Source organism: Notolepis coatsorum (assembly GCF_963971535.1).
Source record: "Notolepis coatsorum genome assembly, chromosome: 7".
NCBI classification, from domain to species: domain Eukaryota; kingdom Metazoa; phylum Chordata; class Actinopteri; order Aulopiformes; family Paralepididae; genus Notolepis; species Notolepis coatsorum.
Genome location: NC_140171.1, coordinates 102,427,961 through 102,500,049, shown reverse-complemented (window position 1 = coordinate 102,500,049; position 72,089 = coordinate 102,427,961). Strand labels below are relative to the sequence as shown.

At 43.0% G+C, this 72,089-nt stretch overlaps 1 protein-coding gene and 2 pseudogenes across 3 annotated transcripts; all 3 read left to right on the top strand.

The window, feature by feature from the left end:
• The first annotated feature begins 21,936 nt into the window (after positions 1-21,936).
• Positions 21,937-22,888, top strand: LOC311231712 (beta-1,3-galactosyltransferase 2-like; annotated as a pseudogene). The gene has a single exon. The product of its transcript is annotated as a beta-1,3-galactosyltransferase 2-like (transcript).
• A 4,486-nt stretch (positions 22,889-27,374) lies between these two features.
• Positions 27,375-28,326, top strand: LOC311231710 (beta-1,3-galactosyltransferase 2-like; annotated as a pseudogene). The gene has a single exon. The product of its transcript is annotated as a beta-1,3-galactosyltransferase 2-like (transcript).
• An 18,000-nt stretch (positions 28,327-46,326) lies between these two features.
• LOC311232685 (uncharacterized protein) lies at positions 46,327-47,953 on the top strand. Its single transcript, XM_084319555.1, has 4 exons — positions 46,327-46,461; positions 46,585-46,644; positions 46,846-46,920; positions 47,629-47,953. The coding sequence occupies exons 1-4, from the start codon at positions 46,332-46,334 to the stop codon at positions 47,829-47,831; spliced, it is 468 nt and encodes a 155-aa protein (XP_084175681.1). The 5' UTR covers positions 46,327-46,331; the 3' UTR covers positions 47,832-47,953.
• The last annotated feature ends 24,136 nt before the right edge of the window (positions 47,954-72,089 follow it).

Sequence of the window (72,089 nt, the reverse complement as noted above, 5' to 3'; positions counted from 1 at the left end):
TACTTAATTATCTTAAGTTGTACTTAAGTTATGCTTTTACATTATACTTACTTAATAAGTGAATAATTCCAAGTCAATCAAAAACTATGAGTTTTATTTACTCAAAACATAATGCGGTTTTCAGTCTGTATCTACTTAATTATCTTAAGTTGTACTTAAGTTATGCTTTTACATTATACTTACTTAATAAGTGAATAGTTCCAAGTCAATCAAAAACTATGAGTTTTATTTACTCAAAACATAATGCGGTTTACAGTCTGTATCTACTTAATTATCTTAAGTTGTACTTAAGTTATGCTTTTACATTTTACTTACTTAATAAGTGAATAATTCCAAGTCAATCAAAAACTATGAGTTTTATTTACTCAAAACATAATGCGGTTTAGAGTCTGTATCTACTTAATTATCTTAAGTTGTACTTAAGTTATGCTTTTACATTATACTTACTTAATAAGTGAATAGTTCCAAGTCAATCAAAAACTATGAGTTTTATTTACTCAAAACATAAGAACACGTCACACGAACTCAAGACATTCAAGTTAGTAGAACTTTCATAGAATATTGAGTATACCCTACTCAAACTAATTGATTATTTTGAACGTGCGGGTTTACAGTGTTGGCTTCCAGCAACTTGCAAGAGGTAATGTTAATGTTGTTAAATACAATGTGGAGGGGTGATTGTGAATTGTATCGTTTGGAAAAAAAGATCGAAAAAAACACAGGGCGATACATTGGCTTAGTAACAAACATTTGCACGCCATGTTCTGAGGTAAATGTGTCCTACAGTATGAAATCAATTAACAGTTATTTGGCATTTGACCAACATTATTATTTTGTTAAGTCCACAGATTTCGGCGACAGCCAAGAAGACTGCCCGCACGTGCGCCATTTCACATTGAGTGAGGCCTTGAACGTGAGCCAGCCTTGCCCTTCGTGAGTTTTTTCAAATGTGTCTTGCTAGCTAATGTTAATGCGGGGAAATACCCTTGAATGATATAAGTAATCTGTACTATGAAATGGTGTGTTATGAGAGTGAGTGCATTAGAATGCATACAATATGGTTGATTGAGTTTAATGGAAGAAACACAGAGAAAATGCAAGGAAGGCCCTGTTACCAAGCTGCTAACATTGGCTTAGTAACAAACATTTGCATGCCATGTTCTGAGGTAAATGTGTCCTACAGTATGAAATCAATTAACAGTTATTTGGCATTTGACCAACGTTATTATTTTGTTAAGTCCACAGATTTCGGCGACAGCCAAGAAGACTGCACGTGCGCCATTTCACCTTGAGGGAGGCCTTGAACGTGAGCCAGCCTTGCCCTTCGTGAGTTTTTTCAAATGTGTCTTGCTAGCTAATGTTAATGCGGGGAAATACCCTTGAATGATATAAGTAATCTGTACTATGAAATGGTGTGTTATGAGAATGAGTGCAATAGAATGCATACAATATGGTTGATTGAGTTTAATGGAAGAAACACAGGGAAAATGCAAGGAAGGCCCTGTTACCAAGCTGCTAACATTGGCTTAGTAACAAACATTTGCATGCCATGTTCTGAGGTAAATGTGTCCTACAGTATGAAATCAATTAACAGTTATTTGGCATTTGACCAACGTTATTATTTTGTTAAGTCCACAGATTTCGGCGAATGCCAAGAAGACTGCACGTGCGCCATTTCACGTTGAGGGAGGCCTTGAACGTGAGCCAGCCTTGCCCTTTGTGAGTTTTTTCAAATGTGTCTTGCTAGCTAATGTTAATGCGGGGAAATACCCTTGAATGATATAAGTAATCTGTACTATGAAATGGTGTGTTATGAGAGTGAGTGCATTAGAATGCATACAATATGGTTGATTGAGTTTAATGGAAGAAACACAGGGAAAATGCAAGGAAAAGCCCTGGGTTATATAGCTCTCCTTTTTTTGTCTGTTTGCATCTGTGGGAAATTAGTGTCAGGCTTGAATATTCAGTGACTTTGTACTTATTATTTACCTTATTGGGGACATTGATCTAAGTAAAACATTTAATAATAACTTAACTTAGATCAATGTCCCCAATAAGGTAAATAATAAGTACAAAGTCACTGAATATTCCAGCCTGGCACTAATTTCCCACACTTCCCTGTGTTCAAGTTGCCCACTCGTTGGTAACTCTCTTGCAGGCTTGCTGCAAGCATGCTGTTGAAAGTACAACTGGGAGATGTCCAAAAGTTTGTTCGGATTACAGAAATAAATCTGATCGAGTTTCTGAGTGCAGGTAAGAAATTGGGATCATTGGGTATTGTCCTCAATGTGATACTCATGGTTATCCACTGGGTGGATCTGTGGCTTCGTCTATTGTATTGCAGACAGCAATTATTCAAGATTAAGTGAATATTTAGTGAGTAGATTTAGAAATCACTGGATACATCCAATGACATTTCTGTTTACAAAAGCTTTTGTGCCCGTTTCTAGCATTTGCAAAGTTTGGTGTCCCAGCTGTAATGGAAGGTGTGAACGTTTTTGACAGTTCGGGGACCGAATTGGATGACGATGTTTTTGAGGAGGTAGCAAGAGATGCATCCACTGGGGTGCTAATCATCAAATATGACACAGGTTTGATTACATTTGTAATATATATTTAATGAATAAGTTATTTGTCATGTGAAGCTTACATTCGATTAGATAAGGGACATCTTTATGAGGAAACTGTGTATAATCTTTTTATTTATTTATCCTGTCTCCACGCTAGCCTCATCTGAGCAGTCTGTCTCCACGCTAGCCTCATCTGAGTGGTCCCAACCATCATCCCTGGATTCGTCAGGGTCCCAACCATCATCCCTGGATTCGTCAGGATCACAGGATACTGTCATCATTTCAGAGGACCCTTCACGAAAACGCCATATGCTGGATACAGAGGCCAAGCAAGTAAGAGTTGACACACATGTAATATGTATGCATCACCCTGTGATTCACAACTCAGAAATGCATGTTTTTTACTGTCAATGTTATGCCCCCATCTTTTCCATTGTACTGGTCGCGTGCCTGTAAGAATATAGTAGCTCACTTGAGATTGGATGGATCTCTCAAATGATCATCTCCACGAGTCAGAAGCATGCTAGACAGACCTCAGATAGGGTTAAAACTGATATTAAGGATACTTATCCTTTACCTTAACTTTGAATTGCAGTCTACAGTATATTCCTAACACTGAATTGTTTTTTGTGCGTGTGCTTTTGTGCTTCAAGTTGGTGGAATCCATTCTTCGTGAGAAATCTGGTGGAGAACGCATAATAAATTAATACAATCGAACCAAGTCCTTGCACGATGACAACAGAAGGAAAATGGTGAACCTATTGGCAGCTGACTTGACAGAGAAGAATGGGTAATTAGCTCCTTGTTTTTAGTTTGTTCTCAATCTAGCTTTCCGATTAATTTGAAATCTAAATGAAATCCAGGGAATATGACTGAGAAATACATTCTTCTTTAATCTTAATCTTCCAGTACTTCACCACCCAGACATCTGAAAGAAAAGTATGCCAGAGGAATCGTGACCTTATTCCCGTACCTCAGTGACCCACACTCTAAGAATGGCTATGTGAGTTGCACACAGTAATGGTTGTGGCAATATTGATACATTTTTTATCCTACCAGAGCATGCTGTTTTTCACTTTTAAATGCGAAGTGTCTGTTTTTATTCCACCCTCCAAGGAGCATTATCAGGCCCGGACTGGCCATCGGGAGCACCGGGAGTTTTCCCGGTGGCCTGGCCTGCACAGATAAAAAAAAAAAAAGCATATAAAAAAAATAATAATAATTATTATTATTTTTTTTTTATTTATTTTTTGCCAGGCCATTGTTTCTAGTTGTGGCGGCGGCCCGGCGCGATAGTTAGATAACCTAGGTGGGTGGGGATTTGGGGAACAACCAGGATTTCACTGTCTGCGACAGAGTTGGAGAACTATCTGACTCTCTCCCTCACGCGGACACACACACAATGGAGCCAGGCACAGGTGCAGTGCTGGTATAACTCGGTATAACGGCATTATACCTCGGCCACTGAGGCTGAAGTACGCGCAATCGCTTTTTACATGGCATTATCCAACCGGACTCCCGGAGAAGCATGCAGCTGCAGAGTCGCAGAGCCAGCGGCGCTCTCTGGGCCGCGCGCTGACGGCCACGCTGTGAGGCAATAGTATCCAGCTGCAGGACGAGAGCAGCCAAAAAAAACTGTGCATGCGCGTGCACTGGCCATCGGGAGCACCGGGTTCCCGGTGGCCTGGCCTGCACAGATAAAAAAAAAATATAAAAAAAAAAGAAAATATATATATATATATATATATATATATATATATATATTATATATATATATTTTTTTTGCCAGGTCATTGTTTCTAGTTGTGGCGGCGGCGCGGCGCGATAGTTAGATAACCTAGGTGGGTGGGGACCAGTGATGCCACAGATTACTTGTAAAAGTAATCCGATTACTGATTACTGATTACTCCTTTAAAAAGTAATCCAAGTTACTTTACTGATTACTTGATTATCAGAGTAACTTAGTTACTTTGAAAGTAACTAGGTTACGAAGTCGTCGTTCCCCCAACAGTTTTTTTTAAACGCTTTATTGAAAGTGCATAAATTGTTTTTAACTTGTTTCTCTGCACATAACGTAAATTGTTAAACTAGTGCTTCAGCTTCTGTACCATCAAGTATGGTAAAGCAACAGTCTATGATGCTCACAGCATTAGAGCAGCCAGCCAGTGGTTTTACAAAACCAGTGTATCCATTCACATCTAACAAATGCAGGCTGAACTATTCAATTATATCAACTGTAACTATTAAATTGTTTTTATAAATGTCTCTCTATAAACATACAAGCAGTCTCTCTTTAACATGTAAATTAACTGTAAATCTGGCAAATAAGAGCTTTTCTCTCTCTCTCTCTCTCTCTCTCTCTCTCTCTCTCTCTCTCTCTCTCTCTCTCACCCCTCTCTCTCTCTCTCTCTCTCTCTCTCTCTCTCTCTCTCACCCCTCTCTCTCTCTCTCTCTCTCTCTCACCCCATGCCTCTTTCTCTCCAACCCCACCCAGACAGCCTACATCTCTAATATAATAATAATAATAATAATAATAATAATAATAATAATAATAATAATAATAATAATAATAATAATAATAATAATTATTATTATTATTATTATAATATAATCCCTTCTCTCCCTCTCTGTGTGTATGTGTGTGCGCGTGTGTGCGTGTGCTTGTGCTTGTGTGTGTGTGTGTGTGTGTGTGTGTGTGTGTGTGTGTGTGTCTCTCTCCCCTCTCTCTGTCACTCGTGTTCTCCCACCTGAAGAACTGTGGGAGAGCATTAGAGCAGCCAGCCAGTGGTTTTACAAAACCAGTGTATCCATTCACATCTAACAAATGCAGGCTGAACTATTCAATTATATCAACTGTAACTATTAAATTGTTTTTATAAATGTCTCTCTAGTCTTCTTGCGGTTTCACTTCGTTTAGACAAGCGTTTTGGGGTGGAATTCTCAGACGAATGCAACGGAGGGGAGCCCTGCTGTCAGACGATTGGCGCATATGTCACATGACGTGCTGTGAAGACCCGCCCTACTCTGCCTCTGATTCGCAGACTGTGGATGGGGAATGTGATTGGGCCAAAGCAGAGTCACTCACAGACAGAGAGTCCAGTCACGCCGCGAGGACACATTCTTGTGTAACCCTTTCACTGCCACACCACGTCACTCCCAAATAAGAAAAACAGCTCAAAAATGTATTTTTGACTGTCGAAAACGAAATAAAATACTGCATTCCGCATGCATTATGAATTTATGATGAGATAGTAACGAAATAGTAATGCACAGCCACTTGGACAAGTAACTGCAATCAGATTACTGGCTTTTAAAGATTAACGCGTTAGATTACTATTTTCGGGGGAAAGTAATCAGATTACAATAACGCGTTACTTAGTAACGCGTTACCGGCATCACTGGTGGGGACCAACCAGGATTTCACTGGAGAACTATCTGACTCTCTCCCTCACGCGGATCACACACACACACACACAATGGAGCCGTGCTGCCGCTTGTGATTGGTGAAGGCGGGACCAGGCGATACAACTGATTGACAGCGGAGGCGGCGAATGGAATGGCAGACGGCACTCAGATGCAGAATAACAGCCAGGCAATGAGCCAGGTAGTGAGGGACTCGGTAGAGATCAGAGAGCGAAAGTCAATTAACGTTGATGTCAAGATGGACAGTGGAAGAAAGAGAAAGGGTGGAGGAGAGAGGGATAAAACAAAGAAAAAGAAAGGCCCTTACAGGAGAGAGTGGTTAACTGTATTATAATAGTAAATAGAAAAATATGTTGTGCTCTTGCTTTTTTCTTTTTGAAGGTGGAGAGAGTAGCATTGCTAGTGCCACAACAGTTTTATTTGAGGTCCATAACAGTACATTGTACTAAGCAATTGTTGGCTCATTAGTTTGTGATTCACATGCACTAAAATTCACCAGAATGCAGGAAATTAAGTCTTTGTAACAAAAAATTTCCTGGTGGGGGACCCCCAGACCCCCCGCTTAAAAAGTGGCCTGATTGGGGCTATATTTCGCGCTATATCTCCCGGTATGAATTATTTCCCCAGTCCGGCCCTGAATGGAGCCGTGCTGCCGCTTGTGATTGGTGAAGGCGGGACCAGGCGATACAACTGATTGACAGCGGAGGCGGCGAATGGAATGGCAGACGGCACTCAGATGCAGAATAACAGCCAGGCAATGAGCCAGGTAGTGAGGGACTCGGTAGAGATCAGAGAGCGAAAGTCAATTAACGTTGATGTCAAGATGGACAGTGGAAGAAAGAGAAAGGGTGGAGGAGAGAGGGATAAAACAAAGAAAAAGAAAGGCCCTTACAGGCAGGCATGCGTTCTTCATGGGACGGGGTTGCACTCCCCAGATAAGTACTCGCTATTTGCATATCAATAGCGCCGGTCGTCAGGTGTGTTAAATACGTTCTCAGATACATCATACATTCACACCTAACTTGTTGTGAATGACATGTGTTACATTCCATTCGTAGAGGCAATTAGGCACTGTCTTTAGTCTGTGCTCAAGCGAGGGGACATTAAATGCGCATTTGCGGGAGCGCGCGTGCACGTGGCGCCATTAGGTGTGTGCAACCCCAGATGATTTCAATAACGCACCACTGCTTACAGGAGAGAGTGGTTAACTGTATTATAATAGTAAATAGAAAAATATGTTGTGCTCTTGCTTTTTTCTTTTTGAAGGTGGAGAGAGTAGCATTGCTAGTGCCACAACAGTTTTATTTGAGGTCCATAACAGTACATTGTACTAAGCAATTGTTGGCTCATTAGTTTGTGATTCACATGCACTAAAATTCACCAGAATGCAGGAAATTAAGTCTTTGTAACAAAAAATGTCCTGGTGGGGGACCCCCAGACCCCCCGCTTAAAAAGTGGCCTGATTGGGGCTATATTTCGCGCTATATCTCCCGGTATGAATTATTTCCCCAGTCCGGCCCTGAGCATTATTATGATGGCCAGAGTGGCAGTGGATAATTGGCCTGGAGGATTAAAACTATTCAGAGAACCGCTGCTAAAGACAAACGATCATCATTTGGAGGTAACACTAATAATGCATATCTTGAGTACAACGAGTTGATTAACAAAACAAGCGGCATTATTGATTACTGTATACAGGGCCGTAGCCAGGGTTTAGAAATTAGGGAGGTCCATTTATTTTTTTGGCCCAGACCGGCCCACTATAATCGGTCGGACACCAGACCAGCCCACTATAATCGGTCGGACACCACCCTGCCAGGGTTTAGAAATTAGGGAGGTCCATTTATTTTTTTGGCCCAGACCGGCCCACTATAATCGGTTGGACACCACCCAGCCAGGGTTTAGAAATTAGGGAGGTACATTTCTTTTTTATACAAACTTTATTATCTAGAGATCAACTTAAGGTCAGTCACTCACAAAGTAATTTACAGGACGTGGGGGCACCTACAGGTGAATGGCCTAAAGAGTGCACCAAAGCCCTGTGGTCTCTTATGCATTTATAATTTGGTGAATGGGCTAAATGCATACCAAAATGAGTTATACAACCCAACCTATTCATTCAAAATGCATTATCTATAATAAAGTCACCTGTTGTTGGTAAAAAAAATGATTTTACTGAAGTATTAATATATTTCTCCACTTCTTGGCTCACTGAAAGTACACAAAATAAGGACAGACAAAGACAGAGACACAAAAAGCTGTACAATTTAAACAATACCATACTGGTAATGAGCAAATATGAGCAATTAATGCATGGAGCTGTTCCATCTTATTTCATTTGATACTAACTACTCAGTTCATACAGATTTCAAGTATCCAAATATCAATGATGAATATTGCATAAGGTTTACACAGTTAATAGATCACCTGTTTTATATTCATGCTCAGAGAGGAGTAATAGTTAGATCTTTATGTGTGATTTATATGTCAATTAAATCAATGGTGTGCTTGTTTGGTTGGGGAGTTTGACCTCGGTGGCCTCATAGCTGGCTACGGCCATGACTGTGTACCTGCAGAACTCCATCAATCAGGCCTTTGGTCAATTCTTTTTTTGTGTGTTTTTCCCCATATTCTGTAGACCAACTGCCAGACGAGATTCCCATGTTGTTGCAGAGACTGCCCTGAGCGAAGAGGAGTGCAAGGAAGCGATCTCACTAATGAAACATTCAGCTGATGAGGACACAGTGAAGAACAAGATGAAACTGACAGTTGACTATAGGCACAACAAGGTCCTCGACCCCCAGCAGTCAAGCAACATACTGTCTGACTTTCCACGTTTCCAAGACGTCAAGGGCTTATCTATAGTTAGTAGAAAAGACTCACGCACATCCCAAGTGTATAGTCACGGGTGCTAGACTCAAAATAGATCTGTAATGTTGTGGAAAGAAAGTCTGCACACCGTCTGTAGTGTTCCCAAGTTTTAATATACTTGAACAAAACGTTTCGGCCTGTGGTAATTATCTGCCATTATTTTGACCATTTTGTGACACTTGAATGATAGACGGTAGATGTATTGTACCTCAACTAGCACCCACTAACTTTGGTTGGCTGTGAAATCCTGAAATTGTCCCCCAATCCCCCCTCTCCAGGTTGAACAGGATTTCGTTCTGATGTTTGGAGAAGGTGTATCAGGCAAGCTTCTGGAAAAGTGGCCGACCACATACAAGAAAAAGATCATCCAACAATGCAGACGGCTTCCATCCACCAGTGAGCTTCAAGAGCTCCTGCTGATAGCTGATCCTCCTGAGGATGACACTGAAGTGGATGCTGACGTTGGTAAGCTGCTTTTGAGCATACCATTCTTGTTGTTTTTCACTGAACTTCTGTGAAAAATGTACGAGGCATTTTGTATTATCAACCAGTCAAAAGTGTCTTCCCATTCACTTGAATGAGTGCATCCAAGCTTTTTACTGGTACTGTATATTCATATTTTGAGTGGCAGAGCTTCTTGTGATGAACTGCTGTCTTTTATCTTATTTTGTAAAAATACTGCTAACATTGCAGATGGACTGAATTTTGTTTATGGTCTACATAATTCAAGTGTCTTAACATCCAACTTGTATCGTTACAGGTTGGGACAGTGACCTCTCATCGATTCTACTGCTGTTGCACTTGATCCCACCCTCTGCTCAGGGGCGGAAGAGACCAGGGGGCGTGAATATTAAAGGCAACCAGCTTTTCGTTCAGCGTTTCTCTGATTGGCCACACGGCCAATCAATCAATCCACTAGCACACGCCCTTGCGGCAAGAGAAACGCGGCAGAAGAGCTGGTCGAACCAGCGGTGTTCTGTTGTGTGACTGTACTACAGCGGTGTTCTGTTGTGTGACTGTACTAAACTCTTCCACCACATGACCGACATTTGACATACAGTACACCTCCTATCTATGTTGGGATTATGTTTGGTCATGACAAAACAATAAAAATCGCTACTGTTAGTAATGCTGCCACCACCCACTTCAATGACAGAGCTCTCATATTTGCGAATGCATAAACTATATCTTAAATTATGGCGATGTGTCTAATATGGCTGTCGCGAAGTCATTGATAAGCAACAGCCATATTAGACACATAGCCATAATTTAAGATATAGTTTATGCATTCGCAAAATATGAGAGCCGCTGTCATTGAAGGGCTTCTACAACGGAGGAACGGCCGCTGCTGCTGCTGGAGCTGAACCGAGTCAAGCCGCGGGCGGCGCACGGAAGCCGGGGATAAACCACCGCTGCGCTTCAGGCTCAGCAGCCTCCACGGGCGAAATAACATATAACGTTACAGTTCCACACTGATGTACAGTGAGTGTCTAATATGGCTGTCGCGAAGTCATGTCTCTCCCTCTGAAAGCCCATCCACGCTGTGTATCATAGAGACATAGAGCACTGGGTTTTATCACTGGAGATATATTTCTCACTCACCATTGTATTTTGCGCCATCTGACAATATCATAATGATGTGTTTTCTATATTATATCCACAATCATTCATCTAAAAAATTTTATGGGCTTTGATTAAACATGTAACCTACACCTACTGTAACTTACTGTACCTCTGCTTCCTACAGCACAGCAGGTAATGGCGTTAATCAATGGAACGCGAAACATAATAACGTTACGCTTTCTAGTTCAGCGCATTTCATAACTGTATGGGCTTTGTTTATACACGAGTGAATCTGGTAGTTGGTTGTTAAAAACGCGAAACATAATAAAACGCGAAACATAATAACGTTACGCTTTCTAGTTCAGCGCATTTGCAGCCCAACACAAGTGCGTTGGTACACAAGTTGGTTGCCCGCGCTGCCGCTCGCTTGCTCCTTGGATTTCATTTGGGACGTGGGACGACTGCCGCTTGCCTGCGCGTGGGGGCGGGGGGGCGCGGCCAATCAGAGAAAAGCCGAACACAAGTTGGTTGCCTTTAATATTCATGCGACCAGGGAAGGTGTCGGCGTCCAACACGGAGCAGCATCTTGTGATCTTCAAGAAGGTTGGTATTTTCTCCTAATGTACACATTTATAATTATAATGCTACAATCATGTAATTTTTAATTTTTTTTTATTCCCCCCCTCCTTTTTCTCTGTTTTTCTCCCATTCCAATGTTAGTCGTTATGCCAATTCTTAGCCCCTTTCGTGACTGCGATGCAAGCCAGGGGCTCGAATACGCAGTCACTGGCTCCCACGTTACTAGCCATGTTAATGTGCACATCAAGCACTGCTTAAAAGCGAGCAGTGGGTCAAATATATCACGTAGACATTTCAAAGGTACCCAGCGTTCCATTAGGGTTTCACACACACACGCGGCAGGGTTTGAAAGCTTGGCGTTGCTAATAAACATTTTAAATCTTTTTTATAAACTGGTCAACACTGCTCAAAACGGCTGTATTTCCGTATTTGGCTGCCTGGTGCGCCTGTGCTGTGATCACAGCGCATGCGCATCATGCACCCAACGCCGGAAATAATGCACTGCCAATTGTGTTAGTATGGCGGCCGGCCAAGTCGGAAGCAACGCAGAGAGCTGGGCTCGATACCAGTATCTCCTGCGTTTGTGACGAGCGCCTTGCCCGCTGCGCCACCCAGCCGCCACAATCATGTAATTCTAATTGTTTCTCCATGTGTGTTTGTCTTCTCAGACTGGAACAAGCATCCAAGAGCATCTTGATGCCATCACTACCAGCAATCAACCCTATCTCCTGGCTGTTGGAGTGAAGAAGAATGCGATCCACCGGTTCTACATCATTCTTGACAAGAAGGCCATACCTTGCAAGTCAATCTCTTCTCTTGGTGCTTTAGATGAACTCTTTAAGGCACATTATGTGTTTGGCACAGCATACAACACCATGCTGCGCAACATGTACACGTTCCTCCAGACCACTGTGTACAGTATTGATGTTGGGAAAGTCAAGGAGAGTCGTCGTGTTGCTGAATTTAGGGCGAGGTTGCTTCATTAGTGCATGAGGCTTCTCCTCCGCCATGAAGTGTTTTGATTGTCGGAAGGAGTTAGGTTGTACAAATACGCTTGTTAGGCATTTGCGAATAGTTCACGGTTACGTTCAAGGAAAAAAGCTTCGCCTTAAATGTGCTCAGACTGGATGTGGCTATAGGTTTGGTACGTTTTCAGGTTTTAGGAAACATTTAGACAACAAACACACTGAGTATATTGACCAAGAGGTTGACACTGATGTTAATGTAAACAGTGTAGGAGAGGCGGTGATCGCTAATGTAGATGAGACCGCCACAACATCTGATGTCGATGCGACGGCCACATGTGGACTGTTCAGAAACTCTAATAGGAGCACTCTCGATATGTGTGCAACTGCTGTTGCACAACTCAAGGCTGCTGGAACCAGTCAGTCTACTGTAAAAAGTTTTGTCTCAACCATGGAAGAAGTGATTTCTGAGATTCATAGTCACGCTAAAGATGCAGCTCTACAGTGCTTATCTCCACAGGACACAGAAAATAAGAACAGCATAGAACAGTCATTCCAAAAGTTGGAAAACCCATTCACACACTTAAATTCTGAGGCAAAAATAAACAAACACTTCAAAGAGAAATGGGGAAAAGTTGAACCCTGTTGAAAAGGTGCTTGGCACAAGATTTGACAGCAGAAGAAACAAAACTACTGGGACATATGACCAGGTCATTGTAACTGATAAGTTTGCATATGTTCCCATTTTGGAAACGCTGAAGAGCATTTTTCAAAACCCAGAACTTGCAGACATTTTAAAGCCCAGGCACATGACTAAGGAAGGTGTGTATGCAGACTTGAGAGATGCCACCTATTTGAAAGAAAGTCCCCTGTTTTCAGTAGAAAAAGGTTCCTTTCAAATTCAACTTTTTTATGATGACTTTGAAACTGCAAATCCATTGGGCTCTAAAAAGGGTATACATAAATTAGGTGGTGTATACTTTACATTAAGAAATTTCCCCCCAATCTATAATTCCTCTTTGATTAATATTCATTTGTGTGCTCTTTTCCATGCACAGGACATTAAGCGTTATGATTTCAATTTGATACTTGAGCCACTTGTCAATGATCTGAAAGTACTGGAGACAGAGGGACTTAAAATTCCCATGTTTAGACACGTGATTCGTGGTACCATAGTTCAGGTCACTGGGGATAACCTTGGCTTGGTCTGTTTGGGTTTGTGGAGTCATTTGGGGCTCGGTATTGCTGTCGTTTCTGTCTCCTTGAGAAAGCTCGTTTTCAGACTGTATTCTGTGAAGATGATCCGGCTGTTGTACTAAGAACTGTTGAGATGCACGCACAACACTGTCAAACTATACAGACAGATCCTACGCTACCTCATATATATGGCGTGAAACGCAGTTGTCTATTGAATTCACTTGAGTATTTCAACACAGCCACCAACTTCTCTGTAGATATCATGCATGATATTTTAGAGGGGGTTGCTCAGTTTGAGGTGAAACTTATTCTCAAGTACATTCTTCAGGAGAAACTTCTAAATGCTGAACAACTGGCTGGCAGAATACATGCTTTTGACTATGGTTACAATCAGCAGCGAAACCGTCCGCCAAGAGTCAAGTTGTTGGATGAAAGTAAGGATTTGGGGTTGAATGCCACACAGTCTTGGTGCTTGTTGCGCAATATGCCTCTGATATTTGGTGATTTAATACAGACTGATGATAAGTACTGGCATCTTCTGCTTTTGCTTCTACAGATTGTTAACATTGTATTTTCACCAGTCCTGTCATATGGCATGACCATTTATCTCAAACATGTAATCACTGATCATCATCGGCTCTTCAAGCAGTTATTTCCTAGAAGCAACCTATTGCCAAAGCATCACTTCATGATACATTACCCTCGTAATATAAGGAACATTGGCCCAATTCTGCACATGTGCTGCATGCGTTATGAAGCTAAACATAACTTCTTTAAGAGACAATTAAAAAGCTTTAAAAACATTACAAAGACATTAGCCCAAAAGCACCAAAGTTGTATGGCAATGTATCGGGAGTCCTTTACCAAAGAAAGATTAACCATAGGTCCAGGAAAGATGGTGGCACTTGTTGATCTCAAAGAAGGTCCAGAGATTGCTTCCTTATTTGGAGATGTAACCAGTGTTTTTTCTGCCAAGTGGTTAAAACATCATGGTACAGAGTACCGCTGTGACTTGATTATCTGTACTGAGGTAGCATTTGAGATGCCTGTGTTTTGTAAGATCAAGACTATTGCTGTGAAAGATGACAGTGTATTGCTCTGTGGAAAACTGATGGAAACCATGTGTTTTGATGATCATTACCATGCCTTTAAGGTCAGACTGCATCCAGACGGAGTTGTAAAGGTCTTGGATATAAATCAGCTGTGTTACTTCAAACCATTTGATATTCAAATGAATTATCGAACGACAGATTGCTCAAAGTATATTGTTCCATATTGCCACTTTATGCAGACCTGCTAATGTGATTGTTTTATTACTGCATCCAGACGGAGTTGTAAATAGGGTTGGGTACCGAAAACCGGTTCTAATAGCAACCGGTTCCTAACTTCCGGTTCTGGAACCGGAAGTAACATATTTGCATTTCGATTCTTAATTTTTTTTTTTTACTTTGTTAATTAATACCATAGTTACAGTACAGCAACCAAATTAAACTGTATCAAGTCAACTGAAAATGTGAATAGTATGAAAAAATTTAAAATTTTTCAAAAAGAATCTGAACCGGAATCGTTCAAATCCAAACGATGCCCAACCCTATATAGTTGTAAAGGTGTTGTATAAATCAGCTGTGAAGTATTGTTCCATATTGCACTTTATGCAGACCTGCTGAGGTCAATGTATACTGTTTATGTTTTATTTTTTTATAAGCCTGCCTGACCCTGCCTGACCAACAATAAAATTGTTGAAATCATTATTTTGTGGTAACTTGTGATTTTTAATGTATATTGTATGTAAATGCAATTTCACACTATACAAGAGTAAATTAAGTGTAAAATTAACACCAGTGAGGTTTATTTTCACCAATATAGTGTCCGGTTTCATTGACACTGTGCAGTGTTAATGGGTGTTATTTGCAGAGCTGTTTTTTCACTACAAGTGAGTAAATTATCAACACAGTACTGTGTAATGTCAACACTTCAGCAGAGTTATTTGACCTCAGTGTTCACTTTTAATAACTCAATGCAGTGTTAATGAGCATTGGAATTCAACTCAATCAGAGTTAATTTGTTATCACATAAGAGTAAATTATCAACACTTCTGAGAATAATAATTACACTCTCAAGTGTTATTAAACCTATAGTGTTAAGTTTAAATAACACCATACAGTGTAAGCGAGTGTTAAATTTGTACTCTATTTAGAGTTCATTTAACTCAAAAAATTTAACACAGGAGCAAGAGTCGATTTAACACTATTCGTAGTTGGAGTCATATACACTCTGGAATAGTGTTAAATTCGACTCTTTAAGTGTTAATTTGACACTGCGAATTTTACTGTGTAGCCATGCTCATTCTGCCGAAGACGCCGTAACTCGTCTTTGATGTCAATATTTCAAAAATCTGTCATCGAAATCATATTTCCTTTCCGGAGCCCTGAGACACACTGCTGATCTCCTCTCAACTCTCTAGCGGTTCAAGAGCGCCATCTGGTGGCCGATCGGCAAATCGCCAACCGGATATTAACCTTTGAACCGGTAGTGCTCATCCATATGTGGTCCGGCCACTCACTATCGTTAGAGAGACTCCATCTTAATACAGTGAACATCGATCGGTGCAAATAACTCACAAAAACAATATGATTTGGACGTATATACTATTATACAACCTGGAAATGGATCGGGCATTTCTACATCCCATAATAGAAAAAATTCTGTTCCACGCTCATCTGCCAGCAGCGCGAGGAAGCCACGGTAAGATTCAGCGTTATATTCTAACGTGTTCTTTACTAACTGCTCTGATGAACATATGACCCACTCTGGATGAATCATCTAACGCTGCCCACGGAATTATAAACGATCCCCCGCCCATCCGGTCATCATCAGATGATACGTAGAAACTTCTAGAAGCACGTCCATTTGAAATTTTTTATCTCGCACAGATTCCTACCAAACTGTATTTGATCATCAATATAATGCATTTAGGGCTATAAATCACGTTCTGAAGAAAGCTGCAGAAAACGATAAAAACATACTTATACTTTAGACCGTATTTTAGTATGAATATGTGAATGAAAAAGTTTAACGTTGCTACACCCTGAACAATACATATAGGACATTGAATGGGCCATAATAATGGCAATTTAGCAATAGAATTAAAAAAGTTATAGCCCTGCAAAGAAGGGGAACTTCTCCATGTTAAATAGGGCTGGCGAGGGATGGTAAATTATGAATTTAACCCCGGCGATTAAAGTGTTAAAGAGGCCATAAAAGTTTTGGGATGGTGTGTGTATGACCCAGATTTTGTACCCAAAAGAATGGACGTGGTGGGAGACTCTAGGCCTAACAGCATATTGTACCTTTTTACATCAGGGGTCCATGAAGAGCTTTCAAGATCTGAAGATGCAGCATGGTTTGAAAAATAAGGATTTTTACAGATTTCTTCAAGTTCGGCACTATATCAAGCAATTATTGAAGCGAAGTAAACAAACGCTTTTGGACAATATTTTATTAAAAGTCTTCAGAGAGGCTCATGTCTTGAACTCAAACCAAAAAACCATCTCAAGACTTTATAGGGGATTACAACAGACAAAAGGTAATTCATTGTATGTAAAACGGAAATGGGAAAGGGAGGGAAACCTAAATATAACGGAAGAGGAATGGGAGGATTGATGTGAAATACAATGGAAAATATCAAGTTCACCCGTATGGAGAGAATTATGTTGGAAATCCCTGATTAGGTTCTTCAGTACTCCAGCTCAAGGGAGTCATTATACCAAATCTTCCAACTGCTGGAGACAGTGAGGCCTCTCAGAGGCAAATCATTATCACATGTTCTGGTCTTGTCCCTTCCTGATGCCTTTCTTTGAAAGGCATGTATTCCAGGCGGACATTCCATTTAAGTTGGAGAGTCTATATTTGGGCACTATGCCATCAGAAAATGGGGATATATATATTTCAGATACTAAGTGCGGCTAGCAGGAAAGCCATTACTAGAAAGTGGTTAAGACCAGAAATTCCTACAGTGGATGAATGGATTGATATTATTTATGATATTTTTAAGATGGAAAGAATTACTTTTTCTTTTAGGTTGCAACAGGACAAGTTTCGGAAGAAATGGGAAAGATGGATAATGTACATTACACCGTCACGATCTTCATTTGTTTAAGGTGTATAGCTACGTCCTTTCGGGTACATTTTTAAGTGAACCTTGTGTAAAGGGAGTTGAGTGTCAGGAAGATGCACCCCAACATATTGTTTTGTTATTTTTGGGTATTGTTTTTGTTTGTCTAGAAAAAAAAGAAGTATAGGATGTTATTGACTGTATGGGTCCTCGTGTGTGTACTTGTACTTCTGCACTTTAACTCAGAGTTATTAACAATGGAGAAAATTGCATTACAGAAGGCTGAGATAAATGAATGTGAAGTCATGACATTGCTTGTATGGACCCTGGAGAAAATCAATAAAAAGATCATTTCAAAAAAAGAAGCTTGGTCGATTGCCTGGATAACACATCATTGGTCCCTACATGTAAAATCACAGTGTGAACAGAGGGATGATTCTCAATGATAGATGGCACCCGTTCCATAAGATCAGTCACCTTAGCACCAGAAAAACAGTATGATATGGCACAGGGAAGTTTAATAGACCTGATGATGGAGTCACCAATCAAGAGGACTTTGGGTTTGCCCTCATGGAAACCTCCATCATAGATGGAAAGCCTTGGGTGATTTTCAGCTGCCACTGGGACAGGGTAGACAACAGGTCCCCCTGGGTGCATGGAGGAGGAGATGGGGGGCGGCGACGGTGCGAGTGCAGACCACAAGGGTTGATGTACAGGAGAGCGCTGCTGAGGTGAACTGGGGGAGGAGTGGAATTTCCTAATTGAAGTAGAGGTTGGGATGTTAGCATCTTTAGCTGTTAGGAGTGGGAACTCAGTGAAGTAATCCAAGTGCTCAGTCAAAGGAGCATATTAGAATTATTCACTGGAATGTCAAATGAGATGTCAGGGTTAAACAGGGGCAGAAGACATCTCTTTCTTTTCCTTCCATTTACCACGGTAGACCAAGTTTCATTTACTCCATTTGTATTTTTGTCCTCTTCAATTAGAACCTTTTCGATCTCTGTAGTAATGGGTTTCAACACAAGTGAGAATGATGGATTCAAAGTATCTTTTGCGGCAAGAAGTTCCTTGAGGTATTTGGTGTTGTCTATGACGGGCACGTTGCCACTGTTTTGCTTAGGGCAGACACTATTTTCAGAAAATCCATAACAAGTATATTAATCGTCAGAACTGTTAATAAAACATATCTACCAGCTCCTTTGTGAGGGAGTGCATTCCCAGAGCATCCTCCATAATGGGTTTCCAGTCAGGAAAGTCTGTGGGTCCGCTTCAGCAGTGCCCCACACAGTAGAGAGGAGAGCTAACAGCCAGCAGCAGAGCTGCCACCTAAGAGGCTACGCCAGCCACCAGATGCTCTTTGTGGTTCTCTGTAGAGTTGTATTTTCCTGGTGCAGGTCTGAAGCCTACCAGGCCTGGAACAGTGGCGTTGCGCAATATGTCAGGGCTCCCCCGCAAGTCAGACCATGGGGCCCCGCCCACGTTTATGATACGAGGAAACATAATCTGACCATTGACGCACAAATAGCATCTGATAGTTTTACGAGAGAGTTGGGGTTTTGGACCGAGGTCCTAACCAGAATAACTACACTAACACTGGCCTCTCGCAACTCTGCTTTCCGGAGTCAGTGAGAGAAAATAGGTGATATAGATAATGGTAATTTCTTATCTACCATACTTATGGCGCGTTATGCGCACAATTTAAACCATGTACTAAAAAATTTGCGGATTAGATTCCAGTTCCAATGTAACCTGTAGGCTACTCGTACTGGTTATGGCGAATAAAACGTTCTATTCTTCTAACCTGTCTCGGCGGCTGTAGTGTGGCTGGGGGCCTGGCTGGGCTGTCTGTCTGCCTGGACTCGGAGCTGACCGGGGGGTTGATAGCGGTGGCCGGGCTGGGTGGGGAGCTTACTGCCGATGCATCTTCAGTAACGTTAGAGTCAGTCTACCTTTGCTGCCTGCTGGAACAATGATGTTCTTTTTCGTAGCTTTGCCGTCTCCTGTTCGGCTTTCGCTCTCATCTTGTTTTTCTGAGCACCGCTTGAATATTTGCGCTTAATTTTTACCGGCGCTTCCCGCTGTGTTTTGAACGCTGCCCAGCCTGCCAATGAACATTAGTTATCAGCCGGCTAGCCCTATCGCAGGTGAGCAAATAATTACAACATAGCAGGGAGGGGGGGCCCCGCCCTCTGCGCGATATGCATCCAGCTGCAGCCCCGCAGAACCATACTGGGCTCCTCCCACTGCCACACTGCGCCCTGTTCCCGCGCGTTATGAAATCTAAGAGGATAGCCTACAGTGGGGGCGGGGCCCCATAAGCTCCGGGGCTCCCCCGCACCGCGGGGGGTGCGGGGGCCTCCGCTACGCCACTTGCCTGGAAAGGTTCAACCAGGTTCTCAGGTTAGATGTTTTAGTCGATTTCGAAGTCGAGTCAAAAACCTCCTTCTTAATGATAATGTACCAAAGTAAAAGATTAAACCATTTTAGTTCGAAGAGACAATTGGGATTACTGAGATATATAGAGGATAGAGTCTCATGCAATTACCGCAGCAATCTCAGCAGCAGCCATCTTGGATTTTTGTCAAGTGCATACATTTTCTGCATCAATTTATGGTGGAAATGTCTTTATTTATATGAAGGAAAAGACAACCTTCAGGTACCTGCTGACACAAATATAATGAAATCTAATGCAATGTAAGGCTCTCAGGCATTCTGTATTGCTTTCAAATGTGTATTCTCCTGTATTATTATAGTTACAGGTAAGAAGGATATATAAATGTTTTGACCCCCTTTTTTCTTACCTCTTTCGGGGAGGGGGTTGTCTATCACAAATGTACCTCTTCTCAATATTGAGGGGGACATGTCCCCTGCAACCCCCCCCCCCCCCTAAATCTACACCACTATATATACACTCATTCTTCACTATGGAACATGCCCCAGTTGAGTTGTACCTTGTAAATTAGGTGGGGCTTCACACCTGAACTGGTTTAGCCAGTTTGTTGAGCTGGTGGTGTCTTGACAGAAAAAAATAGTCGGAGGGCGGTGCTGCGTGGTGAGATCAGAGACAAAGACACGTGGCAAGTGAAACAAAACAGGGCTTACCGACCTTGTAGAGGGAAGGTGTGTTTTGTTGACCTTATTTCCACTACCGTTCATTAGGGTTGTTGAAGCCCTTCACTTCCTGGTTACGAGCAAGGCAAGAACAGTATAAAAGAAAGAAGGGTCAACACGTGACAATACCAGCGCTCTATACTCTGCTTGGTGCCAGACTTTGGTGCCAGTTCTATTCAAAATATACCAGCTGGAAATATAGGTTGATGGAAATATACATCAACCAATATATCAAACATTAGCTAGTCAACAATATAACACATTGCAGTTTATTCTGATATTCAAGGTAATAACCTATAAACATTGTAATACAATAAAAAAAATTAAATACATAAAAATTATAATAGCTTTTCAGAACATTCTTCTAGATATCTATAAAAACACATACGTTTACATTTACATTTAGTAATTTAGCTGACGCTTTTATCCAAAACGACTTGCAAATTGTGAACAACAAGTCAGCCGGAAGGTACATCTCTGGCAGCTAAGGGTCAGTGGCATTGTTTGTCAAATAGTGTCGAACTTGAAGGCTACACTCTGAGTGCATAGTAGTATAGATATTAGCATGATAGGTAGTAGTATAAGTATAGTAGCATAGTAGTAAGGTACAGACAGTAAGAAGGTTAGTATGTTTAAGTATACGTCCACACAGCATACATAACAGCTGTCCAATAAAACAGATTATCCTGGAAGGATTACTTATTGTACTGGTGAACTTTGAACTGTGAAACATGCCACATGGCCTAGCCTAGGGAGAGATGTGTTTCCTCAAACCATCTACAGGGGCTTTGCTTCATTGTGCATTTGATTTCTCACCATTACACATGAGGTGAGAATCCGTTTCTCATGTCATTTTATATTTATACAGTTGGTTCTGATCAAGTGATCTTTTCCCGAGAAACATATCCCTCAAATGTATCATCCAGTTTGATTATCTGCAATGGTGGAAGAAGTACACAGTTCATTTACTTAAGTAAAAGTCGAAATACTTTTTAAAATAGATTACAAAAAAAAGGAAAAGTAGAGAAGTATTTGCTATTGAATGTACTTAAGTATATAAAGTAAAGTACACATTCTACATGACGTTTGTGTATCCATTGACCTTTATAGGTTGCGTTAAAGTGGTATGTGCTCCAGTTATGCTGCTCTGATTACGTCCTCTTGAAGTTGACAGGCTTCAAATGTGAAAGTATTATGCTGCTTGATATTATGTTTTCTATGCAAAATATTTCCCCTCAAAGTAACTAGTAACTGATGGGTTCATATAAATGTAGTGGAGTAAAAAGTACATAATTTCCTTTTGAAATGTAGTGGAGTAAAAGTACAATATTTCCTTTGAAATGTAGTGGAGTAAAAGCTCCCTAAAATTCAAATACTCACGTAAAGTACAAGTAGCTCGAAATTGTACAGTAAAAATACATAGTTACTTTCCACCATTGCCTTTAAGTTGAACCGCATCACATGGAAACAGTCATTAACATGATCTAACCTTGAATCACAATATCTTGAATCACTCCCCTCTTTCTCATTATGTATAGTCGTGATGGAGAACTGGAGGAGACACCTTCAAAGACTCCATAAAAGACCGATCTATGTCCTCCTGGTAGTAATCACCTTCTCCCTAATTTACGTCACCTGGGATGTCTGGAAGGGGACAAATCCACAACGCACATACCATGTGGCATACCCAGGAGACTACAGGTTCATCATGGACCATACAGTCGCGTGTAAGACCAAGACCCCCTTCCTGGTTCTGATGGTTCCTGTGGCACCCGGTGACCTGGCAGCCCGGGACGCCATCCGCAAGATGTGGGGCAGCGAGACCCTGGTTCATGGTCAGCTGGTCCAGACTATCTTCCTGCTGGGCCTCCCCGGGGGAGCAGACGCTCTGCAGCAGCAGGAGAAGGTCAAACAGGAGAGCCTACAGTACCATGACCTGATCCAAAGTGACTTCATGGACACATACCTCAACTTGACCATCAAGACTATGGTGATGCTGGAATGGCTGACCATGAACTGTCCTAGCTCCTCCTTTGTTATGAAGATCGACTCTGATATGTTCCTCAATGTCCCAAATTTGGTGAAACTGCACACCTAAACGGAACTACATAACAGGCTTGGTGTGGTGGCACAGCCCGGTTCTCAGAGATCCCAGCAATAAATTCTACATGCCAAGAGAGCTGATTGCTGAGCCAGAGTATCCCCCGTATCCGCTAGGCATGGGCTACATCATGTCCCTTGACCTTCCTTTGAAGATCCTTGTGGCCTCTTCTCAGATTAAACCCATATACATCGAAGATGCCTACCTGTGGATGTGCCTGAAGCACCCGGGCATCTCTCCCACTGACCCCCACGATGCGTCTTTGTTCGTTGTCAACCCTTTTTTCGCTCTGAAGCGCTGCAGCCTTTCGAAGGTGATCGCCGTGACAACATCCGGCATCTCGCAGCTGCTGAGTTACTGGAAGAAGAACCGGGAGCCTGGTGCACCGTGCTGAACCACTAAAGAGAAGAAGAACCAGGAGCCTGGTGCACCGTGCTGAACCACTAAAGAGAAGAAGAACTAGGAGCCTGGTGCACCGTGCTGAACCACTAAAGAGAAGAAGAACCGGGAGCCTGGTGCACCGTGCTGAACCACTAAAGAGAAGAAGAACCAGGAGCCTGGCGCACCGTGCTGAACCACTAAAGAGAAGAAGAACCAGGAGCCTGGTGCACCGTGCTGAACCACTAAAGAGAAGAAGAACCGGGAGCCTGGTGCACCGTGCTGAACCACTAAAGAGAAGAAGAACCAGGAGCCTGGCGCACCGTGCTGAACCACTAAAGAGAAGAAGAACCAGGAGCCTGGTGCACCGTGCTGAACCACTAAAGAGAAGAAGAACCGGGAGCCTGGTGCACCGTGCTGAACCACTAAAGAGAAGAAGAACCAGGAGCCTGGCGCACCGTACTGAACCACTAAAGAGAAGAAGAACCGGGAGCCTGGTGCACCGCACTGAACCACTAAAGAGAAGAAGAACCGGGAGCCTGGTGCACAGTGCTGAACCACTAAAGAGAAGAAGAACCGGTAGCCTGGTGCACCGTGCTGAACCACTAAAGAGAAGAAGAACCAGGAGGGGTTTAGAGGAGTTATAAAGGATTAACGTGGGAAGAAAGCATGGTTATGTTGGAGTGTGTGTGTGTGTGTGTGTGTGTGTGTGTGTGTGTGTGTGTGTGTGTGTGTGTGTGTGTGTGTGTGTGTGTGTGTGTGTGCTTGTCTGTGTGTGTGTGTGTGTGTGTGTGTGTGTGTGTGTGTGTGTGTGTGTGTGTGTGTGTGTGTGTGTGTGTGTGTGTGTGTGTGTGTGAGAGAGAGAGAGAGAAAGTGACACTGTCACAAACAGACGCGTTCATAACTCACCTTGTTCTTCCATGGGCCTACTGCTTGACGCAGGGGTGGCTTCTGTTAACACAAAGACACGCGCATATCAACGCCAGTATCTCACATCTTATGGTGTGTGTGTGTGTGTGTGTGTGTGTGTGTGTGTGTGTGTGTGTGTGTGTGTGTGTGTGTGTGTGTGTGCGTGCGCGTGCGTGTGTGTGTGTGTGTGTGTGTGTGTGTGTGTGTGTGTGTGTGTGTGTGTGCGCGCGTGCGTGCGTACGCGCGCAAGGAAGGGTGGTATTACTGTTAAGACAATGTCTACATTTATGTTTGTTTCATATTATATATTATTTATATTATATATATACAATGTGGGAATGGTTCATTTTTCCTAAATACATTCTAGGGGTATGATTTGTGACAAGATGGCCGCCAACCCTGAGCTGCTGGGATGAGAGTTGATTGCTGCAAGGGGTAATGAGCAGCAATGCAATTCAGGTGTGAATGCCATCTTCAGTGGTGCAGTGCTGGTATAACTCGGTATAACGGCGTTATACCTCGCTCACTGAGGCTGAAGTACGCGCAATCGCTTTTTACATGGCATTATCCAACCGGACTCCCGGAGAAGCATGCAGCTGCAGAGCCGCAGAGCCAGCGGCGCTCTCTGGGCCGCGCGCTGACGGCCGCGCTGTGAGGCAATAGTATCCAGCTGCAGGACGAGAGCAGCCAAAAAAAACTGTGCATGCGCGCGCACGCCACTGGCCATCTTGGGGTGGAATAGGCAGAGGAAAAAAATTCTTTGCAGTGGAAGGACTAGTTTCCTTCAGTGGGAGAAGAATGCCCATTTAGAATTAGAAAAGAGGGAACCAAGTGAAAGAATCACTCCAGAGACGCCATTGGTATGTATGTTTGTAGTTGTGTAATTGTGAATTTAAATCACTATAAATTGTACCTGTGGAGGGCTGGGTTGGTGGGAATCATTCCAATTAATGAATGTTTGGGTGTACTGTGTAACTAGATAGGAGGGGATGCCTTTTGGCAAGTTGTTTTGTTTACTTTGGGTTGGATCTGGTCCATTGTGATCAAGTAACAATTGTTTGGTTAAATGTAATTCGAACATAATTGATTTGGTCTGGTTAAATTTAAAGTAAAATGTATTTGGAAGGTTGGTAAAATATAATTTGGTTAAATTGAAATTCAAACTATAATTGATTTGGTCTGTAAAATAGCCAAAGAATGTATAAAATGTAATGTAAATGTATACTGATAGCCTACAGTGGGGGCGGGGCCCCATAAGCTCCGGGGCTCCCCCGCACCGCGGGGGGTGCGGGGGCCTCCGCTACGCCACTTGCCTGGAAAGGTTCAACCAGGTTCTCAGGTTAGATGTTTTAGTCGATTTCGAAGTCGAGTCAAAAACCTCCTTCTTAATGATAATGTACCAAAGTAAAAGATTAAACCATTTTAGTTCGAAGAGACAATTGGGATTACTGAGATATATAGAGGATAGAGTCTCATGCAATTACAGCAGCAATCTCAGCAGCAGCCATCTTGGATTTTTGTCAAGTGCATACATTTTCTGCATCAATTTATGGTGGAAATGTCTTTATTTATATGAAGGAAAAGACAACCTTCAGGTACCTGCTGACACAAATATAATGAAATCTAATGCAATGTAAGGCTCTCAGGCATTCTGTATTGCTTTCAAATGTGTATTCTCCTGTATTATTATAGTTACAGGTAAGAAGGATATATAAATGTTTTGACCCCCTTTTTTCTTACCTCTTTCGGGGAGGGGGTTGTCTATCACAAATGTACCTCTTCTCAATATTGAGGGGGACATGTCCCCTGCAACCCCCCCCCCCCCCCTAAATCTACACCACTATATATACACTCATTCTTCACTATGGAACATGCCCCAGTTGAGTTGTACCTTGTAAATTAGGTGGGGCTTCACACCTGAACTGGTTTAGCCAGTTTGTTGAGCTGGTGGTGTCTTGACAGAAAAAAATAGTCGGAGGGCGGTGCTGCGTGGTGAGATCAGAGACAAAGACACGTGGCAAGTGAAACAAAACAGGGCTTACCGACCTTGTAGAGGGAAGGTGTGTTTTGTTGACCTTATTTCCACTACCGTTCATTAGGGTTGTTGAAGCCCTTCACTTCCTGGTTACGAGCAAGGCAAGAACAGTATAAAAGAAAGAAGGGTCAACACGTGACAATACCAGCGCTCTATACTCTGCTTGGTGCCAGACTTTGGTGCCAGTTCTATTCAAAATATACCAGCTGGAAATATAGGTTGATGGAAATATACATCAACCAATATATCAAACATTAGCTAGTCAACAATATAACACATTGCAGTTTATTCTGATATTCAAGGTAATAACCTATAAACATTGTAATACAATAAAAAAAATTAAATACATAAAAATTATAATAGCTTTTCAGAACATTCTTCTAGATATCTATAAAAACACATACGTTTACATTTACATTTAGTAATTTAGCTGACGCTTTTATCCAAAACGACTTGCAAATTGTGAACAACAAGTCAGCCGGAAGGTACATCTCTGGCAGCTAAGGGTCAGTGGCATTGTTTGTCAAATAGTGTCGAACTTGAAGGCTACACTCTGAGTGCATAGTAGTATAGATATTAGCATGATAGGTAGTAGTATAAGTATAGTAGCATAGTAGTAAGGTACAGACAGTAAGAAGGTTAGTATGTTTAAGTATACGTCCACACAGCATACATAACAGCTGTCCAATAAAACAGATTATCCTGGAAGGATTACTTATTGTACTGGTGAACTTTGAACTGTGAAACATGCCACATGGCCTAGCCTAGGGAGAGATGTGTTTCCTCAAACCATCTACAGGGGCTTTGCTTCATTGTGCATTTGATTTCTCACCATTACACATGAGGTGAGAATCCGTTTCTCATGTCATTTTATATTTATACAGTTGGTTCTGATCAAGTGATCTTTTCCCGAGAAACATATCCCTCAAATGTATCATCCAGTTTGATTATCTGCAATGGTGGAAGAAGTACACAGTTCATTTACTTAAGTAAAAGTCGAAATACTTTTTAAAATAGATTACAAAAAAAAGGAAAAGTAGAGAAGTATTTGCTATTGAATGTACTTAAGTATATAAAGTAAAGTACACATTCTACATGACGTTTGTGTATCCATTGACCTTTATAGGTTGCGTTAAAGTGGTATGTGCTCCAGTTATGCTGCTCTGATTACGTCCTCTTGAAGTTGACAGGCTTCAAATGTGAAAGTATTATGCTGCTTGATATTATGTTTTCTATGCAAAATATTTCCCCTCAAAGTAACTAGTAACTGATGGGTTCATATAAATGTAGTGGAGTAAAAAGTACATAATTTCCTTTGAAATGTAGTGGAGTAAAAGTACAATATTTCCTTTGAAATGTAGTGGAGTAAAAGCTCCCTAAAATTCAAATACTCACGTAAAGTACAAGTAGCTCGAAATTGTACAGTAAAAATACATAGTTACTTTCCACCATTGCCTTTAAGTTGAACCGCATCACATGGAAACAGTCATTAACATGATCTAACCTTGAATCACAATATCTTGAATCACTCCCCTCTTTCTCATTATGTATAGTCGTGATGGAGAACTGGAGGAGACACCTTCAAAGACTCCATAAAAGACCGATCTATGTCCTCCTGGTAGTAATCACCTTCTCCCTAATTTACGTCACCTGGGATGTCTGGAAGGGGACAAATCCACAACGCACATACCACGTGGCATACCCAGGAGACTACAGGTTCATCATGGACCATACAGTCGCGTGTAAGACCAAGACCCCCTTCCTGGTTCTGATGGTTCCTGTGGCACCCGGTGACCTGGCAGCCCGGGACGCCATCCGCAAGATGTGGGGCAGCGAGACCCTGGTTCATGGTCAGCTGGTCCAGACTATCTTCCTGCTGGGCCTCCCCGGGGGAGCAGACGCTCTGCAGCAGCAGGAGAAGGTCAAACAGGAGAGCCTACAGTACCATGACCTGATCCAAAGTGACTTCATGGACACATACCTCAACTTGACCATCAAGACTATGGTGATGCTGGAATGGCTGACCATGAACTGTCCTAGCTCCTCCTTTGTTATGAAGATCGACTCTGATATGTTCCTCAATGTCCCAAATTTGGTGAAACTGCACACCTAAACGGAACTACATAACAGGCTTGGTGTGGTGGCACAGCCCGGTTCTCAGAGATCCCAGCAATAAATTCTACATGCCAAGAGAGCTGATTGCTGAGCCAGAGTATCCCCCGTATCCGCTAGGCATGGGCTACATCATGTCCCTTGACCTTCCTTTGAAGATCCTTGGGGCCTCTTCTCAGATTAAACCCATATACATCGAAGATGCCTACCTGTGGATGTGCCTGAAGCACCCGGGCATCTCTCCCACTGACCCCCACGATGCGTCTTTGTTCGTTGTCAACCCTTTTTTCGCTCTGAAGCGCTGCAGCCTTTCGAAGGTGATCGCCGTGACAACATCCGGCATCTCGCAGCTGCTGAGTTACTGGAAGAAGAACCGGGAGCCTGGTGCACCGTGCTGAACCACTAAAGAGAAGAAGAACCAGGAGCCTGGTGCACCGTGCTGAACCACTAAAGAGAAGAAGAACTAGGAGCCTGGTGCACCGTGCTGAACCACTAAAGAGAAGAAGAACCGGGAGCCTGGTGCACCGTGCTGAACCACTAAAGAGAAGAAGAACCAGGAGCCTGGCGCACCGTGCTGAACCACTAAAGAGAAGAAGAACCAGGAGCCTGGTGCACCGTGCTGAACCACTAAAGAGAAGAAGAACCGGGAGCCTGGTGCACCGTGCTGAACCACTAAAGAGAAGAAGAACCAGGAGCCTGGCGCACCGTGCTGAACCACTAAAGAGAAGAAGAACCAGGAGCCTGGTGCACCGTGCTGAACCACTAAAGAGAAGAAGAACCGGGAGCCTGGTGCACCGTGCTGAACCACTAAAGAGAAGAAGAACCAGGAGCCTGGCGCACCGTACTGAACCACTAAAGAGAAGAAGAACCGGGAGCCTGGTGCACCGCACTGAACCACTAAAGAGAAGAAGAACCGGGAGCCTGGTGCACAGTGCTGAACCACTAAAGAGAAGAAGAACCGGTAGCCTGGTGCACCGTGCTGAACCACTAAAGAGAAGAAGAACCAGGAGGGGTTTAGAGGAGTTATAAAGGATTAACGTGGGAAGAAAGCATGGTTATGTTGGAGTGTGTGTGTGTGTGTGTGTGTGTGTGTGTGTGTGTGTGTGTGTGTGTGTGTGTGTGTGTGTGTGTGTGTGTGTGCTTGTCTGTGTGTGTGTGTGTGTGTGTGTGTGTGTGTGTGTGTGTGTGTGTGTGTGTGTGTGTGTGTGTGTGTGTGTGTGTGTGAGAGAGAGAGAGAGAAAGTGACACTGTCACAAACAGACGCGTTCATAACTCACCTGGTTCTTCCATGGGCCTACTGCTTGACGCAGGGGTGGCTTCTGTTAACACAAAGACACGCGCATATCAACGCCAGTATCTCACATCTTATGGTGTGTGTGTGTGTGTGTGTGTGTGTGTGTGTGTGTGTGTGTGTGTGTGTGTGTGTGTGTGTGCGTGCGCGTGCGTGTGTGTGTGTGTGTGTGTGTGTGTGTGTGTGTGCGCGCGTGCGTGCGTACGCGCGCAAGGAAGGGTGGTATTACTGTTAAGACAATGTCTACATTTATGTTTGTTTCATATTATATATTATTTATATTATATATATACAATGTGGGAATGGTTCATTTTTCCTAAATACATTCTAGGGGTATGATTTGTGACAAGATGGCCGCCAACCCTGAGCTGCTGGGATGAGAGTTGATTGCTGCAAGGGGTAATGAGCAGCAATGCAATTCAGGTGTGAATGCCATCTTCAGTGGTGCAGTGCTGGTATAACTCGGTATAACGGCGTTATACCTCGCTCACTGAGGCTGAAGTACGCGCAATCGCTTTTTACATGGCATTATCCAACCGGACTCCCGGAGAAGCATGCAGCTGCAGAGCCGCAGAGCCAGCGGCGCTCTCTGGGCCGCGCGCTGACGGCCGCGCTGTGAGGCAATAGTATCCAGCTGCAGGACGAGAGCAGCCAAAAAAAACTGTGCATGCGCGCGCACGCCACTGGCCATCTTGGGGTGGAATAGGCAGAGGAAAAAAATTCTTTGCAGTGGAAGGACTAGTTTCCTTCAGTGGGAGAAGAATGCCCATTTAGAATTAGAAAAGAGGGAACCAAGTGAAAGAATCACTCCAGAGACGCCATTGGTATGTATGTTTGTAGTTGTGTAATTGTGAATTTAAATCACTATAAATTGTACCTGTGGAGGGCTGGGTTGGTGGGAATCATTCCAATTAATGAATGTTTGGGTGTACTGTGTAACTAGATAGGAGGGGATGCCTTTTGGCAAGTTGTTTTGTTTACTTTGGGTTGGATCTGGTCCATTGTGATCAAGTAACAATTGTTTGGTTAAATGTAATTCGAACATAATTGATTTGGTCTGGTTAAATTTAAAGTAAAATGTATTTGGAAGGTTGGTAAAATATAATTTGGTTAAATTGAAATTCAAACTATAATTGATTTGGTCTGTAAAATAGCCAAAGAATGTATAAAATGTAATTTGGTTAAATTGAAATTCAAACTAAATTGATTTGGTCTATAAAATAGCCAAAGAATATATAAATGTGTTTGGAGGGAAGAAATAATCATACACTGAAAATACTACAATTTAAATGTATTTGATTATTTGGCATGCACTTGTTATTTGTTGGAGTGGCTAATTTTTGTGTTTTTCTTTAAAGGTTTTCAACAACAAATGATGATGTGTTGGAGCAAAAAGTCATTAAAATCTGCAATATGAAGTTGAGTTGTCCCAGCGTCCTCTGTTGAGGTTCAAGCCGTTTTCAAGTTTGGGCAGCACTGGTACCAAAGGGGGGGGGGGGGAAACCACATAACTTGACAATTACTTACCCTGGAATGACTGGCATGCTGGCTGAGCAAGTCTCAGGGGTTGCAGGAAGTCCAAGGAGACGGTTGCTATAGTATACAGAATATAAGAAGAAGCGGCATTGCATTCAGTGTAGGAAAGGTCTATTATGGTTTATTGTGAAAAGAAAGGTATTAGCTTTACCTGATGATGTTAATTTGAGCATTTCTGCCTTCATCGCCGGAGTTGTGGGGAGGAAAGTGCTTGACATATCCACACTGTAAAACTTGGCCACTGCTGCCAGGTGTTTACACACGGCCCCAGTTAGTCCTGCCGGGCATGAGCACATCTCCGCCTACGTGTCCACAATGTAGTACGGCCCCATCACCGAGCCCTTCACCTCGTACCTGTTGTCCTCAAGCTATACAAATCATAAGTCATACAGGACATTACACAGTGGCTAAATCTGCACTGGTTACTGCAGTCAGTCATCTCTAAAAGTATGCATTTGATATATTGGTTACTGCAGTCAGTCATCTCTAAAAGTATGCATTTGATATATTGGTTACTGCAGTCAGTCATCTCTGTTAGGAATGGAGGTAGGTGAGTTCCAATGGGTGAAGGCAATCACAGAGACGGAGAGTGTTTACTCTTGAACAGGTTCGACTTTAATAGTAAGAACACAAGAGTAATTTCTAAGAGAGATAAATGCTAAATAGCACAGGCAGGAAATAAGGTAAATAGGAGCTTATTGGAGGTCCAGAGTTGAACCGTCCGCGTTTTCCCCGAACGCAATTAGTGACGACCTGACAATGAACAAGCAGAAGACAGGTAGGTTACATAGACACCAAATACCAACATTCCACACACACCCCCGTGACAGCCAATCAGGAACCACCCCTAAGTGACAGCACTAATTGACAGGGAAAGGACAGGTGACAAGCCCAGTGACATATGCCAGGAATGTGGGTGGTCACCGACCTCAGTCGGTGTCCAGAACGTAACAGTACCCTCCCCCGACGAACGGCACCAGACGTTCACCTAGGGGCCTCGGGATTCAGCCGCCGGAAATCAACGATCAGGCTGGGATCTAAAATATCCCTTTGAGGCACCCAAGAACGCTCTTCTATCCCGTACCCCTCCCAATCCACCAAGAACTGGACGGTAAACTGGAGCCGGACGACGCTTACGGTTAGCTTGCCGTTGGGTACTAACCGAAACCTTCTGTAGCGCCTTCCGAACCTGTTTCCACGTCCTGCGACAGCAAGCCACATGTGCCTGGGCCGAGGGCACCTCCGCCTCCTGCTCCTGCTCGGGAAACAGAGGAGGTTGAAAACCATACTGGCACTGAAAGGGAGACATACCGGTAGAAGAGGAGAGAAGGGTATTATGCGCGTACTCAGCCCTAGCCAACCTCCTACTCCACGTTGCCGGACTACCAACGTAACATCTCAAGACCCCCTCCAAATCCTGGTTGACCCGCTCCGTCTGCCCGTTCGACTGCGGATGGAACCCAGACGACAGACTGACAGAGGCGCCGAGGCCGGCGGCAAACGCCTTCCAGAACCTGGAGGCGAACTGAGGACCCCGGTCCGACACGATATCCACTGGCAGCCCGTGGACCCGAAAGACATGCTGTATAACTAAATCAGCAGTCTCCCGGGCCGATGGAAGCTTGGGGAGAGGGACAAAGTGAGCCGCCTTAGAGAACCGATCCACCACCACCAAAATGGTGGGGTGAACCCGTCCGAAAGGGGAAGACCAGAAATAAAGTCAGGAATAGGAAGTGGTCGGAGGAGACCCGCCGGTGCCCGTCGAGAGGTCTTACTACGTGCGCACACCGGACAGGCCGCCACAAAGGAACGTGTATCCCCCTCCACTGTCGGCCACCAGAACCTCCTACGGATAAATTCCAGGGTCCTGGTTGCCCCTGGGTGGCTGGTGAGGGATGACGCATGTGCCCACTGTAGCAAGCGTGAGCGCGCCGCCTTGGGAACATACGACCGTGGAGGAGATGGCTCCCGCATTAGCGCCGACCTTACCACCCTCTCTATGCCCCAAGACACGGGTGCCAAAATCAAGGCCGGTGGAATAATGGGATGGGGCTGCTCCTCCCGACCAGGAAGATCAAACTGGCGCGACAAAGCGTCAGGTTTGATATTCTTGGAGCCGGGTCTATAGGAGATGGTAAATCGAAATCGTGTGAAGAACAACGTCCACCTGGCCTGGCGAGCGTTAAGGCGTTTAGCCCCTTGGATGTAAGCCAAGTTCTTATGATCAGTCCAAACAATGAAAGGATGTGTCGCCCCCTCTAACCAATGTCTCCACTCCTCCAGTGCCAATTTGATCGCCAATAACTCCCGATTACCCACGTCGTAATTACGCTCGGCTGGTGACAGACGGCGAGAGAAAAAAGCACACGGGTGCACTTTCCCATCCTTTAAGCATCTCTGAGAGAGCACCCCCCCCACCGCGATGTCAGAGGCATCCACCTCCACAATGAACGGAACCTCTGCGTCATGGCGGATCAATACAGGAGCGGATGTAAATCGACGTTTAAGATCGCAGAAGGCCGACTCTGCCCTAGGCGACCATTCAAAGCCAGGGAGAGAGGACTTAGTGAGAGCTGTTAATGGATTGGCTAAGGCGCTAAAGTTGCGAATAAAGCGCCTGTAAAAATTTGCAAAGCCCAAAAACCGTTGTAACCCCTTGAGCGACGAAGGCCGTGGCCAGTCCAAAACTGCACTCACCTTGGCTGGATCCATGCGCAGATCGCCCTTTGTCAACACAAAGCCCAGGAAGGACACGGTATCAGTGTGAAACACACACTTCTCAGCCTTAACGAATAGTTGATGCTTGAGGAGACGGTCTAGCACCTCCCGAACGTGCAGTTGGTGTTGCACCATATCGCGAGAAAAAATCTGAATATCATCTAAGTAAACAAACACCGACACCCCAATCAAGTCTTGCAGCACGTCGTTAACTAGGGCTTGGAAGACTGCCGGAGCATTAGCCAAACCAAAGGGCATGACCAAATACTCATAGTGCCCATTGGGTGTGTTAAATGCAGACTTCCACTCGTCTCCTTCTCTAATCCTGACCAGATTGTATGCATTACGTAAATCAAGGTTAGAAAAGACCTGTGCCCCCTGTAAGCACTCAAAGGCCGTGTCCATGAGAGGTAAAGGATATCGGTTCTTGATGGAAACGTCATTCAATCCCCTATAATCAATGCACGGGCGCTGATCCCCATCTTTCTTATCAACAAAGAAGAAGCCAGCGCCGGCAGGGGAAGTGGACGGGCGTATGTGCCCCGCAAGCAATGCCTCCTCTATGTAGGTGTTCATGGCCAAGGTTTCGGGGCGTGAGAGAGAGAACATTCGCCCGCGAGGCGGGGAGGTACCGGGTAGAAGATTAATGGGACAGTCGTATGATCTATTAGGCGGAAGTGCTTTAGCACGCGTTTTGCTAAAAACGTCCGCCAGGTCCCAATAGATCTCAGGCACCCCTATCAAATCGGGATTAGAGGGTAGATCAGAATCTGCCACGCTCCCCACTATCCTGGAGAAAGAGGGAGGAGACAAAAGGGAAGAGGGGGGGGAAGACAAGGGTTTGGGCAAACTCCCGCTGACGATCGACTTGACGTCGGCCGCCGTTGAGAGTTCGCCCGTGCTCCAATTAATAATATGAACACGTGACGACAACCAGGGATGACCCAACACCATGACAGAATAGGGGGAAAAGATGACAAAAAATGTAACCCATTCCCACTCCCCACCCGCCACCCGGATGTGTAATCAGGTACTTTTCATACCTGCAATTGATCAAATAAGGAAACAAACACAGAAGATGCACAAACTGGATGTAATGACAGCAGGCTCATGAAGAGGTAGACACAAGCCTCCTGACTTTCTTGCACCAAATTTGCAAGACTGCTGTGCTGTGGGAATGTCTGTGTACATAAGCAAACGCGTCTAAGCACTAACCTGACAGCAACAGGGTGCTCTCTCGCCTCCGTGTACAGCCTGTCCACCTCTGCTGTCTCCTTGGAGTAGAGCATCCCTTGAACCAGAGTGAGCAGAGTTTGTCTGTCTCGGCACTCCACCAGACTCTCCTTGCTCCACAACCATCTCCATACTGCTTGTAGCAGATGGAATGAGCACAGGAGAAGAGTGGCTAGTGGGAATGCCCTCCCTAAGGCTCCCCTCTCTGCCTTGCAGTCATCGGTGATGAAGACCTGTGGCCCAGCTGCTCCCCTGCCAGCAAAGGCCCTCTCTCCAATCAGATTAGTCAGCAGCTGTAGCCCTTCAAAAATCGTCTCCTCGTCCTCAGACTGGCAGAAGAAGATCCCCAATGGTACGCCACCGGCAGGGCTGTGGGTCAGCAACAAAAAAACACGGATGTTCTCCCTGTCCATGTTCCCTGAAGAATCGATGAAGCAGAGTTCGCCACTGTGCTTCAGCGGACACACCGACAAACACAGATGGACAGACAGACAGACAGACACACACAGAGGCAGGCAGGCAGGCATAGTTAGTGTTAGTTAGTGTGTTACATAGTTACTTAGTTAGTTGCCACCTCAGCACCACTGTGAATGGAACACCATGACAAAATCACAGTATACAGATACCTGGTGGTGCACTCGTTTCATCAAGGGAGAGCACAGCGCAACTAATGGGGCCCCTCAAGATGAGGTGCCCATTACAGCACACGCCTCCTGGCACTTGGCGTTGTACGCATCCACCTGCCGACTGAGGGCTTCCACCATACTCTGGCCACTCTGGGCGCCAAATTGGTCCCTGTACACCTTTGCGAATAATCTGAAAGATTATTGGCAAAGAACACTAATTTAGTTGGTGAAATTGTAACTGCATAAAATTCCAATTCATGGTTATGAATATTTTGGCAGTACTGTAGTTTATAACTGAACTTCTACCTATGCACATATGACATGGTCTGGGCAGATCCCTCTGGGATTAGGAGATTGTGCTTTAGCACAGCCAAAGCAGCGGTAGGCGTGTGGCCAATCTCGAACAACGCTGTCAATGTGTCTATGGCCTTTTGTCCAACATCTCGATAGCGCATGGCCTCTGAGACATGGAGATTGTGGTTGTGAATATTCACAATGCGAACTTGCATTGGGAAATTAGGGATATGCGGGTCTTTACTCCTGTAAAATAAATCAAAATCAACTATCAATAAAAACTAGGCCCCAACTGTTATGTCCATAAAAACAATTGAATTATAAGTATTGTATTGTATAGTTCAAACTCACCGGGTCATTCCTCTATTTTTTTGTGTTACAGCCATGGTAGCGCGGCAGCCGGTGTTTTTGGATGTCTGCTTGCCTTGTCTCGCCCCGATCACCTTATGCTGGCACCTGTAACTTTTCTGCACAACATTTTGATTGAGGTTATCATTATGCGTATGGCTGAAAGGCACAAATGGTAGTCTAACAAATGACATAAGACGTTTTGACAACACAATTCTTACCTTGAATAGGACACGGCTCCCCCCCCCTTGGTCGCGTAACCTCCACTCTCCATGTAACCCCGGATGACTCATTCACCAACTCCACCCACTCGTTGGCCTGTTCCACAGTGCGGACATCCGCGTGTAGTGTAGAGATGAAACCACGGTCGTCTCCTATTGGGGCGACCTCTTCTTCATACTCACACACATGGAGCGGAAAAGCGTCAGGCAGCCAACCCTACAGCAGAGATGCAATTAGCCTACTGGTAATTTAAGTAATTTAAGACCCCCACATAAAGATTAGGAATGATCATAATCAACGACAGGGATTACCTTTAAGTGTGGGTAGTCCTCTATATTGTTTCTCACTGGCGTGTCCTGCTCACAAACACCATCACTGCATCTAAAGTCCAAATTAATGCAAAAACAGCAGGCTAGCTATTTAGGTATTAACAATTGTATGTATTGACCTGTACTAATAAACTTTTCAATCAATCAATCAATCATGTAACCTACTGTACCTCTGCGCTGGCTTGCATGTTGTAATGTAGTTAATCAATCAATCATGTAACCTACTGTACCTTACTGTACATGTGCGCTTACTGTACCTCTGCTTGCCTACAGCACAGCAGGTAATGGCGTTAATCAATGAAACATGTAACCTACACCTACTGTAACTTACTGTACCTCTGCTTGGGCCTACAGCACAGCAGGTAATGGCGTTAATCAATGGAACATGTAACCTACTGTACCTTACTGTACATGTGCGCTTACTGTACCTCTGCTTGCCTACAGCACAGCAGGTAATGGCGTTAATCAATGAAACATGTAACCTACACCTACTGTAACTTACTGTACCTCTGCTTGGGCCTACAGCACAGCAGGTAATGGCGTTAATCAATGGAACATGTAACCTGTAACCTACTGTACCTTACTGTACATGTGCGCTTACTGTACCTCTGCTTGCCTACAGCACAGCAGGTAATGGCGTTAATCAATGAAACATGTAACCTACACCTACTGTAACTTACTGTACCTCTGCTTGGGCCTACAGCACAGCAGGTAATGGCGTTAATCAATGGAACATGTAACCTGTAACCTACTGTACCTTACTGTACATGTGCGCTTACTGTACCTCTGCTTGCCTACAGCACAGCAGGTAATGGCGTTAATCAATGAAACATGTAACCTACACCTACTGTAACTTACTGTACCTCTGCTTGGGCCTACAGCACAGCAGGTAATGGCGTTAATCAATGGAACATGTAACCGCCTGTAGCTTACCTCTGTGCTGCGGCGGCGTTGTGCAAAGCCTGCGGCGGCGGCGGCGGCGTGGGCGAATTGCTCTGTGCTATCACGCAAGCTTGCACGTTGGCGGCAGGGTCCATCGCGAAATAGTTACTGTTTAGTTAGTTAGTTAGTTAGTTAGTTAGTTAGTTAGTTAGTTAGTTAGTTAGTTAGTTAGTTAGTTAGTTAGTTAGTTAGTTAGTTAGTTAGTTAGTTAGTTAGTTAGTTAGTTAGTTAGTTAGTTAGGCAGTTGGCGATAGCGATATGGCATTAACCAACAAGGGCATTAACGCAAACACAAGGACCTCTCGAGCACCTCTCAAACACAAGGACCTCCTCTCAGAGCACCTGGGGGAGCCTCATGCGCATGCACGGCCACTCTGCCGCGTCTGCCGCGTCTGCCGCGTCTCTCGCGTCTCTCTTGCCGCGAAGGCTGCCACGAAGGGCGTGTGCTAGTGGCCGTGTGGCCAATCAGAGAAACGCTGAACGAAAAGCTGAACACAAGTTGGTTGCCTTTAATATTCACGCTTCCGATACAGATATCAACCGATACCGATATATGCAGGGTTTCTCCCCCCCAAAAACGGAATAATTTCAGGTAATTGACATTACATATCTCTTGTCGTGGAATTAACACAACATTATGCATACTTTTGACAATAAAAAAAAATCAGAATGTGTTCTTACTTGCTTGCCTGGGTAAATAAAGGTTAAATAAATAAAATTTTTTTTTTTTTTTTTTTTGAAAACCGATACCGATAATTTCCGATATCACATTTTAATGCCAATATCGGCCGATAATATCGGTAGGACGATAATATCGGACATCCCTAGTATTTAGTGTTTACTGCAGAGAGGAGTGACTGGGAGACCCATGTTACTGACTCTATATTAACACTCTATATCAGTGATGGCTGTTCGGAATGTAGAGCTACTTAACAATTATTTTTAACAAAAGAAAAAACACTTAATAATTTTTGTTCACACACTTAACCTCTTAAGCCAGGGGCCCTATTTTCTGAAAATCCTCCTAAAATACATACCTAAGTAAATGGAATATTGCTCCACTTCTACAAGGTCCATTTGCATTTGCATGTTCAGAAATATTGTGTCTATTACTAGGCTTGCTTAAATTGTGATGAAACAAAGGAGAATATGAATTATGATTTTTCTTTGCATCTTTGACAGTGAATAACACCATGCTAAAAATGACCAGACATAAGGAACTGCCACTGAGCTCGTTCAGTACCTTCTTGAGATCATGTGTACAGAAAATCTAAGGAAATGAATAAAGGGAAGATGATTAAACAGAAGGTTTTGTAGATACAGTACTGAATTCTGCCATCCGGACCCATGGAATTTGAAATATTATTATAGAATATAGAATATGAGGCATATAAATTACCTTATTATAGCCAACTTGCACACTATGGATCGGGCCAAATCTCCTCTTTCAAATGACAGAGTTCAATTTGGATTTATTATGACCAGGCATGAAGAACAGAGAATGAAATCTACTGTATGTAGCCTACAGTAGGTTTTTTTTTATTCTTGCAACAGCTCTGCCATTTTTAAACTGATTTCAAATCGAATGGTTGCTAAATGCTCAAAATAGGCGAGACAAACTAACTGCGCTCCAATATATGCCAATAACGTTCAGTTTTGTGGTATATAATCCAGAGTAATAAGAGAATAAAAAAAATTCATAAGCAAGTAATTTGTTTGAAGGGAGCTTGAAGCCTTTGGGAAGTGTAGTTTAAAAAAATTCCAACGCTCATTGAAAGCTCTGGATGTCCTTGTCTCAAAATTTCTCAAAATTACTACATTTAGCGATGGTCGCTTTTTCAATATGGTGGATTTTCGCGATCACAACAACATATTTCAAAAACTAAAATCTCACTAATAACACTTTAACATATTGGTAAACAAACGTATTGCTGAAAATATACACTATGACTGCTGTTGTGACATGGTTATGATATTTACTCTTGAATACGTTTGAAAATAAATACGATAATTATGTCAGACAGTCTAGAGAGCTTGATTTATGACGTCGGTTGTGTGATAGTAAAGGGTTAACCTTCTGTCGTGTGGCAGTGAAAGGGTTAAGCATAATGCACCATAGAATACAATCTGAGAATTGTATAACCAGTTGTGACATAATCATTCAAATGTTCAGTTCTCTGAGACTGCACACTTGAGAGGATTAAGCAGCATTCCTCCAAAGTGTCATAATGCTACTTTTGGCCATGCGATCATATCCAAGTTCATCTTTCAAACATGTACAACATTTAGGAAGAGGTGCAAACAGTGTGTAAGATCCATGATTGCATGCCACACCAATACAATTTGTATTTAATTGTAATTATTATTTTAATTATTATTATTATTATTATTATTATTTTAAAATAAATTGATGTAGCACTTTACTATGTGTCTATTTACTATTTACCTGTGTCACACCATGTTACCTGTTACCTGTTTATTGCACAATGTTTTTTTTCTTTTCTTTTTTTATTGGATTCTATATATGTTGTACCACTGTAATGCACATCGTAGCGGGCAAGACCACCCGCATTTCATTGTATACTTGTATGCCGTGACAAATAAAACTCTTGACTTGACTTGACTATGTTTAATTTTTTTTTTACTATTCAATATTCTGATGTGTATATGATTATGCTTGATGATGATTATTATGATGATGATGATGATGATTGTGATGATGATGATGATGATGATGATTATTATGATTATGATTATGATGATTATGATTATTATTATTATTATTATTATTATTATTATTATTATTATTATTATTATTATTATTATTATTATTATTATTATTATTATTATTATTATTATTATTATTATTATTATTATTATTATTATTATTATTATTATTATTATTATTATTATTATTATTATTATTATTATTATTATTATTATTATTATTATTATTATTATTATTATTATTATTATTATTATTATTATTATTATTATTATTATTATTATTATTATTATTATTATTATTATTATTATTATTATTATTATTATTATTATTATTATTATTATTATTATTATTATTATTATTATTATTATTATTATTATTATTATTATTATTATTATTATTATTATTATTATTATTATTATTATTATTATTATTATTATTATTAACTAGCCTACTACCACTGCTACTAAAATGCCTGCCAAAGTGCAGGAAGGAAGCATCAAGTGCACGTTTGCAATACAGTTTTGCAAATTGCAGAAGAAGAGGTCTGTTTTCTTATTAGATAATGGCAGAATGGGAGATGATTTGATTTGCTTTCATTTCATTTCCTGGGATGTGTCAAATAGGTTCCACAGCTTGGCTGGTGCAGCTTAAGCATGAATCAACATTCATTTATATCCAATATCTTTGCAAAATAATTATTTGGATGATTTGCTCTTCAATCCACAAGAGGGCGCTCTAACATCAGATATATTCTACACAGTTTACAATCTTAAATCACAGCAACCTTAAGACCTCCCTCAGTTTCACTGCATTGAATCAGTGAATGTAGTTTCATAACTGAACAGCCATGTTTAAGATAATATAATATAAGATATTTGTTTATTGATCCCCTTGGTGGAAATTTGGGTGTCATAGCAGCATGGGGGAGGGAGGAGGGAAGGTACAGGTATGGGCAGGGCAATAGTAGAAAGACATAAATATAGGCAATAAAATTAGATCTGAATATAAAAATATGAGGAAAAAAAATAAACAGTGTAAACAATATAATTAATTCTGAATATAAAAATAAGAGAAAAATAAACAGTGTAAACAAAGGTGCAGATGAGGGTCTGAATGCCCTATCCTATCGGTTATATTATACGTTACAATAAATGTAGGATTCAACAGAAGAATCAATATATTTGAATCAATATATACTATGAGTAAGACTAAAAGTAAACAGTATACATATGGTGCAGTTTAAAGAAAGCAAATGTGAATATTTTATTTATCCAAGCTAAAATTATAAACCTTTTTTATTTTTTGCAGTATGAAACAGTTGGTCAGATTTGGCTTGCAAGTCATCCTTATAACTTGATCTAAATCTACAATGTTCCAGTCTCCTCCAACCGAGCACAAGCGGCATGAAAGACTTAGCGGGGTTGATGAAAGAATTCCACAGGGTTTTCACACAGAGAGCAATAACAGCATCAGAGGAGATATAAATCAACCTAGTGCATTAAACGGGAGATTCTCCCCACCGCGCTATACAGTGTGGGGCCACAATGCATGAAGACGAGGCTAGATTCCTCCCATTAGCAGCCTAACCCCTTCTGTCAGAGTGTGCAAATGCTTGACAAAGATCCACGGTGCTCTCATCATCACTCTGTCACTGTCACACACACACACACACACACACACACACACACACACACACACACACACACACACACACACACACACACACACACACACACACACACACACACACACACACACACACACACACACACACACACACACACACACACACATAGAGACACTGCACACACACATACATACACACACACAAAACGAAATTATATGATTTACGTGGCCCGGGGGTTGGGCCAGTCAGGTTTACCTCAGTAAACATTCATTCGTCATCGTCATTCGTCATTCATTCGTCATTCATTCATCGGCTGTGATACCGGTAGCTGGCAGAACTGGTGTTGCATAAACAGCTGGGGACAGGTTCCTCCTCAGCTGTCCGTTCGCTGGTCTCCCTGTTTGAGACAAGGAGTCTTGAAGCGTGTTCTCTCTTCCCCCCTGCTGTAACTCTCTATTAGTCTTTTCTCGCTTCACCCCTGCTGTAACTCTTAGAGTTGCAGCAGGGGGGAAGAGAGGAAAGACTAAGAGTTACAGCAGGGGTGAAGCGAGAAAAGATTAATAGAGAGTTACAGCAGGCGGGAAGAGAGACAAGACTAATAGAGAGTTACAGCAGGCGGGAAGAGAGACAAGACTAATAGATAGTTACAGCAGGGGGAAGACAAGACTAATAGAGAGTTACAGCAGGGGGTAAGAGAGACAAGACTAATAGAGAGTTACAGCAGGGGGGAAGAGAGACAAGACTAATAGAGAGTTACAGCAGGGGGGAAGAGAGACAAGACTAATAGAGAGTTACAGCAGGGGTGAAGAGAAACAAGACTGATAGAGTTGCAGCAGGGGGGAAGAGAGGAAAGACTATCAGTCTTGTTTCGCTTCACCCCTGCTGTAACTCTCTATTAGTCTTGTCCCCTGAGTCCAAGTCCAAGTCATCAAGGTTGAGTCCACTCCACTCTGGCAGTCAAAGATCTGACATACAAATAAAAAAAGTAATATATAAAAAAAAATAACTGTATTTATCAATTAACAAGTCCGAGTCCGAGTCTGCACCTTCCGAGTCCGAATGCAGTCGATGCTCGAGTCCAAGTCTAAGTCTGAGTCATCAGTGCTCAAGTCCAAGTCGAGTCACGAGTCCTGGAAATCAGTACAGAACTCGAACTCGAGTCCTACAACACCGCCTGACTGACATGACGCCAGGGAGACACACACAGGTAGGGAACAAACGTAAGTGTAATTTTCTCCACTCAGCATGTTTGTGGGCTGTGCTTTTTCTCTCTCTGCTGCATGTGTCACAGATGTGTGGTTTGGGCAGCACACCTGGTGGTAAGTGTCTTCAGGTGTTACGATTGGTTAATAATACAAATTAGTTTTAAGCCACAGTGAAAAAGACACCTGCATTTTTCTCTCCTTTTATGCACATTCTCTGCTCCGTCCTGCCTATACACCAGACAGCATGTTTGGGTGTATTTGTTCACTCCTCATGGCCCACTCACAACCTACCTATGACCCCCCCCCCCCCCCCCCACACACACACACACTCATGCACGTGCACATAGAAACACAGAAACAGAGGGAGACGTGGGCGGCTGGGTGGCGCAGCGGACATTGCGCTCGTCACCAACGCAAGAGACACGGGTTCGATTCTGGCTGTCGGCGTTGCCTCCGGCTTGGGCCAGCCGTCATACTAACTCAGGTCAGTTGGGGACGCCTGCACAGCAGAGACAGGAAATGATGGGGGTAGTGTGAGCCTCCCACACGTTACACCTCGCCAATGAGAGTCCGCGCTGGCAGGTGAAAAGATGTGACAGGCTGCCTCCTCATGTATCGGAGGGGACACGTGAGGCAAGGTTTCTATCCTCCCTACAACCGGCCAGTGGGGGGCATATGCGAGCAACGTTCAAGACAGGGGAGGGGAGAATTGGCACAGTGAAATTGGGATGGGAGGAAAATAGAAAATTAGCAGAAAAAGGTGAATCAAAAGAAACAGAGGGAGAATTTTTTTTTTTTTTTATCTTCCTTTGATCTTCACACTCATCTCGCCAGGCAGGAGGGGTGATTTCATATTTTTTTCATTCAGCGACAAATATATCATTTTTAATTTGATGGGGGAGCATTGAGTTTATCTTTCAGGTATGGGGTGGGATGTCTTCCTGGGCTTGTTGTGATGTTATCTGACCTGTTGTGATGTCATCTGGCCTGTTGTGATGTCATCTGGCCTGTTGTCATGTCATCTGGTAGACAGGTAGACAGTGAGACAAGTAGACAGCAAGACAGGTAGACAGCTAGATAGTAAGACAAGTAGACATCAATAGTTGGACAGTATGACACTGACAGGTAGACAGTTAGGCAGTAAAACAGGTAGACAGCAAGATAGGTAGGCAGCAAGACAGGTAGACAGCAAGACAGTACAACAGGTAGACTGTAAGACAGGTAGGCAGTAAGACAGGTAGACAGTAAGATAGGTAGGCAGCAAGACAGGTAGACAGCAAGACAGTACGACAGCATGACAGGTAACGGAACGTAAACCAATCCCGGTCACCCTCTTTATCTGGGAACGCCCAAACCCAACTTCGGTCACGCCCCATCTTGCGCGGCATTCTGGATCTTTCCTCACAGCCCCACCAGATTTTCACGTCGAAAGGTAGGTGATATGAAATCATACTTATTTTAGAGTATATATATCAAATTTCATGAGTATTCATCTATATTTAGTCATCTAAAGACTACTAGATGTGAACGTTTGTACCACTGCAACGTTATAATTGTTCGAATGTGTTCGGGGCGACGCTGATTTCCAAGTAAAAGTAGCTTCCTGTTCCTTAAACACGAACTCCCACTCGCCCCAAGATGAAGTCAGATTGTTTGGTTATGTTGCTAGCATATATAGCCAGTGTTTTGTCCGACGAAATGTGTTGTACATTTGTAATCTTAATAAGAGATCTAAGTTTGTCTGAACGAGTGATGAACTGAGGTTGCGCGAAAATAATCGAAGGGAGAACAATAATTTTCGCGGGGAAAATAATGAACTGGTTTTCTCTCTCTCTCTCTCTCTCAATCTCTGTATAAAAAAACATCTGAAGCAGTGACAAAGTCAGACAGCAGACACGGTAGGTTTGTGTGTGCTTGTTTGTTTCTCTACAGGTGAATGGAGGTGTGTGTGTGTGTGTGTGTGAGGCTGCCATGCTGAACTGGGTGAAGGTAAGGTTGTGTGTGTGTTTGCATGTCTGGTAATATTTCAGCATAATCATTTTGGTTTCATGCTCATTCATATTCAAGTTCATTAACAAAAGGCAAGATGTTCTTGATACCTTCCATTGTTCTGCATCTTTTCATCAGAATTTCACTCATATCCAACAAACCATAGCAATAAACTAAATTCATCATTGAGGTCAACAACCTCCTTATCCATATTCAAAAAAACAATTCAAATCTAATTTAATTTCATCATAAATCACTCACATAAGTTCCCTCCTAGCACTGTTTTTTTTAAATAATGTGCTAAATAAATCAAATAAAATAAACTCGTCAGTCGTACAATAATAATAAAGTTCATATTATTTTACTTTCTTGTTTAAAATATTTTTGTGTGTTTGCAGAGCATGCCTAATATCCGGCAAATGCGGAAGAGGGAGAGGAAGGTGCGTCTGTGGACCCAGGAGGCCATGGATCAGGCCATTGCAGAGGTCAGAGCAGGCAGGTGGAGTGCGAGGCGGGCAGCCACGTTGTTCGAGGTCCCTAAGTCCAGCCTGATCGACCGACTCAGCGGAAAGGTGTCTCTGGCCTGCAACATCGGCCGGGGCACCTATCTGACCCCTGAAGATGAGAGTTCCCTGGTGGAGTACTGCTTGTACTCTGCCAGTTATGGGTTTCCGCTGACGAGGTCGCAGGTCCTGGCCCACGCCCTGGCCATCTATAACCTCCGTCACCCAGGGAACCTAAAAACATCCCTTGGCCAGGGGTGGTGGATCAATTTTAGGGAGAGGCAACACCATCGCCTCACGATCCGGATCCCGGACACCATTGACCGTGGGAGGGCAGCCTGCGCCAAGAGGGGGGCCATAGAAGAATACTTCAAGCTCCTCACCAGCACCATGGAGGAGCACGGGCTGAGGGAGAAACCCCGTCATATTTACAACTGTGACGAGACGGGGTTTCAGATGGACTCCAACCGGAGGAAGGTCGTTGTGCCCCGTGGGACGAAGCACGCCTACAGGCAGGCCCAGGGAACCAGGGAACACATCACGGTCCTGGCCTGCCTCAACGCGGCTGGGGAGGACGTCCCCCCTTTTATTATTTATAAGGGGGGCTACCCAGGAGGGCCCTACAATAGGGAGGGAGTCCCCAATGCCCTCTACGGGAAGTCGCCAGCGGGGTACATTGACTCAGAGCTTTTTAGGAAGTGGTTCACCGACCACTTCCTGAAGTATGCCACGGAGGAGCGCCCGCTGCTGCTTGTGATGGACGGTCACCAGTCCCACCTGGATCCAGAGCTGGTCCCTCAGCCTCAGCCTCCATGCCCCCCTCTTCTGCCTCCCACAGTCTGCTGCCCGCCTCTAGCCTCCACACCAGCACTCGCCTGCCTGCTTTGAGAGGGGAAGATCACCACCCCTCCACCTCTTCCTCCCCAACAGCCATAATGGATGGTATTTATTTATTTGTTTTCTTTTAACAGTTATTTGGGAGACAACATTCTCAGTTAGCAAAAAAGTATAAATTTTTTTATGAATAAATAATCATGTTTTATTGTTTCTTAACCATTTTCTCAGAGCCGGCAGTCCCACCGCAGTCCCACCGGGTGTCCCAGCCAACTTCCTCTCCCTCCCACCGTAAGCTTTTTCAAACAACTGTGAAAAAAACACGATCTACAAATGTCCATGGCCAAAAGGAACAGGAAGAAAAACTCTTATTGTACCTGCCCCTACGGCCTACACACACACACAGTACACTGATAGACTGTTCATAGCGCAATATTTACCAAACCAAACAAAATAATTTTTTTGAGTGGTGCTCCCTTTTTGTGTCTGCAGCCTCCTGTATTCCTGGACCAACAGGAGCATCGACATCCTCCTCCTCCTCCCACGCCAGACCCACGACACCCATCGGCATGTTACTTATGTTTTTTGAGTTTGTCAGGGCAAACTTATGAATTGTTATTTATTTTGTAAAAAATTTGCTGATTTTATACAAATTGCTGTGGGGCACTTTGAACTGTGGTCCATGTGTGAAAAGTACTATATAGATAGTTATTCATATTTATTACATGGCGTTTTCACATTCGCCGAAATGCTTGCTTGTGATTGGTCAATAGCCCGTGTCAGAGGTCCGTTATCACACAATAATGACCGCTGTGGGACAATAATGACCGCTGTGCGCAGCTGTTCGCAATCAAGCCCACTACAACACTGTATCAGTGCTGCTCAGCATATGCACAGCTGCACTCAGTCATGCAATCAGACCAGAGACCTGCCGGCTGCCGATAATAATAATCACTTTATTTGGGCTGACAGAGCCACAGAACAACTGCGTCTTCATTTGATCTAGTCTTGTCGATGAATTAGGTATATTGTTAGTAAGTTAGCCATGTAATAAGCGGGATAATGTATAGCTTTACTCGATCATTGTCGCAAAATAATTGACCTTCACTGACGTTTAAAACACCTCAGCGCTGCGCCTCGGTATTTTAAACTCCGTGTCGGTCAGTTATTTTGCGACAATGACCTCGTAGCTATACATTATCCCTTACTTATTATTGGACCTTGGTATATTGTAATCAAGCAGCGTCATAATAATAAATTTCTTTTTAACTGCAGGTCACACCACCAAGAGGCAGAAGCTGGGGATCTGGCGGTGTGGCCGGTGTAAAAAGGCGAACCCCCCTGTGGACTCTGAGGGTTTGGTGTCGTGGGTCCAGTGTGACAACTGTCACAAATGGTTCCACACCATGTGTGTCCAGTGGGAGGAGGAGGAGGACGAAGATGCTAGTTTCTGGTGTTACTGGTGTTTGGATGAATGAGTGTATGAATGAGTGAGCGAATGAAAAAATTTATAAATATGTATGGTGTGCTGTAAATAGTTATTGTTCTAAGTTATGTTTATTGTATTTTTTATATAATGTTTATAAAATTTTATGAAGTGCTGGCTGTTGTGTTAAATTTGTCATATTTTTGTTGAAAACACATGTACTCACAAATGTTAATGTGACAAGTGATTGTGATTAATATTTTGTTTGTTAGACAAATAAAATGGGGATGTTGTTTGCTCCTGAGATGAGATGGTAGACAAACGACACTACCTTCCAGCTGACAGTAGATGGCAGCATTGATTTTAAAGGATGAAAACAGGTTCAAACAAAAGAACTCCATTTTCCAAGACCTTTTTTCACAGTTCACAGGTCAGCAGGTCGGTAAAAGTTGATGAAAATGCGATCTGAACACAGGAGCGTTAAACTATGAATGCGCCCTCACGTCACCTCAGTACAGTGACCGTGAATGGCCACCTAATTATCATAATTAAAGTGCATCATTAGCATTATGTTTGTTGTCTAAAGGGAACTAAAATGGTAAAATTTAAGTTTTTAAATGATATCCGCATATATAGGACAAATAAAACAGCGTTGTTTTGTAAAAAACTCCAATGAAAACGGCGCAAGGTACGTAATATTCGCTATTGTTATGCAAATGTGATAGAATCCTATAAAAAGGTGGACGCACTTGGGCACTGTGACGTTAGACAACAAGATAGTTGGACAGCAAGACAGGTAGACAGCAAGACAGGTAGATAGTAAGACAATTAGACATCAATACAGTTGCACAGCAAGACAGGTAGACTGTAAGACAGGTAGACAGCAAGACAGGTAGGCAGCAAGACAGTTAGACAGTAAGACAGGTAGACATAAAGACAGGTAGACAGTAAGACAGGTAGACAGTACGGCAGGTAAACAGCAAGACATGTAGACAGGTAGACAGCAAGACAAGTAGACAGTAAGACTGGTAGACAGTAAGACAGGTAGACAGTAAGACAGACAAACAAATTACTCATACAATAACGGAAAACTACCTACTGATGAAACTAGACCTGTTAGAGCCAGTATTTAGATTTTTTATAAGAAAAGCCACTTAATTGTGACGTCTGTAGTCAACGCACTACAAAGGACTACAAATTCCACAGCGCCTTTCGCTAAAGCCGCAATGAAGGCAACCTGTTGAGAGACGCGGTCGGGAAACAGTTTTTAACCGTTTCATATCGTTTCATACCTTTTCCTACCTTTTCATAACGTACCTTTTCGTATTATACGTACATACAACTTGTACAAATACCCTTTAAGTTATAAAGTTATATAAGCATTATCAAGAAAGAATACCAAAGTTGTTTGTTATTTTCTTTGAGTTTTGCATATTTTCTTTTGAATATTGTAAAGGCCTATTTTCTTTGTTGCATGTGCAAATGTTTGGTACTTTATTTTGAGCAAACACATCGCAACATCATCGAAACCATCGGAGGCCAAGCAACACTTCGAACTGTGAGTAATTTAAGGAAAGAAACGAGTTAGAACTGTCTGTTTACTTTAAAGCGTCTAGTGGCTTGATGGAAAGACTGATTGATTGATTGATTGACAATGGAAGGAAGCCATGACATCGTTAAAAACTTTCGAGACGGACAAATCCGTGTGGAATTAAATGGTTGCCACCATAAATAGAAGGAATTAAATACTATTGGAAATGATTAATGAATCAATGCGAGCGGATGTGAATCGTGAGTTTACAAATCACGGACTTCAGAATGTCACGATCATGCCTGTGCCTTCCTCTGCCGTCATCCGGACGTGCCCATACATGGGCTTCCTGCTGGAGCGTTCCCGCGCTGCCAGATGAGGATCAGCTGCAAGGGATTCCCTCATCAAGCGGGTCCTATATTGATTGATTGATTGAAAACTTTATTAACAGATTGCACAATGGGCACAGTACAGTACAGCTCAATACATACAATTGTTAAGGGGATGCAGACCAGAGAAAGACTTTCGTCTTGTTTACATCAGGGTCCCTCATTTTCAATTCATCGTAACATATATGACATACAGATAGACAGTACTGCTACATCTATACATTTATGACATACCAGATTTGCAAATACAGTACTGTTTGTGATACGAAAAGAGTCCAGAAAAGAAGTATATACATTTGACGTAGAAACTGTACATTGGAGGAGGTTGGGTAGGTGGGGGGGGGGGGGGTACTGTACATTGGAGGTGGTTGGGTAGGAGTGGGGGGGGGGGGGGGGGGGGTTGGGTAGGAGGGGTGGGTGGGGGACACTGTACAACTGTACAAGCAACACTGTACATTGGAATATTGACAAGACCATACTTGGTCATTTTTACTGTACATTGGAGGGGGTTGTGTTAGGACATTTACAGGGGCCAGTTTCGAATAGCAGTCTCCCGTAGGTGTTTTTTGAGAGTGTTTTTGAAAGTGGGTAGTGATTCACATTCCTTTACAGCTTTGGGTAGTGCGTTCCACATTGATGTGGCATAATTGTGAAACGTGTTTAGTCCCTTGTTTGAGCCGAATCTGGGTTTGACATGATTTGTGGAGCTCCCTCTGGTGTTGTGATCGTGGTATTCACTGACCTTTGGGAAGTATTTTGACATGTACATGGGTACCTTGGTCGTGTAGTGTATCTTGTAGACCAGGCCCATTGCAAGTTGCTGTACTCTGTCGTCTACTCTAAGCCATCCTAGGTTGTCAAAGTGGGCAGGGGTGAGGTGGGTTCTAGGAGTAAGGTCAAGCAGTAGTCTGACCAGTTTGTTTTGAGATGTTTGTAATTTTGTTTTTAGCGCCTTTGAGGTGCTTTAGTACCATGAGGTGCAAGCATAGTCATAGTACCCTTGAATGAGTGCTCCTGCCAGAGTCTTCAGGGTATTCTTCTTTACCAGTGAGGAGATCCGGTACAAGAATCGAGTTTGTTGGTTGACTTTTTTTATTACATTGGATGCCATTTTGTCACAGGAAAGATTTGCCTCTAGGATTGAACCCAGGTAGGTAATATCTTCTTTCCTTGTGACAATATTGTCACCCACTGTAACTGAGAAGCCGTCGGTCTTGCTGAGTTTGTTATTTGAACCGAAGAGAATGGACTTGTTATCAGCGAGCCATATGCAGATTTTGCCTACTGTAGTTCTGAGCTGAGAGTTTTTTCAACCTGTAACTTGTTCTTGTCAGAGACCAGCAGGGCTGAGTCGTCCGCAAACAGGAACAAGTTGCAGTCACAAGCTGACGACATGTCATTTGCATAAATTAGGAACAGTAGCGGACCTAGTATGCTTCCTTGTGGAACACCACAGCTTACTGTGAGGGGGGGGGTAGGGTACCGTTTACCTCCACCATCTGTTCTCTCCCCTCCAGGTAGGATTGCATCCAGCTCACTGATAGACTATCAAAACCAATTGCTTTTAGCTTGTCAATCAGAATGGTGTGATTGACAGTGTCGAAGGCCTTTTGTAGGTCCAGCATCAAATCAAATCAAATCAAATTTATTTATAAGGCCCGACAACACACGTTAATGTCCCCATGGGCCGTACAGGTCTTCTTTAAACAAGTCACGAAGAAAACATAACAATAAGTCAAGAACAGAACAAGAACACCATAAGGTCCAAACATTTTTAGATGAATGCAAATAAATGAAAGAATGCAAGCACTCCCAGATATACCCCACGCGAAGGTAAGGAAAAACTCACTAAAACCTAACAATAGGGAAAAAAGCTCCACAGGCAGTGTGGAGGAGAGAAACCTTAGAAGGGCCATTCAAGGGGGGATCTCCCTTCTTAGATGTTGGTGATAGTAGTGTTGCAGACGGACAGTTGGTAAGCATGCACTCATGTGTGTAGTGAAACACAGATGAGTGCATGCAATAGCAACTGAACATTTTGAAAGATTAAAGATAGAGCTGATAGCGGATCTATTTGAGGCACAGGGGCGGCGCAAAGAGGGTCACGTCCTCCCCGTCTTAGTCACGGGACATTCAACACTCCGGTCATTGCTCAGGGACAGCCGGAGACAGGGGGATAGGGGGCGGCGCAGAGAGGGTCGCGAACTCCCCGACATCATCGCGGGACGTCCGGCACTCCGGTCACCACTACGAGACCTCCGGAGACAGGGGGGCACGCAGAGGGGGTCGCAACCTCCCGCCCTTCATCACGGGACGTCCGACACTCCGGTCAGCACTCCAGGACAGCAAGTCATAGGGGGACAGGGAGACGGGACAGGCGTTAGACAGCTCATGTGATTGTAGTGGGCGGACATAGCAATAGATACAAGTGGTAAGCATATATGTGAATGGAGTAGATATATGAAGTAAGCATATTATTAGAATAGAATAGAAGTACTTAACTCAGCAATGAAACCGCGTTGACTGTTAATCTGTTAACAGTCTGTTAATACTGTTAATCAGTTGACAGGACCACGGACAGACGACGGTAAATAACTGATCCAAGGCCTCGGAGGTGCATGTAGTGCAGTCACTACAATCTTGGCCAAGACCCCGAGGCATCCATCACCTTAGTCAGCGCCAGGAGACGGGCACTCAGAGAGATGGGGGAGGGAAGGGGGGGAAGAGTTAGAGAGTTCCCATGTTTGTGGTGCTGCAAAAGAGCAGACATGTAGTACCCTGTGGTGCCATGTAATACCCTGTAGTACCCTGTAGTACCCTGTAGTACCCTGTAGTGCCATGTAGTACCCTGTAGTGCCCTGTAGTACCATGTGGTACCATGTAGTACCCTGTAGTGCCATGTAGTGCCATGTAGTGCCATGTAGTACCATGTAGAGCCATGTAGTACCCTGTAGTGCCATGTAGTACCATGTAGTACCCTGTAGTACCATGTAGTACCCTGTACCCTAACTAACCTAGACAGATTAATCTAAAGGTCAGTCCCCGACCAGGTGAGATCAGGGTAGGTTGAAGGAGAGAGAGAAAAGATGAGTTTTAAGCAGGGATTTAAAAGCTTCGACAGAGCAGGCGCACCTGATGACGGCAGGTAATTTGTTCCACAGGTAGGGAGCGCGGTAGACAAAGGCTCTGTGGCCGGCGGATTTCTTTTTAACCCTAGGGATCGATAGAAGCCCCGCATTTTGTGAGCGCAGAGCACGAGCGGGCGAGTATCGGGAGATGAGATCGGATAGATAGAGCGGTGCAAGCCCATTTAAAATTTTGTAGGTGAGGAGTAGCACTTTAAAGTCAGATCGGGCTTGGATAGGAAGCCAGTGTAGGGCGGACAAAACTGTTGTGATGTGATCAAATTTTCTAGTTCTAGTTAGTATCCGTGCAGCCGCATTTTGCACGAGTTGAAGATTTTTGATGCTTGAATTAGGTAGGCCTGAAAAAAGTGCATTACAGTAGCATGACCATGCCGCAGTATTTGCCCACGTCCACCTCTTGTTTGATGTGGTCGTTTAAATAGAGAAGGCATGTGTCAGTGGAGTGGGATGTTCTGAAGCCAGATTGGAATTCGTAGATTAGATTTTCTTCCGCAGGATATTTTTCGACCTGTTCGTATAAGAAATGTTCCATGACTTTCGAGATGGAGGTAAGGATAGAAACAGGGTGGTAGTTGCCTGGGTCTAATTTACTGCCTTTTTTGTGCAGGGGTGTTACTCTCGCAATTTTGAAGTCCTTGGGGACGTGTCCCTGTTTTATGGAGAGGTTTATTATGTGTGTTATTACCAGTGTTGTGGCTATGTTTGTAAAGAAACTATTTAAGTAATTGGCTACATCCAGCTTGTCTGTGATGAACGTGTTGTCCGTCTTTATGTTTATGTTTGAGAATCTGGTTTTAAGTTTTTTACTGCAGCCTAGTTGGTTATTGAGTAATTTCCAAAGTTCACATGGTTTGTTTTTGTTTTCCTCGGTTTTGTCATTGATGAAATTTGTTTTGCTGTTTTGATCATGGAGTTTACGTCATTTCTTAGTCTGTTTCTTTCCAGTTTGAGTTCAGTCACGTGGGCTTGGAGTTCACTGCTCGTGCTTATGGTAAGCTTTGACTGACTTTTACGAAACTCAAAGCATTTTTTGTCTCTGGTTTTCATAGCGGTCAGTATTTCAGCGTGCATCCACGGCTCCTCGCGTTTTTTTACCCTGGTGGTTCTTAGGGGGGCCATGTTGTTTAGTATCGTTGAAAATTTGGTTTTGAAGCCAAGCCATGTTTCTTCAACCAGTGTACCATTGAGCTCATCTGACCAGTCCAGACTCTCCAGTTCAAGGTTAAAGGCCTCGCTAGAGTAGGTTTTGAGGTCTCTAGATGTTACTGTTTTGTGACAGCCAGCCTTTTGTTTTAGCTTTTTGCGGGTGCAGAATATCATATAATGATCACTTAACCCGCATGCTATAACCCCTTTATTGGCGATCTTGGACTTGTCAGAGGTCAGGATGAGGTCAATGTTAGTCTGAGTTGACTCACATACACATGTGCAGGCCCGGACTGGCCATCGGGAGCACCGGGAGTTTTCCCGGTGGCCTGGCCTGCACAAAAAAAAGAAAAAAAAAAAAAAAAAAAAAAAAAAAAAAAAAAAATTATATAATTTTTTTTTTTTTTGCCAGGCCATTGTTTCTAGTTGTGGCAGCGGCGCGGCGCGATAGTTAGATAACCGAGGTGGGTGGGGAACAACCAGGATTTCACTGTCTGCGACAGAGTTGGAGAACTATCTGACTCTCTCTCTCACGGGCCGGCGGATCACACACACACACGCAATGGAGCCGTGCTGCCGCTTGTGATTGGTGGAGGCGGGACCAGGCGATACAACTGATTGACAGTGGAGGGCAGGCGGCGAATGGAATGGCAGATGGCACTCTGCAGAATACTGTAACAGCCAGGCAGTGAGCCAGGTAGTTTTGTAATAATGAAAGGTCTGTTATTTAATGTTTGTGTAAGGGCTATTTTAACTGTTGATGGATAGTGCATCAGTAAAGTGAATATGGTATTGTGCTCTTGCTCTGTTTGAATAGGTGGAGAGAGTGGTTAACTGTATTATAATAGTAAATAGACAAATATGTTGTGCTCTTGCTTTTTTCTTTTTGAAGGTGGAGAGAGTAGCATTGCTAGTGCCACAACAGTTTTATTTGAGGTTCATAACACTACATTGTACTAAGCAATTGTTGGCTCATTAGTTTGTGATTCACATGCACTAAAATTCACCAGAATGCAGGAAATTAAGTCTTTGTAACAAAAAAAATCCTGGTGGGGGACCCCCAGACCCCCCGCTTAAAAAGTGGCCTGACTGGGGCTATATTTCGCGCTATATCTCCCGGTATGAATTATTTCCCCAGTCCGGCCCTGCACGTGTGGGTTGTGTGATTAGCTGGCTGAAGCCGTGCAGATCACAAAACCTATTGTAGGATTTGAATAAGAATAATTTCTGCATCCTCAGCTCCAGCTAAGCACGCATCCAACACATCATAAAAGCCATTTTGGTCTGGCGGTCTGTAAATTGTGCCGACTAGAACAGATTTAGCCCTTTCAAATAGAATTTCTACAAAAACAGTTTCAATAGCCTCATGATCTAGGTCTGTACAGTTAATAAATTTGGTGTCTTTATGAATGTACATGCAGACACCTCCTCCATATCACCTGGCAGATCCTGTCATCCGGCGTCGCAGTGTTAAACTGCCTATCTAGGTACGAGTCGACCCTTCAGTCTGAAGACCTACTAGGCACCCTCTCTTTGTATTCCCTGTTTCTAATCTGCCTTCTCTTGTGCCCAAGGACCACAGTTCCAGCGAGCTGTCTGGAACCCCCTGGAGCTGTCAAACGGAGTTCCTGCTCTCACCCTCGACACAGCCGGTGTCCACACTCTCCTCTACGGAGTTCCCGCTCTCACCCTCGACACAGCCGGTGTCTACGCTCTCCTCTACGGAGTTCCTGCTCCCGCCCCCTGACACAGCCGGTGTCGACAATCACCCGTATTGTACTAGGAGTGCACCTGTCCAAAACCAAGAGACATTCAGACCTGCCTGTCGTACATTTACTGTATATATTTCTGTCTGCTTGGGAAGAATATTAAAACCCCCTAAACCGCTCCATTCTCTCTCCTCCTGTGTTTTGCTATTGGGCTCCGCAAGAACCCCATCCTCACACAGAATGAATAAAAGGATCGGACCGCATTGACTTTCTGCATTGTGACAACGTGGATTTCTATGAAAAAGGCTTAATCGTGCCGCATGATGTGGATGTTGCAATACAGTACAGTCAAATGCTGTAAGTGGAATAAATTAGCTTATGAATAAAGTGTGGAACGTAATTCAAGGACCGCATCTTGAAAGGCGCGCTTAATATATTTGTTTATCTGGCTTACTCTGATGCGGATTCAAGCCGCACAACAACAAAGCGCAACATTAAAACAAGGACAGCTGTTTTTTACAAGTGGATGTTTAATGACAATAAAGCATAACAATGGCTGAAAAGTAGGGATGTCCGATATTATCGGCCTACCGATATTATCGGCCGATATCGGCATTAAAATGTGATATCGGAAAATATTGGTATCGTTTTTTTTTTTTTTACATTTCTATAACCTTTATTTAGGCAAGCAAGTAAGAACAAATTCAGATTTTATTTATTGTCAAAAGTATGCATAATGTTCTCACATGACTCAGTGCAAGACATGCTGTCAGAGCAAGAACAAGAAAGTGATCATATTGACTGGTGTCCAAAAATGGCATATTTCAATGAGTTTCAAGATGTGATGAAGAAATGGTTAGCTAGCGCTGCCTCTTTTGAGCATGTGCCTCCTTCTGACCATGGCTCATATCAGTGGCGGCCGCCACTGGGGGGCGCTAGGGCGCCGCCCCCCCCCTGGTAAAGAGAGCAGGAGAAGAAGAAAATGTTTTCTTTTTATTTTTATTTTAGACCCCTAAAAATAAAATAAACATGTTTAAAATGAATAATATTTACTCATTTTAAGTATGTTTGTGTTTCCAATGCACAATATAACGTTAAAATATAAAATATTAATAATCGTTTTCCTGAACAGGAAGTGACGATTCTGTCTGATAAAGAACGTTCCATTACCTTAGCCGCATTTCTCCTGCCGTATTTCTCTCAGGCTAGACGCAATAGCGCTCTGAGTGCGCGTCACTGTTTCATCGCTGTATTCGTCGCAGACCACGTGAGCGGATCGGCGCGGCCGAGAAATCCGCTCTTCGCTCTTTAAAGCTTGGTCCGCTCCGCTAATCACTCATGTTGACCCCGCCCCCAAGTCGCTCTCCGCTCGCTCCCCGCTCACCTTGAATCGAGCGCTCCCCGCTCCCCGCGCCAGATCGCTCGGCAGTTTTTTTTCTTCTTTTTTTGGAGCATGGTGTAAATGAGCTCAAACTACAACAGTCTACACCCCCTGGGCCCCTTAACAATTGTTTGTATTGAGCCGCATTGTAATTGTAGCCATTCTGCAATGTTAAATAACGTTGTTTATCCATTCACTATCTCTATTAAGCGATGATAGGCTAGCCGAGCCACAATGCTATGGTCGCTGCCATTAACGTTAGCATGTAAGCTAACGTCAACAACAATGGCGTCGATACTTTTTCCTAACTGGAGTGAGTGTGGGCGTCTCTACAGTGACAAAGCCTGAACGAACAGCCTATCACAGGTTCACCCTTCTCATTGGTTGAAAATGGCCTTCATGTTTGTACATCGCCATCTGTTGCTTTGGCATTGTACTGCATGTATATATTACATCAGTGTTAAACCACTGTGAGCGGCCTGGAGTGGATTGGAGCGGAGGAGAACTCTCGCTCCGGACGTCGCGCCGACTCATTTTAAAACCCACTCCTCGCTCACGTCAAAACCGGCCGCTCCGCGCCCCGCGCCGCTCACGCTCCGATCCGCTCACATGCACTGATTCGTCGCAGCCAATCAGTGCGTAACGCGTTGTGCGTTGAAATATGATGTTTATGATGGAAGCCGGGCGTGATTTGAAGCGGTCTAGGCAAGCGTTTAGAATTTCCGTCTAGAATTTCCATAGCCGCATTTCGCGGAGACGCTCTCTGATTGGCCGATGCGGCGATGCCAGTTTTTTCCTTAGCCACAGTTTGCAACATGTTCGAGGCTGTGTCTTGTGAACTTGTGATTCAGTCTGGAGTCTGGACAGTGGGCAGTGAGTGGAATGGATATACATCGACAACAGTCTGGGGGACAGTCAGTGGACATACACTTTATTAAGCCCTCCGGCTGGACCACGTTTCAATTAAACAAAGTGAGTTAATTCTCTCTCTCTCTCTTTCTTAGCCAACTCAGCTAACTTTAGCTGCTGTTAGCCACTCAGCTAATGCTTAACTAACGCTCTCTCTCTCTCTCTCTCTCTCTCTCTCGCTCTCTCTCTCTCTCTCGCTCTCTCTCTCGCTCTCTCTCGCTCTCTCTCTCTCTCTCCTCTCCTCTCTCTCTCTCTCTCTCTCTCTCTCTCTCTCTCTCTCTCTCTCTCTCTCTCTCTCTCGCTCTCTCTCTCTCTCTCGCTTTCTTTCTTTCTCTCTCTCTCTCTCTCCTCTCTCTCTCTCTCTCTCTCTCTCTCTCTCTCTCTCTCTCTCTCTCTCTCTCTCTCTCTCTCTCTCTCTCTCTCTCTCTCTAATTTCGCCGGCGTGTGGGGCATAACCACTCAGACCATGAATGGTAACTTGTTTAAAATGACAAAATATACATATGTGTTTATTATTGAATCGATCTGACATCATCTGAGAGAGAGAGAGAGAGAGAAAGAGAAAGAGAAAGAGAGAGAGAGAGAGAGAGAGAGAGAGAGAGAGAGAGAGAGAGAGAGAGAGAGAGAGAGAGAGAGAGAGAGAGAGAGCTGTGCGTGTTTGTGTTGGGCTATTGGAAACGTGGTTGCATTTGGACTGACTGTGATCATATATTGATCGATGGCATGGTGATAATATTCGCCAATGCGTGCCTTGTACATGTTTACAAAATGTTTGGTTTAGCGCCCCTAGTGTAGAAGAATCCACGAGCCGCCACTGGCTCATATGTTGCACGTATGCCAAGCCCACATAAAGCAATATCAGTGAGCATGACAAGCAAAAAAGGTAAAAGCCATAGTGGCAGCAATAAATCTTGAACAGCTTCATCACAAAGAAGAAAAATAGAGATAGAGAGAGCTGGGCTTATTTCACGTTCTGCTTCCTTATCAGAGAAACACTCGCTTGAAAAACAGGAAGCTGACCTGGAAGCAATGAAAGCCAATATCAGAGCTAAAAAGGAAAGGCTTGAGCTTCAAACTGATATTGATGCTGCAACAGCCAAAATTAAAACGTTGGAAGCTTTTGAGGATGATGGCTCTGATCCTGACCTTAGCCAGGGGGAGGAGCAGTATGACACTGGTCAGCCAGATGAAAATGATGATTTCCTGGATGAAGAGAACCAAGGAAAACCTGTGGAGAAGGAAAATAAAAAGAGTTTCATAGACTTCAATTCAATTAACTCAAGTCATGCAGCCCCTAGTGGTCATGTCCAAGTATTACAACCAAGGCCCACAACAAGGACAGAAGCATCAGCACAGCAGCATCACTGTCTCCATCCAAGTCAGAAAAAGCTCTCGGACAGAAAGCAATGACTTTATCCAAGTAATGCAGCGACAAAATGAAATAACTGAAATGCTAATGAAGGAGCAACGCTTAACATTACTCCCATCCAGAGAAATACCCATCTTTAAAGGAGATCCATTACAGTACCTTTCATTCATCAGAATGTTTGAACATACAATAGAAGATAAAACTGACAATTACAAAGACAGGCTGTTCTTTCTAGAGCAGTACACAGAAGGCCAAGCTAAAGACTTGGTAAAAGGTTGCCAATACATGGAGCCAAAAAAGGGCTTTTTGGAAGCCAAAAGACTGCTCCAAGAGAACTATGGACATCAACTCTTAATCGCAGCAGCTACTTTGGACAAAATGTTGAACTGGAATGCCATCAAGAGTGAAGATAGAAAAGCACTTCATTCTTATGCTATCTTTCTTCGTGGATGTTGTAACACAATGGAAGACGTTGAGTTCTTGGATGAAATGAATAGCACATCAAACATGAGAAATGTGATCATGAAACTCCCATTTCAACTTAGGGAAAAGTGGAGAACAAATGCATATGCATATTACGAACACAATAAGAGAAGAGCAAAGTTTCCAATATTGGTCGACTTCATTGAAAAGCATGCACGCATTGTATCAGACCCCATGTTTGGAGACATACAGGATGTCCTGCCAAAAAGGGATATCAAAGTGTACAAATCACCCAGCAATAAGCCTGCTCATGGTTATAAGGGAAGTAGTTTTGCTACTGTGACAATGAAGAGCAAACACCTTTCCAAAACAGCAAGTCAGACCATGAAGGCATTACTTTTCAGAAGCGCTGTGTATTTTGTGCAGGAGAACACACCTCTGAAACATGCAAGATAAACACAAAATCTCACAATGACAAGATTGACTGCTTAAAGGCACAAGGAATTTGCTTTGGCTGTCTAACAAAAGGACATCTAAGCAAAGACTGTCAGAAAAGAATGAAATGTGAAGTGTGTTCAATGTAACATCCAACAATACTGCACATCTACAAGAAAAGGATGGAACAAAAGGACAACTCTGATAAATACGCCCAAGCAGCTTCTGTAAGTAGTGCATTGGTTTCTTTAAATGGCAGAAACCACACTGGGGCCGGTGATCAACAAACCCTACCAATTATTCCAGCTCAAAATAAAGTTATCAAACTCGAACCAGACTGTGCAAATGTATGCATTTTTGGATCAGGGAAGCACTGCAAGTTTTTGTACTGAAGCCCTTCAACAAGATGTGCATGCCAAAGCCAAGAGAACAAAAATCCTCTTAAAAACAATGGGTCAGGAGAAAATGATTGACACTTCCTTTGTCAAAGGTCTTGAAGTGAGTTGCATTGAAGGCAATGCTTTTTATCAGCTGCCTAAAGTGTACACACAAGAGGAGATTCCTGCTGGAAAAGAGCATATTCCCACTCAAGAGGCCATAAATAAATGGAAATATCTAAGAGAGATTAAGTTGCCTGAATTGGATTGTGAAATCGGGTTGCTTATAGGAACAAATGCACCAAAGCTGATGGAGCCGTGAAAAATAATAAACAGTCAGAATGGAGGACCCTTTGCTGTTAAGACAGTCCTAGGTTGGGTTGTGAATGGACTGAATCAGGAAACCACTGAATCTGAGAATACTTCATCATGTGCTGTTGTTAATCGGATATCGGTGACAGCCATAGGTGAGCTGCTGGTGAAGCAATACAATCATGACTTTCCAGAGCAAGGTTGTGATGAGAAGAAAGAAATGTCAGTTGAAGACAAACAATTTTTAAAGATCATGTCAGATTCAGCTCAAATCAAAGATGGACATTATCAGCTTGAACTTCCATTTAAACAGAAGAATATCATGATGCCAAACAATCGCAAACTTGCAGAGCAGAGAGCAGAATCATTAAAAAGGAAATTCAAAAGGAACAACGTTTTCCAGGATGAATATAAAACTTTCTTGGAGGCTGTGATAGCAAAGGGTCACGCTCAGTTATTGCCCCAAGAGCAGCTCAAACCTGAGAGTGGAAAGGTGGTACATCATGGGGTTCATCACCCAAAGAAGGGCAAGATTTGTGTAGTGTTTGATTGTTCTGCATCTTATCAAGGATATTCATTAAATGACAAGCTTATTCAGGGTCCCAATCTTACCAACACGCTACTTGGTGTGCTCATTCGATTCAGACAAGAGCAGATAGCTTTCATGGCTGATGTATCATCAAGTCAAGGTGGCTCCTGCCGATCAAGATTATCTTCGCTTTCTTTGGTGGCCAGGAGGAGATGTCAGTTTACCTCTCGCTGAGTACAGGATGACAGTACATCTATTTGGTGCCACTTCATCAGCAAGTTGTGCAACCTATGCTCTCACTAAAACCGCTGAAGACAACAAAGATGATTTCTCTGCAGAAGCTGTTGACACTGTCGGAAGAAACTTCTACGTTGATGACTGCTTAAAATCTGTCGCTTTTAGGCGGCTACGTGGTGTAGTGGGCAAGGCGCTCGCCACAAATGCGGAGACGCTGGGCTCGCCTGTTCGAGCCCAGCGCTCCACATTGCTTTCAGTTTAGCTGGTCGTTCATACTAATACACATTGGCCGTATTAGGGGGTGGGAAACTGATGGGTGGGGATCGGGCGTTGTGGACAGCGACTCCTACAGGTCGGTTGGTGCGCCTGCGCAGTAGAATCAGGAAGTGTCGGGGGCAGCGTGAGCCTCCCATGCGTTACTCCTCGCCACTGAGAGATCGAGCTGCGCAGGTGAAAAGATGCGACTGCTGTTACCTCAAGTACCGGAGGGGACTTGTGCTATGTATGACTTAGTCCACATTGCAGCTGGCTTGTGGGAGGCAAGAAGCAGCGTTCGTGACAGGGGAGGGTTGAATTGGATGATACGAAATTGGGATGGGAGAAAATATAGAAAATGGGAGAAAAAGTGGATAAAAAAAAAGAAAATCTGTCGCTTTTGCGGATCAAGCTGTGAAGTTATGTGAAGAACTCAAAGATCTTTGTGCAATGGGAGGTTTTAATCTAACAAAGTGGACAAGCAACAGTAAAACTGTGCTGGCCTCCATCCTAAAGAGTGAAAAACCCAAAGAGGTAAAAAACCTGGATTTAGAGACCCAAGACAGTCTTCCAATAGAAAGAGCCCTAGGGATACAGTGGCATGTGGAGGAAGATGTGTTCAAGTTTCAAGTCTGCTTAAAATCTCAACCAGCCATAAGGAGAGGCATCCTTTCAACAGTCTGCTCTGTGTATGACCCACTTGGATTTCTTTCACCATTTATCTTCACTGCAAAGCACGTCCTACAAGAGTTGTGCAAACTCAATTGTGGGTGGGATGAAGAAATCCCGGAGGCTCTCAAGAAAAAGTGGCAAAGATGGCTCATGGGATTAAAGCAGATAGAAAGCTTCAAGATTGATCGATGTATCAAACCAAAGAATTATGGACAAATTAAATCTGCACAATTGCACCATTTCAGTGATGCAAGCAAGATTGGATACGGTGTTGTCACCTACCTTAAGATGACAAATGAAGACGAACACGTTCACATATCCTTCATGTCAGGAAAGTCACGTGTCGTGCCTCTGAAAAAAGTCACTGTCCCAAGATTGGAACTCACAGCAGCAGTACTGGCAGTACGCATGGACAAGATGATCAGAACCGAGCTGCAAATCCCATTATGCAAATCTGTTTTCTGGACTGACAGTACATCTGTTCTGAGATACATCATGAATGAAACGCTAAGGTTTCAGACATTTGTAGCCAACAGAACCAGTCTGATAAGAGAAGCAATAGCAACATCACAGTGGAAATACATCAACATGCGGGTTAAGTGATCATTATATGATATTCTGTACCCGCAAAAAGCTAAAACAAAAGGCTGGCTGTCACAAAACAGTCACATCTAGAGACCTCAAAACCTACTCTAGCGAGGCCTTTAACCTTGAACTGGAGAGTCTGGACTGGTCAGATGAGCTCAATGGTACACTGGTTGAAGAAACATGGCTTGGTTTCAAAACCAAATTTTCAACAATACTAAACAACATGGCCCCCCTAAGAACCACCAGGGTAAAAAATCGCGCTGAGCCGTGGATGCACACTGAAATACTGACCGCTATGAAAACCAGAGACAAAAAATGCTTTGAGTTTTGTAAAAGTCAGTCAAAGCTAACCAAAAGCACGAGCAGTGAACTCCAAGTCCACGTGATTGAACTCAAACTGGAAAGAAACAGACTAAGAAATGACGTAAACTCCATGATCAAAACAGCAAAAAAAAATCATCAATGACAAAACCGAGGAAAACAAAAACAAACCATGTGAACTTTGGAAATTACTCAATAACCAACTAGGCTGCAGTAAAAAACTTAAAACCAGATTCTCAAACATAAACATAAAGACGGACAACACGCTCATCACAGACAAGCTGGATGTAGCCAATTACTTAAACAGTTTCTTCACAAACATAGCCACAACACTGGTAAACTAACTACCCTCCCACTCAGGGCAGTATGGGGTAGAACACATAGTAGCATACTACAAGAACCTAGGGGTCCACAAAGACAACTTCAAACTGGAAATGGTAACAACAGATGAGGTACTCAAAAAACGGAGTGCCCTCCAACCTAACAAGGCCACTGGCCATGACAACATCCCCTCCAAATTCCTCAGAGACTCAGCAGCCGCCATCACCCCAGTCATCACACACATAATAAACCTCTCCATAAAACAGGGACACGTCCCCAAGGACTTCAAAATTGCGAGAGTAACACCCCTGCACAAAAAAGGCAGTAAATTAGACCCTGGCAACTACCGCCCTGTTTCTATCCTAACCTCCATCTCGAAAGTCATGGACATTTTTTTATACAAACAGGTAGAAAAATACCTTGCGGAAAAAAATCTAATCTACGAATCTGGCTTCAGAACATCCCACTCCACTGACACATGCCTTCTCTATTTAAACGACCACATCAAACAAGAGGTGGACGCGGGCAAATACTGCGGCATGGTCATGCTGGAACTACAAAAGGCCTTCGACACTGTCAATCACACCATTCTGATTGACAAGCTAAAAGCAATTGGTTTTGATAGTCTATCAGTGAGCTGGATGCAATCCTACCTGGAGGGGAGAGAGCAGATGGTGGAGGTAAACGGTACCCTACCCCCCCCCCCCCCTCACAGTGAGCTGTGGTGTTCCACAAGGAAGCATACTAGGTCCGCTACTGTTCCTAATTTATGCAAATGACATGTCGTCAGCTTGTGACTGTAACTTCTTCCTGTTTGCGGAAGACTCAGCCCTGCTGGTCTCTGACAAGAACAAGTTACAGGTTGAAAAAACCCTCAGCTCAGAACTAGGCAAAATCTGCATATGGCTCGCTGATAACAAACTATCATTACACATGGGCAAAACAGAGTCCATTCTCTTCGGTTCAAATAACAAACTCAGCAAGACCGACGGCTTCTCAGTTACAGTGGGTGACAATATGGTCACAAGGAAAGAAGATATTACCTACCTGGGTTCCATCCTAGAGGCAAATCTTTCCTGTGACAAAATGGCATCCAATGTAATAAAAAAAGTCAACCAACAAACACAATTCTTGTACCGGATCTCCTCACTGGTAAACAAGAATACCCTGAAGACTCTGGCAGGAGCACTCATTCAAGGGTACTACGACTATGCATGCACCTCATGGTACCAAAGCACCTCAAAGGCGCTAAAAAACAAAATTACAAACATCTCAAAACAAACAGGTCAGACTACTGCTTGACCTTACTCCTAGAACCCACCTCACCCCTGCCCACTTTGACAACCTAGGATGGCTTAGAGTAGACGACAGAGTACAGCAACTTGCAATGGGCCTGTTCTACAAGATACACTACATGACCAAGGTACCCATGTACATGTCAAAATACTTCCCAAAGGTCAGTGAATACCACGATCACAACACCAGAGGGAGCTCCACAAATCATGTTAAACCCAGATTCGGCTCAAACAAGGGACTAAACACATTTAGCAATTATGCCACATCAATGTGGAACGCCCTACCCAAAGCTGTAAAGGAATGTGAATCACTACCCACAAAAACACTCTCAAAAAACACCTACGGGAGACTGCAATTCTAAACTCGCCCCTGTAAATGTCCTAACACAACCCCCCCCAATGTACAGTAAATGACCAAGTATGGTCTTGTCAACATTCCAATGTACAGTTTTGCTTGTTCAGTTGTACAGTGTCCCCCACCCACTCCTCCTACCACCCCCCCCCCCCCCCCCCCCCCCCACCCCAACCTCCTCCAATGTACAGTTTCTATGTCAAATGTATATACTCTCTTTTCTGGACTATTTTCGTATCACAAACAGTACAGTATTTGCAAATCTGGTGTGTCATAAATGTATAGATGTAGCAGTACTGTCTATCTGTATGTCATGTATGTCATATATATTATGATGAATTGAAAATGGGGGACCCTGATGTAAACAAGACGAAAGTCTTTCTCTGCATCCCCTTAACAATTGTATGTATTGAGCTGTACTGTACTGTACTGTACCCATTCTGCAATCTGTTAATAAAATGTTCAATCAATCACTCAATCAACACTAAACTGAATCCAGCAGATTATGCATCTCGGGGATTGACAGCAGAATCGTTCTTGAAATGTGAGACTTGGATAAATGGTCCATTGTTTCTGAAAGAACCTGAGGACAAATGGCCTGAGTTTCCGGACTCACTTAAACTGGTCAATGGCAGCTATCCTGATGATCCGCAGGGAAAGAAGGGAAAAGTCAATGTGAACCCAACCATTGCAACTGGCCTAAATGGCACAAGCAAGCTAGTGCATCACTACTTTGATTGGGGGAAACTGAAAAGAGCAGTTGCATGGTTCCTTCAAGTAAAACACCTCTTGCTGCTTTTAAGTAAGAAGAGGAAGGAACTACTTACTTCTACTCAAGCACAAGAACCAAATCGAATAAAGCTGATTGAGAAGGAGATGAGAGTGTTTAAAGACTCTATGAGAGGTCTCACACTCTCTAAGGATAACTTGGATAAGGCTGAAACAGCAGTGTTGTGTTTCTGTCAAAAACAGTCTTTTCCAGAGGAAGTGGACACTTTGAAAAGGGGAAAACCTATCAAAGGAAGTAGTACACTGTATAAATTGGATCCAGTGTATGAGAATGAATTAGTAAAGGTTGGAGGAAGGCTAAATAAATTGGCAATGCCTGAGGAAGCAAAGCACCCAACCATTCTTGGAAAACACCACCATGTCTCTAAAACCATACTTCGAGATATTCATCAACAAGTTGGTCACAGTGGAAGGAATCATATGTTATCCAGGTTAAGACAAAAATACTGGATACCATGTGCCAATGCATTAGCCAGAAAAAGAATATCTGAATGTACTGTGTGCAGACGCATGCATGGAAATGCAGGAGAACAAAAAATGTCAGATCTGCCAAAGGACAGAATTACACCAGACCTACCACCATTCACATATGTTGGAGTGGATTACTTTGGCCCAATGGAAGTGAAAAGAGGACGAAGCATTGTGAAAAGATACGGAGTTCTCTTTACCTGTCTAACAACCAGAGCGGTGCACTTGGAAGTAGCTCATTCGTTAGATACAGATTCATGCATTAATGCCTGCAGACGTTTCATCAGCAGAAGAGGACAAGTATTGGAGATGAGGTCAGACAATGGAACTAATTTCGTTGCCACTGAAAGAGATCTGAAGGAATCTATAAAAGAGTGGAATCTGAGCAAAATAGAACAAGCTCTCCAGCAAAATGATGTGAAATGGACCTTCAATCCTCCTTACGGAGCACATCATGGCGGAGTATGGGAAAGACTAATCCGGCTTGTAAAGAAAATTCTGCTATCCATCACAAAACAACAAACACTTGACGACGAAAGCCTTTCAACAGTTCTGTGTGAAGTTGAAGGAATTCTCAACAGCCGACATAACTACAGTGTCAAATGATCCAAATGACTTGGAACCTCTTACACCAAACCATTTGCTACAGCTCAAGGTCAAACCTTTGTTGCCCCCAGGCGTATTTCATCAGCAAGATATATACTCAAGACGCCGCTGGCGACAAGTGCAGTATATAGCGAATTTGTTTTGGACCAGATGGATCAAAGAATATGTAATCATGTAATGTAATCACATCAAAAGGAACTTCATACCTGGAGACATTGTATTAATTATGGATTCAAATGCACCTCGTGGATCCTGGTTAATGGCAAGAGTTATGGAGACGCGTCCTGGATCTGGAGGACTGATTCGGAGGGTTCTTCTTAAAACAAAAACCAACACGCTGGAAAGACCAATAAGCAAAATATGCCTACTGGTGCCCACCTTAGAATAAGGAAGATAACTGAAGATGGACAATTAAGACATCCTGTCTATCTCAAATAGAATATGAAGACTTGACTTTGTCTGGCTCTTTTTAAATTTTTGTTTATTGTTATTAACCCTTGAATCGCCAATGACGTGTTTAGACGTCATTCCTCGCCATGCATAATCTGCCAATGACATTTTACAGCGTTTTTGAGATCAATATTTTAAAAATCTGTCCATATTTCACCCACAGAGACTTGACGGGTGCTGTAGATCTCCTCTCAACTCTCCAACGGTTCATGACCGCCATCTGGTGGCCGGTTGGCGAATCGCCCAAACCGGAAGTGATGCGGCAGGAAGTGGTGCTCAACCATATTTCGTCCAGCCACTCGCTATTGCTCCCGGGACTCGAGCTTGATACACTGGATAGCGATCAGTTGCCAATAACTCGATAAACAACATGATTTGGACGTATATACTATTATACAACCTGGAAATGGATCGCATATATCAACATCACATAATCGCGAACTTTCTGCTCCACGCTGACCACCCAACGGTCAGAGGAAGCTGCGGTAAGTTTCAGCGTGTTTGAATATTATGATCCATATAAACTGCTGTGATCTATGTATCGCCCATACTACATGAAACGTCGGCCACAGACTTATAAACCCCCCCCCCCCCTCCGGTCACCAGCAGATGATGAGGCATAGGACCTTGTACAATTGACATTTTTAATCTGACGTCAATTGGTATCAAACTACATTTGATGATGTAATATATGTATTTATAGCTATAACTCGCGTTCTGCAGAATGCTGCAGAAAACGATAAAAACATATTTATACTTTAGACCGTATTTTAGTATGAATGTGTGAATGAAAAAGTAGAACGTTGCTACATCCTAAACGATAGATACTTGATGTTGAATGGGCCATAGTAATGTCAATTTAGCAATACAATTTAAAAAGTTATAGCCCTGCAAAGAAGGGGAACATCTCCATAGACTTACAGTACTGGCAGAGAAGGGATTAAGATGAGAATAATCTCCGGCAGATAAAGGGTTAAAGATGCCCATAACAATAGGGGCCGGTATGTTAGAGCCAGTATTTAGATTTTTTTTCTTTTTTTTTCTTTTTTTTTGTATTTTCTTTTTTTTATTATTTTTTAAACAAACATATAAACAAACATGACAACACACGATAAGATATACAAGCATTAATTAACAGTGAATATCCAATGAAATCACCATTTAGTTAAATGTCTTATACAGGATATACCCCTAATACCTGTTATCTAGTACCCTACACACATATGCTCTAGCTCGTACCCCCCCCCCTCCCGGACCCCCCATTGGATAATCCATCCATTATAACTTGTTCCTACCAGACACTACCTTTATATGCTAGCTTTTATTCTCTCCACCACTTCTAACCACATTGTCATTTTGGATTCATTGAGACCCAAAATTCTTGCTGTAGATATTTCTTGATAAATCACATCGAGATATGTAAGAATCCAGACCTTCCGGCACAGTATTTAGATTTTTTATAAGAAAAGCCACTTAATTGTGACGTCTGTAGTCAACGCACTACAAAGGACTACAAATCCCACAGCGCCTTTCGCTAAAGCCGCAATGAAAGCAACCTGTTGAGAGACGCGGTCGGGAAACAGTTTTTAACCATTTCATATCGTTTCATACCTTTTCCTACCTTTTCATAACGTACCTTTTCGTATTATACGTACATACAACTTGTACAAATACCCTTTAAGTTATAAAGTTATATAAGCATTATCAAGAAAGAATACATAAGTTGTTTGTTATTTTCTTTGAGTTTTGCATATTTTCTTTTGAATATTGTAAAGGCCTATTTTCTTTGTTGCATGTGCAAATGTTTGGTACTTTATTTTGAGCAAACACATCGCAACATCATCGAAACCATCGGAGGCCAAGCAACACTTCGAACTGTGAGTAATTTAAGGAAAGAAACAAGTTAGAACTGTCTGTTTAAAGCGTCTAGTGGCTTGATGGAAAGACTGATTGATTGATTGATTGACAATGGAAGGAAGCCACGACAAGACCTCAGAAGCAAAGTACACTGAAACAATACTCTCTTATTATATTTCTTACATTCTTGCTTACCTATCTGTTAAGAGAACAATAAGAAAAGCCACCGCCACATTCATCAAGCCGTTCTTAAAGTCCAAATCTGTTCTTACCCTTGTTTGTTGAATGATGAATCCCACTCATTATTTTTTTTTATCTACTTTTTCTCCCATTTTCTATTTTTCTCCCATCCCAATTTTGTATCGTCCAATTCTACCCTCCCCTGTCTCGAACGCTGTTAGGCCATGCCTCCAACAAGCCGGTTGTAATGTGGACGAAGCCATACATTGCACGTGTCCCCTCCGGTACTCGAGGTAGCAGCCGTCGCATCTTTTCACCTGCACAGCGTGATCTTTCAGCGTCGGGGGTCTGCGTGTTTGGAGGGCACGCCGCCCCCGTCGCTTCCTGATTCTACTGCGCAGGCGCACCAACCTACCTGTAGGAGTCGCTGTCCACAACGTCCGATCCCCAGCCATCAGCTTCCCACCCCCTAATACTGCCAAATGTATTAGTATGAACGACCAGCCAAGCTGATAGCAATGCGGAGAGCTGGGCTCGAACCCAGCGTCTCCTGCATTGGTGGTGAGCGCCTTGCCCACTGCACCACCTAGCCGCCCGAATCCCACTCATTCTAAACTGGAATGCACGTTCTCGCGCAAAACATTTGCATACTATGACATGCCTCGCAGGCTCATTATAATACGAGAGCCGTGTGCAAACTTGGGTCTGCATTGTATGAGCGGATCCCCCGGCCATATTCAAGGGCTGGAGCGCTTTGCGATGGATCAAAATGAGATCAGATTCAAATGTATTATCATCATACAGCATTATAGCTATATGGGGCATTCTACCGAATTAGTTCAAAGTGCTGTCCCACAACAAGAAAAACTATTTAACAAAATAATTAAGTATTCAGACATAGATATTTACTAAGAATATGTTATGATCTATTTAAACCCAAGGCATTAAATTATATTGTGATGAGCTAAATATATACAAAATCATCATTTATAGGGTACTTTCTATTGGGAAGTAGCTGTCCCAAACCCTGACATGTAAATTTCAATGTATGTAAATAATACTTTTAGTTACAGATTTAGTTCAATGGTGTAATTTCAAAGATCTTCATGATTAAGTTTAAACAGAAGTTGAACGATTTAGATTTATTTTGGGTTACATTTTTTAATTAAAAAACTATACTCAAAAAAACTTGTCCCTAGTTTTCATGTCACTACCAAAACACAGGAGTTTTAGTCCATTGGCTGAGCCTGGTTTTTAGCCACACCCCTGCATTTTTAACAGACATTGACACTGCCTCCCTCATGGCTGCATGGTAAGTAGCTAAATCCCATACTTTTGAAATAAATGGGCTTCAAAGTCTGAAAATCAGTGTGTAACCATAATAATTGTCACCACCGAACACATATTTTCTTCAATTAAGTAAACTTTTTTGGGGTGTCATGCAGAACATTATGTTTTTATGTGTGTACATCTCTTCAAAGATGTGTATACTAGCCATGTGCTTGCTAACATTCTTATGCTCAAAGTTAGCCAGAATGACAAAATGGAATGGTAAGTAGTTAAATCCCATCATTTTGAAATAAATGTGTTCCAAAGTCTGAAAATCAGTGTGTAACTTTAAGAATGGAACACATATTATCTTCAATAAAGTAAACTTTTGGGGGTTTTATGCTAAATATTATGTGTTTATGTATTATGCAGTCACTACCGAAACACTGGGTGTTTTGTAAAAACAAATTAAGTATAATCAGTAGAGCTGGGCCGTTAACGGCGTTAACGTGCTGCGTTAACGCAAGACCAGTATCGCGCGATAATATAATTGACGCTGTTAATCTTTTTCTCAACGTTGGGTCTGTATTGTCCTTAAATACTTGCCGTAGTTCCCAGCTGTGGTACCCGGAAGTGATTGCACAAGTATGTACTGGAGCTGTAGTCAGAATAATGTGTCAAACAAAAGTAGTGGTCTGGTAATCATTGTTATACAGGTGAGGTTAAGAAGTCCTCAGGATATAACACAATTCGGCGATGAGGACGTCTGAATCTGCGCAATGCAAGAAAGAAGAAGTCTGTCGGGAGCTTTGTTTACATTATTAACGTTAGCTTAGCGAGTTAGCATGTTAGCTCACGTTGCTCGGGCGGCACTTGGAAACATCTACAAGAGGAGGAAATCCACTTTACACACTAAAGGAAGGATCGACTGGACTATCGTGAGTGTTTACAACAGAAATGGCCTGGGTTATTGGAAATATTGGACCGTTTGATG

Bases quoted from the DNA above. Each gene is read 5' to 3' on its own strand.
- LOC311232685 (XM_084319555.1), top strand. From the start codon at position 46,332: ATGCCCCCCTCTTCTGCCTCCCACAGTCTGCTGCCCGCCTCTAGCCTC. The intron at 46,462-46,584 runs GTATTTATTTAT...CCATTTTCTCAG, and splicing joins CCCAACAGCCATAATGGATG to AGCCGGCAGTCCCACCGCAG. The intron at 46,921-47,628 runs GCATGTTACTTA...TTTTAACTGCAG, and splicing joins CAGACCCACGACACCCATCG to GTCACACCACCAAGAGGCAG.